The following is a 72,089-nucleotide window of genomic DNA, read 5'->3' as shown; positions in this document are numbered from 1 at the left end:
AGTTGGTTAGTTCCAACACCACATAAGGCTCTGTGCTGATGGCTCAGAGCCTGGAACCTGCCTCAGATCTATGTCTCCCTCTCTCTCTGGTCCTCCCCCACTCACACTCTGCCTCTCTCTCTCTTTCTCTCAAAAGTAAATAAATATAGAAATAATAAATGGGGGAGACTGGGGGCCCAGTAAGTTAAGCGTCTGACTTTGGCTCAGGTCATGATCTCGCAGTTCATGAGTTCGAGCCCCACGTCAGGCTCTGTGCTGACAGCTCAGAGCCTGGAGTCTGCTTCAGATTCTGTGTCCCCCTCTCTCTGTGCCCCTCCCGCACTCTTACTCTGTCTCCGTCTCTCTCGCTCAAATATAAGTATACCTTAAAAAAATGAAAGAGTTCACTGTGCCAACAAACACAATGATCTTTCGGCTCCGAGACCAGGATGGTTAGGCTGTCAGGTGACCTCAGAGGAAAGCTTTCAGATTCCATTCTCTCGGAACCTTCCCTGGAATACCTGCTGAGTTCTGAGACTCACCTAGATGGGGTCTCTGAGAGGAGGTCTCCAGGTAGAAGTCAGAATTCCTCCCTGTTTGTTGATGATGGAAAGCAAGCTCTATTCCCAGAACAGGAAGGAGTGAAGCATTGGTCCCCAAAGCAGACTTAAGAATCCAAATGCAAAAACCATGTCTCCTCCGGCTTCCCATTAAAGATGTTCTGGATCTGCAGCCGAGGAGATATTTACAGCTCCTTATGTTTGCTGCCTCTGACACAGCAAAATGTGTCTGAAACGTTAGACACATTTCCCATTGTTACTCCAACCCCTGAGCCCATCTCCCCATGGGAACTTATCTGGACAGAATGGAATTTTTTCCTGTAGATTCCCTGTTCCCAAGAGATCAGATTAGAATTCAGGCATATGCAATTTTTATTACTCCTCCTCGAACTTCCCTGGCTTGTCTAACATTGAAACTTTTCACAGACCTGAGTGAAAGTTTCTTTTTCCAAATCTAGGACTCAGGAACCTGTCTTGACTATGCCCCTTGGCTCTCCGAACATTGAGTTGTGGTGGGAACACAACTCTGATAGTCTAGAAAATGCCTATTCTTTCTTCAACAAGAAAAAGTGTGTTCCTTTGCTATACAACCATGGGTTTAATAATCCTTGGATTTGATATTCTTTTGACAAATCATCTAGGAGTTTTGTATGTTTAATACAGGTTAAAAGTTGACATTTATAAAACATTTGGTAATTCTAGGTGTATTATAAAGCTGTAGTCATCAAGACAGTATGGTACTGACACAAAAACGGACCCATAGAACAATGGAATAGAATAGAAAACCCAGAAATGGACCCAAAACAATATGGTCCATCTTCGACAAAGAAGGAAAAAGTGTCCAATGGAAAAAAGGCAGTTTCTTAAACAATGGTATTGGCAAAATGGAGAGCAACATGCCAGTGAGACTGGACCACTCTCTTACACCATACACCATTCACAGAAATGAATTCAAAATGGATGAAAGACCTACATGTGAGATAGAAAACCACCCAAATCCTAGAGGAGAACACAGGCAGCTATCTCTTTGACCTCAAATATAGCAACTTCTTGTTACCCATGTTGCCGTAGGCAAGAGAAACAAAAGCAAACCTGAACTATTGGGACCTCACCAATGTAAAAAGCTTCTGCACAGTGAAGAAAACAAAAGAATTAAAAGGCTTCCTACAGAATGGGAGAAGATGTTTGTAAATGACACATCAGATAAGTATTCGTGTGTGTGTGTGTGTGTGTGTGTGTGTGTGTGTGTGCCACATTTTCCTTATGCATTCCTCTATCGATAGACACTTAGGTTGCTTCCATATCTTGTCTGTTGTAAAGAATACTGCAATAAACATAGGGTGCATATATGTTTTGAAATTGGCGTTTTTCTTTTCTTTGGAAACAGTAATGGACTTATTGGATCATGTTGTCGTTCTAGTTCCAAGTTTTGAGGGCCCTCCATACTGCTTTCCACAGTGGCTGCATTCCCACCAGCAGTGTGTGAGGTGCCTTTTTCCCCACTTCATCACCAGCACTTGTTTGTTGTGTTTCTGATTTTAGCCCTTCTGACCTGTGTGAGGTGGTATCTCATCGTGGTTTTGATTTACATTTCCCTCATGATGAGTGATGATGAACATCTTTGCATTTGTCTGTTGGCCATCTGGATGTCTTCTTTAGAGACGTCAATTCAGAACCTCTGCCCAATTTTTAAGTGGATTGTTTGGGTTTTTTTGTTGTTTAGTTGTATGAATTCTTTGTGTATTTTAGATATGAACCCCTTATCAGATATATCATTTGCAAACATCTTCTCCCATTCAATAGATCAGGTTTGTTTTGTTTTGTTTTGTTTTCTTGTTTCCTTTGCTGTGTAAAAGCTTTTAATTTTGATGGAATCCCAATAGTTTATCTTTACTTTTGTTTCCCTAGCCTTAGGAGACTGGTCGAGAAAAATGTTGCTATAGCTGATGTCGGAGAAATTACTGCCTCTGTTCTTTTCAGGCAGTTTCATGTCTCACATTTAGGTTTTTAATCCATTTTTGGTTTTGTGTATGGTGTAAGAAAGTGGTCCTGTTTCATTGTTTTACATGTATCTGCCCAGTTTTCCCAGCACCATTTACTGAAAAGACTGTCTTTTCCCCATAGTCTCACCTTTTTAAATTTTTTTAAAAATTTACATCCAAGTAACAGATTAAACCCATTTAGTCATGTTTTATTTCTGGGGTCTTTATTCTGTCCCACTGACCTATGTGTCTATTTCTGTGCCAAAAGCATACTGTCTTGATTACTCCAGCTTTGGAGTATATCTTGAAACCTGGTAGGTCTGTTCTTTTTTCTCAGGATTGCTTTGGCTATGCAGGATCCTCTATAGTTCCATACAAATTTTAGTATTATTTGCTCTAGTTTTGTGAAAACTGCTGTTGGTATTTTGATAGAGATTGCAATGAATCTGTCGATTGCTTTGCTTTGGGTAATATGGACATTTTCACAAGAATAATTCTTCCAATCCATGAGCATGGAATATCTTTCCATTTATTTATGTTACCTTCAATTTCTTTCACCAGTGTATTATAGTTTTTGGAACATAGGTCTTTCACTTTTTGGCTAAGTTGATTCCTAAATATTTTATTCTTTTTGGTACAATTGTAAATGGTGTTTTTAAATGTTTTTCTTTCAGCTGCTTCGTTGTTAAGGTACAGAAATGTTGCTGATTACTAGGTATTTATTTTGTATCTTGTACTTTACTGAATTAATGTAATACATCTAGTAATTTCATATGTATGTATGTATGTAAAATCAAGTTAGTTAACATGCACTGTAGTATTGGTTTCATGAGTAGAACCCAGTGATTCATCACTTCTATAGAACACTCAGTGCTCATTCCAATAAGTGCCCTCCTTAAATATATGCCCATCACCCATTTAGCTAACCTCCAATCCACCTCCCCTCCAGGAACCCCCAGCCTATTCTCTGTATTCAAGAGTCTCTTATGGTTTTACTCCTTCTGTTATTAACTTATTTTCCTTCACTTCCCCTATGTTCATCTGTTTTGTTTCTTAAATTCCACATATGGGTGCAATGATATGATATTTGTCTTTCTCTGACTGACTTATTTCGCTTAGCATAATACACTCTAGTTCCATCCACATTCTTTCGAATGGCAAGATTTCACTCTTTTTGATTGTATATTGTATGTATATATACCACATCTTCTTTATTCATACTTCTAGGAATGTTTTGGTAGATTCTTTTGGATTTGCCATGTATAGTATCATGTCATCTGCAAATAGTGACAGTTTAACTTCTTTAACAATATGGATATCCCTTATTTCTTTTTCTTATCTGATTGCTGTGGCTAGGACTTCCAGTACTATGTTGAATAAGTGTGAGTGGACATATTTTCTTCTTCCTGACATTGGGGGAAAAGCTTTCCACTTTTCACCATTGAGTATGATGCTACCTATGGGATTTTCATAGGTGGCCTTTATATGTTGAGGTATGTTGCCTTTAACCCCACTTTACTGAATTTTTATCATGAATGAATGTTGAATTTTGTCAAATGATTTTTCCTCATCTATTGAGATGATCAGATGATTTTTACCCTTCATTCTGTTGATGTGTATAACATTGATTTTCAAAATATTGAAACATCTTGTATCCTTGAAATAAATCCTACCTGATCATGGTGAATGATCTTTTTAATATACTGTTGTGTGTGGTTTGCTAGTATTTTCTTGAGGATTTTTGCATCTATCTTCATCAAGGATACTGGTCTATAGTTTTCTTTTTTGGGGGTGTTGTTGTCTGGTTCCAGCATCAGGGTAATGTTGGCCTGATTGAATGTATTTGGAAGCTTTACCTCCTATTCAATATTTTGGAGTAGTTTGAGGAGAATAGGTACTAATTCTTCGTTAAATGTCCTGTAGATGGGGTGCTTGGGTGGCTCAGTTGGTTGAGTGTCCAAATTCAGCTCAGGTCATGATCTCATGGTTCATGAGTTTGAGCCCCACATTGGGATGTGTGCATTGGGCTCTGTGTTGACATCTTGGAGCCTTGAGCCTGCTTCAGATTCTGTGTCTCCATCTCCAAAGGCAAGGGAATTAAAAGCAAAAATGAACTATTGGGACCTCATGAAGATAAAAGCTTCTGCACTACAAAGGAAACAATCAACAAAACTAAAAGGCAACCAAAAGAATGGGAAAAGATATTTGAAAATGCATATCAGACAAAGGGCTAGTATCCAAAATCTATAAAGAACTCACCAAACTCCACACCTGAAAAACAAATAACCCAGTGAAGAAATGGAAAGAAAACATGAATAGACACTTCTCTAAAGAAGGCATCCAGATGGCCAACAGGCACATGAAAAGATGCTCAACGTCACTCCTCATCAGGGAAATACAAATCAAAACCACACTGAGATATCACCTCACGCCAGAGTGGCTAAAATGAACAAATCAGGAGACTATAGATGCTGGCGAGGATGTGGAGAAATGGAAACCCTCTTGCACTGTTGGTGGGAATGCAAACTGGTGCAGCCACTCTGAAAAACAGTTGGAGGTTCCTCAAAAAATTAAAAATAGATCTACCCTATGACCCAGCAATAGCACTGCTAGGAATTTACCCAAGGGATACGGGAGTGCTGATGCATAGGGGCACTTGTACCCCAATGTTTATAGCAGCACTTTCAGCAACAGCCAAATGATGGAAAGAGCCTAAATGTCCATCAACTGATGAATGGATAAAGAAATTGTGGTTTATATACACAATGGAATACTACGTGGCAATGAGAAAGAATGAAATCTGGCCTTTTGTAGCAACGTGGATGGAACCAGAGAGTGTTATGCTAAGTGAAATAAGTCCTACAGAGAAAGACAGATTCCATACGTTTTCACTCTTATGTGGACCCTGAGAAACTTAACAGAAGACCATGGGGGAGGGGAAGGGGAAAAAAAGAGAAAGAGGGAGGTAAACCATAAGAGACTCTTAAAAACTGAGAATAAACTGAGGGTTTATGGGGGGTGGGGTGGGCATTGAATAGGGTACCTGTTGGGATGAGCACTGGGTATTGTACGGAAACCAATTTGACAATAAATTTCATATTAAAAAAAAGATTCTGTGTCTCTCTCTTGCTCTCTGTCCCTCCCCCATTCTCTCTCTCTCTCTCTCTCTCTCTCTCTCTCTCTCTCTCTCAAAAATAAATAAGCGTTAAAACAAATAAATGTCTTTTAGAATTCACCTGTGACTCCATCTGGTCCTGAACTTTTAGTTTTAGGTAACTTTTTGTTTACCAATTCAACTTTGTTACTGACAATTAATCTGTTCAGATCCTGTATTTCTTCCCAGTTCTGTTTTGGAAGTTTGTATTTTTCTAGGACTTTATCCTTTCACCTGGGTCATCCTCTTTGTTGGCATATATTTTTTAATAACATTCTCTTACAATTCTTTGTATTTATATGGTGTCAGTTTTTACTTCTCTCTCATTTATGATTTTACTTATTTGGGTCCTTGCCCTTTTTTTTCTTGATGAATGTGGCTAAGAGTTTGTCAATTTTGTTTATCTTTTCAAAGAACCAGCTGTTGCTTTCATTGATTTCGTTCCATTCATTTTTTAAATCTCTGTGTCATTTATTTCAGCTCTGCATTATTTCCTTTCTTCTACTCTCATTGGCTTTGTTTATTCTTCAGGAAAGAGTACTTTGAATATAAAATCAGTACTGGATAGTGACTTAGTGGCATATCAAACTTAACTTAACTTCATTGGTCCTATATCCATATAGACATTTAGCCTCTTTCTATTTAGGAGAGAGATATTTCATCCTTCTTCGATGTGAATCAGCTACCAATGTTCTCGGTCCTCCCCTCAGCCATGCTCCACTAGACTTTTTTCCTTTTAACTCTATCATTGTAGCTTAATTATATATAATCATCTGTGTACATTTAAAGTTTATAGTTTGACACTTTGTGAGCACAGCATAACATAAAGAGTCTGTCGAATCAGTATGTTGTATGCCTGAAATTAATGATTTTGTGTGTCAATGATACTTCAATAAAATTTTTTAGTAAATTAAACTGTTCTATTAAGGGAATCACAAATATTTAGGAGCACCTTCTGAACATTCATTTGTATGTAATTTCAGAAAGTGCACAATAAGCTTTAATTGCTTTGTTCTGTAACTTATTAAAATTTAATCCCCTTGAGGTTCAGTTTTCTTATTTCTGCAGATAATGTGGGATAATAAAACTAATTTCAGAGGGATATTGTGGGAAATAAACAACTGTGTGGTAACATTATGTGGATTCCAAAGAAAATGCTCAATGGTGAGGGGTAGATATGGTGTGTGTGTGTGTGTGTGCGCGCGCGCGTGTGTGTGTATGTGTGCGTTTACACATTTTTCTTTAAAGTAAACATGGACACTCATGTGTGCACACACAGATTCATTATTAGGAAAGCTTTCATGTCAAAATAAACTTGAGAGAAAGTGGGAGAGGACAAAAATGAAAAGAACATTTGGATTAACATGAAAATAAAAGTAGGTAAAAATTTGAACATAAAGATTTAAGGTACAACAAGTGGCCTTAATGTTTTAGTTTGTCTACGTCAGTGCCTGCAAGACAGTACAGCTCATGGCTTAGGGGATTTTCTGTACCAGCTGTTGGGGTTGAGAGACTCCAAAGTGACTTCAGATTTTGTGTTTTACATGAAGTGGTATTTCAACACCAAATAGCCTTATTTGAAAGAATATAAACATGATCCAAGGCTGAATTTCATTTCTCTAAACAGAGTGTTATTGGATAACTATCTGGAATAGATATTTATTGTGGTTGTGACAAATTCCATGCCGCTGGCTTAGAACAAATAAATTTATGTTCTGATAGTTCTGGAAGTCAGAAGTCTGAAGTAGGTCTCCCTGGGCTAAAATCACTCTGTCTGGGGGAGGTCCTGGGGAACTAAAGCCACCTGTATTCCCTGACTCCTAGTCCCTCCCTTTATCTTCAAAGCCAGCAACAGAGCATCTCAAATTTCTCTGTGATTCCTACTCTTCTGCCTCTGTCTTCCATATCGGGAGGCACCTTTTGATCTATTGAGCCCACCTGGATCATCAGAACAAATTTATCTTCAGGTCAGCTGACTTGCAATGTTAACACCTTTTGTCACCCTAATTCTCACTTGCCATGACACAAGATATATTCAAAAAGTCTGGAGATTAAGATGTGGAAATATTTGGGGGGCATTATTCTGCCTACTAAAAGTCTTTTTCATGGGTGTATTTGAGGCCAACTCAGGGGTCTTCAGATTAAAGAATCAAATACAGACTTTTTTTCAGACTCTAGGGTGAGTCCTTAGACTCTTCTTTCAAAACCACACATAAAGAGGATCTCATGGCTCATTTATTAAAATCACCCAGAGTTATAAATGGTAAACCCTCAACTCAATGAATTCAAAATCAACTCAAGGTGAAGGTAAAGTGCAAGCTGGTTAGACCTCTGATAAGCAGGCAAGTTCATGAGAGTGAGTAATACAAAACTAGATTCACCTGACTTCCAATCTGATATCCCAGCAACAGAGTATCAGCAGGAAACTTTTCCTTTCCCACCGCTCCAGTGGCCCACGGGGAAATGATGTGCTCCAATGTGGGAGTAACAATGGAAACAGTGTCTAATGAGCAGACATAGGGAGCTATAAATATCTCCTCCACTGCAGAAAGTCATCATCCGAAACCTTGTATATGGCAAGGCATGGTTGTTGCTTTTGGGATCCAGGTCTGTGCAGGGGGACCAATGCTTCACTCCATCCTGCTGTCCTGTCTGGGAACAGAGCTTTGGTCTCCCTGATCAACCATCCAGGGACGAAGTCGGACCTCCACACAGAGACGTTCTTCTTATAGACCCCATCCATGTGAGTCTCAGAGCTCAGTGGTTATTTTGGGAAAGATTCTGAGAGAATGGAACCTGAGAGATTTTACCTGAGGTCACCTGAGGTGAGGTAGATTCATTTATAATTAATTTATGTAATATGTTCAAAAGAGAAGCTCCACTGGACTCAGCAATACAGGGATCATTGTTGACAATGAGCGGTGGGAATGGAAGTCCAGTTGGATGAGAATGAGGAAGGAATGGTGAGGGGGAGGACACAAATTGGTCGCAGTGAAATTAGAACATACCTAGGAGGTTTGCAGCTAAGGGGAGTAGGAAAACAGAGTATCAAGCTTGGAAGCATGTGCCGTGAGCTTTTCACGATGTGGTGTTTTTGAGCATGTTCTGTATTTGTAGAAAGACCCAGAGCCATGGAGGTAGCTGTTTCCTTGCAACAGCACTTCTCGAGACACATTTCTCAGCATCACCTTTCACATGGAGTATTCACATAAAATTTGTATTCCATATGCAAAAGAGGGTATGCCAACTAGCTTCACTGCGTAATACTTCATTACCAAGTTGTATAGAAACTAGGAAGATATTTGTTCAACATAGAAGAAAAAACTCAGCCAATCTCTTCACCAGTGATAACCATCCACTTGTTAACGAGAAGGAACCATTGTAAGCCTTTTACATACACTGACTAACGCTGTCTACCACCCTAGGAGGATGGACACTGCTTATCCCCTCTATCTGAGTAAGGATATTCACATTTGGAATAGATTCATTGTCTTTCTCAAGTTCAAACATCTTATATGGGGTAGATCTGACATTCAAACGCTGGTTTTCTGATTCCAAAAGTTTTGCATTTAAAATCGCTCAGAAAACTCTTGTTCTGCATCTTCAAAAATCCCTTCTGTTGTTGTACACTGTGTAATTTCTGTTGTCTTACGTAGGTTTCTTCCCTTTGCACATTTTTCTAGAGGGATATTCAATCATTAAAATGTCTTAACATCATAAATAACGCCACTCCTCTCTGGGTTAGATATATTGTTTTGTTCTGGTTTTGTTAATTATTCTGGGCATGAGGGTATGTAACTGGGGCTGGAATGCTGCCAGAACCAGGGAAGCTTTCTCATCACAGTCTCTCAGGGACAACCTGAGTTTCTTAGATCTTCTTTCCCCTGTGTCCATTTCTTTCCTCTCTGTGTGCTTGGAACCAATTTCTTTTGTTTATTTAAATACAGGACACAAGAGGATCTAATTAAAATGGAGCCCCATATTTACATGTCCATGGCTTTCTAATTAGAATTTAAGTACTATTTACACATTCTTTAGGGTAAAGGTAATCTGATGTTGACAGCTTGCCTTGTATCGTTTCTTTCAAAATTATGGTGGTTGCATGTGAGAAAAGCATGATAGTAACGCAGTGCCAGGAGGCCACAGTGCACTCTGTGTGTGCGTGTGTGTGTACACGTGCGAGTGTGCATGTGCGTGTGTGTGCACGTGTGTGTTGTGGGGCACAAGCAGTCCTCAGGGCAATGGTACCTGAGTTCATATACTCCAATATGTGAACTTTAAATGCTAGGATGTTAACCAACAGACGGAAATAAGGAAGGGATCTATCTCAATTCGCAGAATACCTTGGAACAAAATTTTAAAAATGCCAAGAACATCTTGGGAAGGAAGGACTGCCTGTCTTTTCAAGTTTCAACAGTGGCGGGAGAGCCACCTTGCCCCTCAGCATTCTCTGCCAACACCTCTCATCCCTAGTCATTCCCTCCCCACGCTGACTTCATTTTGAGATTTGAATATCTGGACTAAACGCCTTCTCCAGGGCCTTGGCTCTGTTTCCCCTGCAGGGCACGCGCTTCCCCCAATATCCTCCTGCTTCCTGCTAAGCCTTTCTGGAAGCCTCTGTTAAAGTGTCACCTTCTTTGCAGGTCTTCCTGAACACCTATTAAAAAATAGAGCCCTCCAGGGGCGCCTGGGTGGCTCAGTCGGTTGAGTGTCCGACTTCGGCTCAGGTCATGATCTCACGGTCCCACCCGTTGAGTTCAAGCCCCGCGTCGGGCTCTGTGCTGACCGCTCGGAGCCTGGAGCCTGTTTCGGATTCTGTGTCTCCCTCTCTCTCTGACCCTCCCCCGTTCATGCTCTGTCTCTCTCTGTCTCAAAACTAAATAAATGTTAAAAAAAATTTTTTTTTAAATAAAAAATAAAAAATAGAGCCCTCCCCATCCATTCTTTTCTATACCTACTTTTTTTTTTTGCATAGCACCTGTCACCATCTGACACGGTATATGATTTTTTTTTATTTTTTATATATATATTCTTTCTCCATAATTGGATTGTAGGGACTTTTTTCCTGCAAGTTTTTATTTAAATTCCAGCTAGTTAACATATGGTGTAATATTAGTTTCAAGAATAGAATTTAGTGATTCAACACATATACAATACCCAGTGCTCATCAAAAGTGTCCTCCTTAATCCTCAACCCATATTTAACCCACCCCCTCCACCATCCCCCTGTAGCAACCCTCATTTTGTTCTCTAGATTTACAAGTCTGTTTCTTGGTTTGCCTCTTTCTTCCCCCCCATGTTCATTTGGTTTGTTTCTTAAATTCCACATATGAGTGAAATCATACAGTATTTGTCTTTCTCTGACTGACTTATTTTGCTTAACATAATACTCTCTAGATCCATCTACCTTGTTGCAAATGGCAAGATTTCATTCTTTTTGTGGCTGTGTAATATTTCAGTGTGTGTGTGTGTGTGTGTGTGTGTGTATACACACATAACATATACCACACCTTCCTTGTCCATTCATCAGCCTACGGACATTTGGGCTCTTTCCATAACTTGGCTATTGTTGATAATGCTGCTATAAGCATCAGGGTGTGGGTATCTCTTTGAATTAGTATTTTTATATGCTTTGGGCAAATACTATGTACTGCAATTATGGAATGGGAGAAGATATTTGCAAAAGACTTATCTAATAAAGGGTTAGCATCCAAAATCTATAAAGAACTTATCAAATTCAACACCCAAAACACAAATAATCTAGTTAAAAAAATGGGCATTAAATATGAATAAACATTTTTTTCCAAAGAAGACATCCAAATGGCTAACAGACACATGAAAAGATGCTCAACATCACCCATTGTCTGGGAAATACAAATCAAAACTACAATGAGATATTACCTTACCCCTGTCAGAACGGCTACAATCAAGAATACAGGAAACAAAAGATGTTGGAGAGGACGTGGAGAAAGGGGAACCCTCTCTCTCTGTTGGTGGGAAGGCAAATCGTGCATCTGCTCTAGAAAACAGTATGAAGATTGCTCAAAACATGAAAAACAAAATTATCCTATGATCCAGCAGTTGCACTACTAGGTATTTACCTAAAGAACACAAAAACACTAACCCAAAGGGATACATGCACCCAGATGTTTATAGCAGCAATATCTACACCAGGCAAACTACGGAAATGGCCCAACTATCTATACATACATGGACATGTATGTGTCCACATGTGTGCTGTGTGCATGTATATATACACACATATATTAATATATACAATGGAATCTTACTCAGCCATCAAAAAGAATGAAATCTTGCCATTTACAACAACGTGGATGGAGCTAGAGTTTATTATGCTAAGCAAGGTAAGTCAGAGTAAGACAAATACCATATGATTTCACTCACCTGTGGATTTAAAAAAGAAAACAAATGGAAAAAGGGAAAAAAGAGAGAGGTAAACCAAGAAATACACTCTTAACTGTAGAGAACAAACTTGCCAATGGGGAGGGAGATGGGGTTTGGGGGAAATAGCTGATGGGGATTTAGGACCGCACTGGTCCTAAAGAGCGCTGGTCAAGTGTGGAAGTGTTGAATCACTGTATTCTACACATGAAACTAGTTTTACACTGTATGTCAACTACCTGGAACATAAATAAAAACTTTAAAAAAAGAAAATGAATAAATAAAGCCATTTGCTTGAAAATTAATCATGTTATTTTTTTATTTCCTAAGTAGTCAACTCCACCAGATGGAACTAGGCAATGATACACACATTTCAAAGTTTCTTCTTCTGGGATTTTCAGAGGAACCAGCATTACGGCCCCTCATATTTGGGCTTTTCCTCTCCATGTACCTGATCACTGTGTTTGGGAACCTGCTCATCATCCTGGCCGTCAGCTCTGACTCCCACCTCCACACACCCATGTACTTCTTCCTGGCCAACCTGTCCTTTGTAGACATCTGCTTCACCTCCACCACCGTCCCGAAGATGCTTCTGAACATCCTGACTCAGAGCAAGGTCATTAACTATGCAGGCTGCATTAGCCAGATGTATTTTTTCTTACTCTGTGTAGAGCTGGATGACTTTCTCCTATCTGCAATGGCCTATGACCGGTTTGTGGCCATCTGTCACCCCCTGCACTACACCATCATCATGAACCCCCAGCTCTGTGGATTGCTTGTTCTGGTGTCCTGGATCATCAGTGTTACAAATTCCTTGTTACAAACCTTAATGGTGTTGCAGCTGTCCTTCTGTACAGACATGGAAATCCCCCACTTTTTCTGTGAACTCAATCAGATGCTCCAACTTGCCTGTTCTGACACCTTTCTTAATGACATGATGATGTATTTTGCAACTGTGCTGCTGGGTGGTGCTCCCCTGGCTGGGGTCCTTTACTCTTATTCTAAGATAGTCTCCTCCATATGTGGGATCTCATCAGCTCAAGGCAAGTACAGAGCATTTTCCACCTGTGCATCTCACCTGTCAGTTGTCTCCTTATTTTACTGTACAGGCCTAGGTGTGTACCTCAGCTCTGCTGCTACCCAGAGCTCACGGTCAAGTGCCACAGCCTCGGTGATGTACACGGTGGTCTCGCCCATGCTGAACCCCTTCATCTACAGCCTGAGGAACAGAGACATAAAGAGGGCTCTGAAAAGAATCGTTGGGGTTCCAGTGACATAAGGACCAATTGTCCGGGGACTGAAGACATGCCCATGACTGCAGGGCTCAAAGCCTCAGAGCTAGAATCTGCCGTTCTTTGATCAGACTCTGGAAGAAGAATCTGCTTTTGCTATTTATTTCCCAGAATTTCATTTGCTTGACTTCAACTTCTCCATATTTTTTTAAGTAACTCACTTATTAAGCCTCTGCTCTGTCTGATATATAGACAGTTTCCCCTTTGTCCATTTCTTACTTTTTCAAAGATTTTTTCAGTTTTGATGAAAAAATATTCGGAAATTCCCACTTGTCCCCTGGGGTAACATGAATTTCTTAAAAATAATTTCTACTCAAACAACATATGTCATTCCAAGTAATTTTTCTCCTGTTTTACTAAAAGGATAGCCATGAGTTATATTATTCATATAGAAAAAGGAAAACAGTGTGGAGGTTCCTCAAAAAATTAAAAATAGAACTACCCTATGACCTAGCAATAGCACTGCTAGGAATTTACCCAAGGGATATAGGAGTGCTGATGCATAGGGGCACTTGTACCCCAATGTTTATAGCAACACTTTCAACAATAGCCAAATGATGGAAAGAGCCTAAATGTCCATCAACTGATGAATGGATAAAGAAATTGTGGTTTATATACACAATGGAATCCTACTTGGCAATGAGAAAGAATGAAATCTGGCCATTTGCAGCAACATGGATGGAACTGGGAGGTATTATGCTAAGTGAAATAAGTCGGGTAGACAAAGACAGATACCATATGTTTCACTCATAGGTGGATCTTGATAAACTTAACAGAAGACCATGGAGGAGGCAGAGGGAAAAAAAATTTACAGAGAGGGAGGGAGGCAAACCATAAGAGACTCTTGGACACTGAGAACAAAGTGAGGGTTGAAGGGGGGTGGGGGAGAGGGGAAAGTGGGTGATGGGCATTGAGGAAGGCACTTGTTGCAATGGGCACTAGGTGTTGTTTGGAAACCAATCTGTCAATAAATTATATTAAAAAAAAAGAAAAAAACTACTTTTGATAACCAAGACCATTCATATAATTTCATAATAGGAAAGTATGAAACCACAGTTTTTCACTTGTGTATATCAATACTTTGTACTTCACTGCCTTGACTTCTCATTCTGACAGTGTAGACTAATATAGTTCATCTTATAGGTAAGCCATTGCATTCCATTCTCCTTATTATGATCATGTTCTCCTATGCAGCTGTATCCACAGTGCTTACAACAGTGATTGGCAAAATGATCACCAAATACATGTCTCCAAATAGCGTTTACAACAGAAACACGTATTTGAATAAATAGATTAACTTCATATGGCCTTTGAGTCTAGGAAGATCTTAACTATGATGAAGAAAAATTGAAATTATACTGGGTATTACTGAGAAAAATATTTCATTTTGTGATGTCCATCTACTCACTGAAGTATGGAGTTAGTTTTGTGTCCATGTACTAGAGTTGTATTTTTTCCGTGTTTTCCAAAAACTTGTTTATGGTGTTTTTACTGAATCATCTTACTCTTTCTGCTGCATACAGATAGGACTCATTCCACTGCTCTAAATGAAAGATCATAACCATGCTATGGGCAATGATTGAACAATATCAATATCATCTTTTATATATCATACATATATATCCTCATGATCAAAGGATGACTCTTTAGACATTGAATTCCTGTCCAGTCATATGATTCAGGTCACAATTTTGGTGCCAAGAGCCTTGTCCTTCCAACTTCTCTTGATTACCTGGTTGGAACCCTAACAAAGTCTCTTTATAACACAGTCTATCTAAAATAAATTTTAATAACAGAGTAACTGTGACTTCTGTCCCCAAATATCAGCACAAATACCTAAAATGGGAAGAAGCATATTATTATAATTCCTCTCGGTTCTGGTTGCTGTTATAATTATATCTGTTCCCTAGGACTGTGTAACAAACCCTTCTGAAAACTCCTGTTTTAATATAATGTCTTTGTAATCGAATGGGATTGTTTGGTGGGAGTTGTTCTGATCTATTCAATTCTGTGCTACTTATCAGTCTCTACATTGTGTTTCTTCTTTTTTTTAAAGAAACTTTTATTTTATCTTATTTTATTTTATTTTATTTTATTTTAGAGACAGCACATGAGTGGGGAAGAGCTGCAAAGGAAGAGAGAGAGAGAAAGAGAAAGAAAGAGAGAGAGAGAGAGAGTGAGAGAATCTCAAACAGGCTCAACATTCAGCATGGAGCCTGATGCAGGTCTTAAACTCATGAACCGTGAGATCATGACCCGAGCCGAAATCAAGAGTCAAACACTTAGCTACCAAGCCACCTAGGCACTCCTATTTTTCATTTTCTTACTGACAGGGTTGAGCAGGCACTTCAATATTCTTCTTGTGTCAGTCCTTGCTATACACAAGAAATAAAGTGCTTCATTCTTAGCCATAATAAATTACCCTTTAGGCATGTTTCTGACTTGTTTTCATATCTTTGTTATTCCTTATTGGTCTTCTTGGCATTTGGGGAGTAGATCTATTTCTGAAAGTTGCATCACCTTTGGCCATCATCTGGAAGGTATTTTTCTTCATCATTTGACTAAAGATCACCTTTCCATTCTAGAAGTCTATATGAATCTGTGTATCTTTGTGTAAGATGAAATCACAACTTACTTACTGCTTCTTCCCCACGTTGTAAATGCCCTTCTGATATACTTTTTCATTTCCAAGTCTTTGGCCATCTGCCCTTGAATTAGTGACCAATGTTGGTATCATTAGGTTATTGTTCTTGTAGGTCTTTATGTAAGTTAGTAGCACATATTCATTCAATTTTGTTGTTTTCATTCAATATAGTTGTTTACCAAATGTTATTCTCACTGATTTTCTTTGTTCCAGAAGTCTTATAAAATTTCTCTTCCATTTTATGCATGAATTCCTATTCATACACTTTCATACAAATGTTTCAGTAAGATCCTATGCACATCATGAATGCTCTTTATATTTCAGTGCAGGCTTTTCTTCTACCTTGTGTCCCTTTTCCTTCTTTCTTAACAATTCCTCATGGACTTGTCTCCAATCCACTAATGTAATGCTGGCTCCTTTTTTGATGAATATCAATGCAAAAATCCTCAACAAGTTATTGGCCAACTGGATCCAACAATACATTAAAAAATTATTCACCATGAACAAGTGGGATTTATACCTGGGATGCAGGGCTGATTCAATATCCACAAAACAACCAATGTGATTCATCACATCAAAAAAAAGACAGGACAAGAACCATATGATCATCTCAATAGATGCAGAGAAAGCATTTGATAAAATACAGCATCATTTCTTGATAAAAACCCTCAGGAAAATAGGAACAGAAGGATCATATCTCAAGATCATAAAAGCCATATATGAAAGACCCAATGCTAATATCATCCTCAATGGGGAAAAACTGAGAGCTTTCCCCCTAAGGTCAGGGACAAGACAGGGATGTCCACTCTCATCATTGTTATTCAAAATAGTGTTGGAAGTCCTAGCCTCAGCCATCAGACAACACACAAAAAAAAGGCATCCAAATCAGCCAAGAGGGGTCAAACTTTCACTCTTCACAGATGACATGATACTTTATATGGAAAACACAAAAGATTCCACCAAAAACTGCTAGAACTGATTCATGAATTTGGCAAAGCTGCAGGATATAAAACCAATGCACAGAAATCAATTGCATTCCTATACACCAACAATAAAGCAATAGAAAGGGAAATCAAGGAATCGATCCCATTTACAATTGCACCAAAACCTATAAAATACCTAAGAATAAATCTAACCAAAGAGGTGAAAAATCCATACACTGAAGACTATAGAAAGCTCATGAAAGAAATTGAAGACAACACAAAAAAATGGAAAAAGATTCCATGCTCCTGGATAGGAAGAACAAATATTGTTAAAATGTCAATACTACACAAAGCCATCTACACATCCAATGCATTCCCTATCAAAGTAACACCAGCATTCTTCACAGAGATAGAACAAACAATCCTGAAATTTGTATGGAACCAGAAAAGACCCCAAATAGCCAAAGCAATCTTGAAAAAGAAAACCAAAGCAGGAGGCATCACAATCTCAGAATTCAAGATGTTTTACAAAGCTGTAATCATGAAGACAGTGTGGGACTGGCACAAGAACAGACACTCAAATCAATGGAACAGAGTAGAGAACCCATAAATGGACCCACAAACCTATGGCCTTGACAAAGCAGGAAAGAATATCCAATGGAATAAAGACAGTCTCTTCAGCAAGTGGTGCTGGGAAAACTGGACAGCAACATGCAGAAAAATTAACCTGGACCACTTTCTTACACCAGACAAAAAAAAACAACAAAAAACTCAAAATGGATGAAAGACCTCAATGTAAGACAGGAAGCCATCAAAATCCTCAAGGAGAAAGCAGGCAAAAACCTCCTTGACCTTGGCCGCAGCAACTTCTTACTCAACACGTGTCTGGAGGCAAGGGAAACAAAAGCAAAAATGAACTATTGGGACCTCATCAATATAAAAAGCTTCTGGGAACAAAAATAATATAAAAACAGGGAGGGGGACAAAACAGAAGAGACTCATAAATATGGAGAACAAACTGAGGGTCACTGGAGGGGTTTTGGGAGGGGGAATGAGCTAAATGGGTAAGGAGCATTAAGGAATCTACTCCTGAAATCATTGTTGCAGTATATGCTAACTAATTTGGATGTAAATTTTTAAAAATAAAAAATAAAATAAAATAAAAATCTTCTGCACAGCAAAGGAAAAAATCAGCAAAACTAAAAGACAACCAACAGAATGGGAGAAGATATTTGCAAACGACATATCAGATAAAAGGTTAGTATCCAAAAATCTATAAAGAACTTATCAAACTCAACACCCAAAAAACAAATAATCCAGTGAAGAAATGGGCAAAAGACATGAATAGACACTTCTCCAAAGAAGACATCCAGATGGCCACCAGCATATGAAAAGATGCTCAACATCACTCATTATAAAGGAAATACAAATCAAAACCACAATGAGATACCACCTCACACCTGTCAGAGTGGCTAACATTAACAACTCAGGCAACACCAGATGTTGGCAAGGATGCAGAGAAAGAGGATCTCTTTTGCATTGTTGGTGGGAATGCAAGTTGGTGCAGCCACTCTGGAAAACAGTATGGAGGTTCCTCAAAAAACTAAAAATAGAACTACCCTAGACCCAGAAATTTCACTACTAGGCATTTATCCACGGGATACAGGTGTGCTCTTTTTAAGGTACACATGCACCCCCATGTTTATGTTTATAGCAGCACTATCAACAATAGCCAAAGTATGGAAAGAGCCCAAATGTCCATTGATGGATGAATGGATAAAGAAGATGTGGTGTATATATACAATGGAGCATTTCTCGGCAATCAAAAAGAACGCAATCTTGCCATTTGCAACTAGGTGGATGGAACTAGAGGGTATTATGCTAAGCGAAATTAGCCAGACAAAGACAAATATCATATGACTTCACTGATATGAGGGCTTTAAGACACAGAACAGATGAACACGAGGGAAAGGAAGCAAAAATAATATAAAAACAAGGAGGGGGAACAAAACATAAGAGACTATTAAATATGGACAACAAACAGAGGGTTACTGGAGGGGTTGTGGGAGGGCGGATGGGCTCAGTGGGTAAAGGGCATCAAGGAATCTACTCCTGAAATCATTGTTGCACTACATGCTAACTAACTTGGATGTAAATTAAAAAAATAAAATAAAATAAAAAGTGCCTTTTTGCTACTTGTTTAAAAATTCTGATCCCAATCTGTGGGACAGCCCTTTGAGTATTTTCACAAGATGATCAGTGTGAAAGAGATTACTTGTTGATTCTTAAAACTATTAGTGAGCTCAATTAAAGATTCACATATTTGATTTAATTTGCCTATTATTATTATATGTCCACATATTATATCTATATTTATCTATTTATCTTTAATTTATTTATCTATAATTTATCTATAAATTTATATTATATTATATTATATTATATATTATATATTATATATATTATATATAATATATCATATATATCATATATATTATATTATATTATATTATATTATATTATATTATATATATTATATATCTATTTATCTATAATTATGAACATTTGAAATAATTGCTGTAAATCACAGCTTCTCTATTGACTTTTAGTTAGGTCTTTTGGCCCATAAGATAGTTTTAAAATTCATTTAGTGAAATGTATGTATCTTCTACCTTCTGAGTTTTTTTTCTTGCCTTACAAATGATGATTTTCCCACCAGTAGATTTTATATGTAATTTTCTAGATCTGCATCTAAAATGGAATGGTTACTCTTACACTGGGGGTTTACTTACTCTTTTGGATTTTTGGTGAGATGTGTGAAATAAGCAAGCATCACACTTCCTTCCACGTAGAAAGCCTTCGTGCCAGCTTTCACTCAACAATCCAGTCTTTTCCGACGACACTTAAATGCAGCTTTGTCAAGTATTAAATGTCCATATATAATGAGACCTAATTCCTGACTCATTGAATTAATACTGAAAGAGCATCTGCTATGGTGCCAGAAATTTTTAAGAGCTTTATATGCTATACTCTTTTTTTTATCCAGGTCTTGGGGAATTTTATTATTTTTCTATGTTGATTTTGTTGACTTACTGGTCCTGTAGATCATGTTTCAGTTACTGCTCAAAACTTCATTCAGTTTTGTGTAACATGGTTGTACTGAAACTGCTCTTTAACCTGGTTTTATTCTGTCTGTCGTTCTTTGTATTTCATAATGTCTCATTTTCATGAATCCGTTTCTATATAAGTGCATATACATCACATACTTTTGGTAAAGGGAAGATGAGCAGACGTTCCTGCTCCTTTGGTAATCACGTCACAATGACACACAGGAGTGCAGTAAAAATAAATGTGAGTCCAAAATAACGTACTTGGGTAAATTGCATGAAGCTTATTCAGAGTTAGGGGATAGATTGTCATGGGGTGTTTAGGATTTCATAGGGTCTGGAGAGCACGTTACCTGTTGGACAAGGAACAGAACCATGACTAGTTGTGCTCGTCAGACTTGTCAAGAAAGCGACTAAAATTCAAAGCATAAGAACATCAAATACACACCAAAAAAATGCCACGTAAGACAAGTGGCAAAGAGGCTTACCTCATCCTCTATTTGGCCATATAAAAACTGATTAATCAAATGAATATGGAATAAACACAGGAAAGTCAAGTCTGCTCTCTGCCAATAAAAATGCCCAAATTATGAGACGTGTTGGTTTATTCTCTTGCGATGTTCGATCTGTGATGTTCACGTCATAAAGATGTCGCTACTTTTTTCCTTTAGAGAAATTTATTTTTGCCCTTTAATTATTTTTGCTGGGTGTAAATGCGATATAATTAGGATTGGAGGCCACCAACATCACTCCCTCTCTCTGTCTCTGTCTCTGTTCGTTGAACACAATTTTTTAATTTTTCTTTATGTACAGGCCAGAAGACCATTCCAAAATGGAGCCCCAGGATTATTTGTCCTTAGGAAGCAATGAATAGGACTTTCTGGTACTATTTCTACTTTCCTTCTGGGAAAGGTAATATGATGTGTATGCATTCATATCCTAAAAAGTGTGTTGGGGCAGGCAGGGGGAGGTGAAGACATACAAGTAACACACACCAGGAGGATATGGTGCAGTGTGTGTGTGTGTGTGTGTGTGTGTGTGTGTGTGCAGTGAGAGCAGGTCTCAGAGCAGGTGTTTATAGGCGCCTCTATTCCAGGTTGACCCTATAATACACAGGTCAGACTCCATCAACAGATGATACTGACAAGGGATGTTCAGTTGACAGGATGCTTTACAACCAGATTAACAAAGTGCAAGAGGTACATAGTGTGGACAAGGAGCTCCCTGTGTCTTGAATTTTAAGCAGCTGCGAGGCCACATGGATCCACAAAATTCACTGCCAATACCTCTCATCACTCTCCCTCTTTTCAACTCCCCGCCATTACACTGGCTTCCTTCTGAGCCTTGATTTTCTGAAAAAAAGTGTTTCCGCAGGGCCTTTGCACTGTCCTTCCTCCTGCCAGGAAGACCTGTCTTGCACTCTCTCTTCCTTGAGGTCTCTGTTCAAATGTCACCTTCTTAGTCAATCTTGACTGAACACCCAACATAACAGCCCATCCACTCTTTCTTTTGACTTGCCTTCATTTTCTTCATAGCTTCAGTCCACATCTCAGGATTATTTAATTTTTATATACGTGTATATCCTATCACCAGCAATGATTAATAGGTACCTTTGCTTTTCAGCACCGTCTACTTTATGACTTGGAAATGCTGAAAACATGGTTGATGGTCTATATATTCCTCAAATGCATGAGATAATTTCTTATTAAAACTGCACAATACCCAGCCTTTTGGGGAACATCTGATGTTGGGATGAAAATTCCTAATAAGAGAGGAAATGGGGATCCCCTCCAGAGCACCCATCCATTCACAAAATATTGAAATAACTTTCTTGACTGGAAAATGTAAATTGTAGCATTTCAACAATGTGAGCCATGTCTATTGATGTGAAAATTAGTCATGTTATTTTCCCCTTTATTGGTAGTCACCTCCACCACGTGGACCCAGGAAACGATATAGGAATTTCAGAATTTCTTCTTATGGGATTTTCAGAAGAAACAGAACTGCAGCCTCTCGTATTTGAGCTTTTCCTCTCCATGTACCTGATCACTGTGTTTGGGAACCTGCTCATCCTCCTGGCCATTAGCTCTGACTCCCACCTCCACACCCCCATGTACTTCTTCCTGGCCAACCTGTCCTTTGTAGACATCTGCTTCACCTGCACCACCGTCCCGAAGATGCTCTGGAACATCCAGACCCAGACCAAAGTCATAACCTATGAGGACTGTATCACACAAATGAACTTTTTCATAACCTTTGCAGGGTTGGATGACTTTCTCCTGAATGTGATGGCCTACGACAGGTTTGTGGCCATCTGTCACCCACTAAACTACATGGTCATTATGAACTCCTGGCTCTGTGGACTCCTGGTCCTGGTGTCCTGGATCCTGAGTGCTCTGCATTCCTTGTTAGAAAGCTTAATGGTGTTGCAGCTGTCCTTCTGTACAGTCTTGGAAATCCCCCACTTTTTCTGTGAGCTCAATCCGATGATCCAACTTGCCTGTCCTGACACCTTTCTCAATAACATGGTGGTGTATTTTGGAGCTATGCTGCTGGCTGGTGGTCCCTTTTTTGGGATCCTTTATTCTTACTATAAGATAATTTCCTTCATACGTGGGATTTCATCAGCTCAGGGCAAGTATAAAGCATTTTCCACCTGTGCATCTCATCTTTCAGTGGTCTCTTTATTTTACTGTACAAGCCTAGGAGTGTACCTCAGCTCTGCTGCTACCCAGAGCTCCCACTCAAGTGCAACAGCCTCAGTGATGTACACGGTGGTCACACCCATGCTGAACCCCTTCATCTATAGCCTGAGGAATAAAGACATTAGTTCCTCTGACGAGATTCTCTGGTATGGCAGCTATAAAAGGGCCAATTGTCTTGTGCTGAAAAGTACCCATGATTGCAGGGTCCAAAGTCTGACCCAAATGTTGAGATTCTTTGATCAGATTGTGGGAGTGGAACATGCCTCTTCTATTTTTTTTCCTGGAATTTCTATTTTTTTTTTTTAATTTCAACATCTGTGTACAATTTATGTAACTCCCTATGCTAAGCTTTTTGATATCTCTTATATCTAAAAGATTTTCCCTTTGTCATTTTCCTACTCTCCCAATGTGATTCCTCACCTTTGATGCGAAATATTTGGAATTCTCACTCATTTCAAAGGACTACATGGATCTGTTACGAATAATTTCTTCTCAAATAAACTATATCATAGTATTTTTTATTTTGTTTGACCAAAAAAAAAAAAACCCCAGTCATGAGTTATACTACTCCTATGAAAGTCTACTCTTGGCCATGACTCTTATTGATATAAGAGTATAAAAGAGTCATTAGAAATCATTGCAACCTATCTGCTGTGTTGAAAGCAAGCTTGAAAGAAACTTGGAGGGTAAAGAAAGGAAGAGAATGGAGGTTTTCATTAACATGGAATTCAAGGAATGTAGAAATTTAGGCAAAATAAATTATAATAGAACAGGTAGCCATAAGTTAATGATATATGGCTTTTCCTATCTTAATGCCCAGAGGCCTCAAAGACAGAACCATATTTACATTTATGCAAGGAGACATTCTCTGAACCAAGCAATAGGCTGAATATCCCCCAAACTGACCTTATTTTGTTTCTTCTACTTAAGTAGGGTTTCAACACACAATGCCTTTATCCAAGAAAGCTAAGTGAATGAGTTGAGAGGCTTAAATTACTTTTATTAAAAAAATTGGGGCATCTGGGTGGCTCAGTCAGTCAAGTGTCCAACTTCAACTTAGGTAATGATCTTGTAGTATGTGAGCTTGAGCCCTGCGTTGGGCTCTCTGTTGATAGTTCAGAGCCTGGAGCCTGCTTTGGATTCTGTTTCTCCCTCTCTCTATGCCCCTCCCCCCACTTGCATTCTCTCTCTCTCTCTCTCTCTCTCTCTGTCCCTCTCTCTCTCTCCCTCTCTCTCTTAAAAATCATTTAAAACATTTATTGGATAAGTGTCTTTGTTATTTACCATTGCTGCTATATCCAGTTACCACACTAAGGGTTTAAAAGAAAAAAATTTCTACTCTTCCAAGTCGGGAGGTCAATGCCAAAAATGAATCGCATTTGGGCTAAAATTAAGATGTCTCTGCAAGACAGAAGAGAGCTTGAATTCCTGCCCACTTATGTGATTCCAGGTCACCGTTTTTTCTCCACAAAAATGCCTGTCCTTCCAACCTCTACTGGTTACCTGAATAGAATCTTCAATGGAGAGGATTTTTTTAATAGTCATCCAAAATAAATTTGAATAACAAAATAATCATGAATGTTGCTGAATAGCAAACCATCCTGAAAACAAATGGCTTGGTAGAATATCTTTAGTATCAAGTAGAATTATATGGTGATGAGTTGTTCTAATCTCTGTTGATGTCCTCAAGGATCTTGAATCAGGTTTTGTGTCACCTGGGAAGGCTCTGCTGATCTTGCCAGGGTTTGGGTCTTGGCTAGCTAGCTGTGGCTGATCAGAGTGGCCTTGGCTTGGACAACTGGGCTGTGCTCCACATGTCTTCACTTCTTCTGGCAGCCCATCTGGTTTTATTCTCTTTTCAGAGCAGTATTTCAAGAGAGAGCAGCAGAAATTCACAGGGCCTCTAAGGTCCACTGCCACTTCTATCATATTCTGTTGGCCACAGTAAATAAAAAGTTCTAATCCATCCAGAATCAAAGATGGAAGAATAGTCTCCACCTCCTGATGGAAGGTACTGCGCACATTGCCAAAGATATGACTACAGAGAAAGACCAGGACTTGGGGCCATCTCTGCAAACAGTCTACTGCTGCTGTTAATTTCAATTCAAAAGGTTTATTTCCAATCCACATTCAGCAGTGGAATGATCTAAGAGAAGACAGTGAGAATGAATTAGGCGTCTAATGAGCAGTTATGGAAATTCTACTCCAGAGGGTCAGGTTGTAAATATTTCCTCCATGCCTCTTGCCTATACATCACCTTTCCTAGTATAAGGAAAGATCAAATAAATAAAAGGTTTACTTTCCAGATGGCTCAGAGATACCAGGGACCTTATATCTATTTCATTGATTAATGGAGCTCACAAGCGTTCTATCACTGATACTATCTTCACAGAATCCTTCTGTAGATACTGTTTTCCTATTGATAGACCTCACCATTGAAATACTCATAATAGTTTCCACTCTGGTATCATTTTTATGGGTATAATTCCCCTAGGATGAGGTGACATTTGAAATGCAATGGAAGACAGAGACATAGGAATGTTTTTCTTCATTTTTCCAGCCTTATTGAAATTTAATTGACATATAAATTGTGGGAATTTAAGCATACAACTTGGTGATTTCATGTACATATATGTTGTGAAATGATCACCATAATAGGTCAGTGAACACATCCATCACTTCACATAGTTACCACTTCTTTTTGTTGTAAGAACACTTACTATATACTCTATTAGCAACTTTCAAGTATACAACACAATAGAGTTAATCATAATAGCCATGTTGTACATTAAGTCCCCAGAACTTATTCATCTTATAACTGAAGGTTTATAGACTTTCACTAACATCTTCTCATTTCCCCAAACCCCAGCCACTATCAAACATCAACCTACTCTCTGTTTCTATGGTTCAGATTTTTATATTTCACATATAAGTGAGATCATACAGTATTTGTCTTTCTCTGTCTATGTCACTTAGCATAATGCCCTTGGGGTCCATTCACGGTTGAGCAAGGAAAAAATGTCTTCATTTATTATTGCTGAACTCCACTGATAGATATGCCATCATTATTAATTCATCTGTTGATGGATGCTGGGCTGTTTCCAAATCGTGGCTATCCTGAATAATGCTGTAGTTAATGTAAAAGTACAGATACCTGAGATGGTCACAAGTTTGTGGGATTTAAACCATGCACTTGTGAGTGGCTGATGGGTGAAAGAAGAAATGAAAACTGAAATTTAAAAATCATGAATCAAATGAAAATGGAATCAACGCATATCACAATTTATGGTATGTTACAAAAGCAGCTCCAATAGAGAAGTTTATAGCAATAAATGCCTACATTAAGACAAATAAAAAGACCTTAAGTAAATAACCTAAACTTTGATTCAAAGGCCTGGAAAAAGAAGCACCAACTAAGTCCAAATCAACAGAGGAAAAGAAATAAATATCAGAGAATACATAAATGATATATAGACCAGAAAACCAATAGAAAAGATTAACAAAGTGAAGAGCCAATTTTTTAAAGTGAAGCAAAATTGACAAGCCCTTAGGTAGACAAAAAAAGGAGGAGAAGGCTTAAATAAATATACTCAGCAGTAAAATATTATACCTTACAACCAATATCATAGAAATGCAAAGAATAATAGGAGACTACTATGAATGATCTCATTCCAACAATTTGGACAACCTAGAAAAAAAATGGATAAATCCCTAAAAACATACAATTTACCAAGACAAAATCAGGAAGATATAGGAAATATGAACAGACCAATAATGAGTAAGGGTATTAAATTAGTAATCAAAAATCTCCCAGCAACAAAAGCCTGTGAGCAGAGACCTTCATAGGTGAATTCTACCATTCATGTAAAGAAGAATTAATGACAAATTCTTCTCAAACCCTTCCAGAAACTAGAGAGGAAGACACGTTTCAACCTCATTTTCCAAGGCCAGATTTGCCTTAATACCAAAGTCAGAAAAGGCCAGTACAAAAAAATAAAACTATAGACCAGTGTCCCTGATGAACACAGACACAAAATTTTTGAAAAATACTAGCAAAATGAATCAAACAACACATTGAAGGGATTTTATGCCATGATCAAGTGGGATTTATCCCTGGGGTACAGGGATTGTTGAGCACAAACAAATCACTAAATATGATACACCCCATTCATAGGGTGAAATATAACAATCATATGATCATTTCAATACATGCAGAAAAGCATCTGACAAAATACAGCATCCTTTAATGATTTTTTAAAAAATCTTTGACAAACTGGGTATAAGAGGAACACACCTCAACAAAAAAAGCAAAAGGCTGTATATGATAAACCCACAATAACATTGTACACAGTGGTGAAAGATTAGAAAATATCTCTTCTGAGATCAGCAGCAACACAAGGGGGTCCACTCTCACTGCTCCTATTCAACTTAATCCTTCATGTCCTAGCTAGAACAATCAGGAAAGATTGAGAAAGTAAAAAGCACCCAGATGTCTTCTTTGGAAAAGTGTCTATTCATGTCTTCCACCCATTTCTTCACTGGATTACAAATCAGAAAGAAAGAAGTAAAATTGTCTTTATTCAAGGATGATACGAACTGAATATAGAAAACCCTGTAAAGTCAGGGCACCTGGGTGGTTCAGTTGGTTAAGAGTCCGACTTTGGCTCAAGTCATGATCTCAGGGTTCATGAGTTTGAGTACTGCATCGGGCTGTATGCTGACAGCTCAGACCCTGGAGACTGCTTTGGACTCTGTGTCTTCCTTTTTCTCTGCCCCTCCCCCATTCATGATCTGTCTCTCTCTGTCTCTCAAAAATCAATAAACATTGAAAAAAAAGTAAAGAAAATCCTATAGACTCAATCCTTAAGAGCACACTCACAGTGATGAGCAATGAGTAATGTATTGAATGGTTGAATCACTATATTGTACTGCACTATATTGTTTTGTGTGTTGATTTTCTGCCCCACACCAATAAACTTTATTGAATTGAAAACTACACTTATGGTAGACCTTTTGCAGAGGTGGACCCAATTCACCACTTATCTCTGTATCCGTGTACTTTGCAATGTGATTGGGAAGCTCCTCCCATTGAGAGGTGGGGTCGATTTCTCCACTTTCGAATCTGGACTGAATTTAGTATTTTATTTGCCTTGGCTAAGAGTGTATGGTGAAAATGACAGTGTGTCTGAAGGGTCCTTGGTGTGTTTCTGCTGCGCTCTTGGAACCCTGTCTCTGCCATGGAAACAAGTCCAAGCTAGCCTGCTGTAAGAAGAGAAATCACGTGGAGCAGAGCCCTGTTGCTCTAATGAAAGCCAGCCTAGACCAGCCTATCACCAGCAAGCCCCCATATGTGAGAACACAGCCAAGATTAACAGAGCTCCTCCAGCTGACCCACAGCTGACCACCACCTCATGAGGAGACCAACAGAGACCAAAAGACTTCCCCAATACAGACCCCCATGTGATGGATGGAGCTAGAATGTATTATGCTGACTGAAATAAGTCAGTAAGGACAAGAGTAAGATCATATGATTTCACTCCTGTGTGGAATTTAAGAAACAAAACATATGAACATAAGGGAGAGGGAAGAGAGGCAAACAAACCAGAAGAGGCTCTTAATGATAGAGAACAACCTCTGGGTTGACAGAGGGAGGTGGGTGAGAGATGGGCTAGATGGGTAATGGGTACTAAGGAGGGAACTTGTTGTGGTGACCACTGGGTGTTGTATGTAAGTGATGAATCACTGAATTCTACTTCAGAACCAATAGTGCACTACATATTAACTAACTAAAACATATATTTAAAAATCTAAAAAAGATAAAAGATAAAAGATAAAAAGATAAAAATCTTCCGCACTGCAAAGGAAACAGTCAACAAAACTAAAAGGTAACCAACGGAATGGGAAAAGATATTTGCAAATGACATATCAGACAAAGGGCTAGTATCCAAAAGAGCTCACCAAACTCGGCACCCAAAAAACAAATAACCCAGTGGATAAATGGTCACAAAACATGAATAGACACTTCTCTAAAGAAGACATCCGGATGGCCAACAGGCACATGAAAAGATGCTCAACGTCACTCCTCCTCAGGGAAATACTAATTAAAACCACACTGAGATACCATCTCATGCCAGTCAGAGTGCCTAAAATGAACAAACCAGGAGACTATAGATGCTGGTGAGGATGTGGAGGAACGGGAACCCTCTTGCACTGCCGGTGGGAATGCAAATTGGTGCAGCCGCTCTGGTAAACAGTGTGGAGGTTCCTCAAAAATTAAAAATAGATGTACCCTATGGCCCAGCAATAGCACTGCTAGGAATTTACCCAAGGGATCCAGGAGTACTGATGCATAGGGGCACTTGTACCCCAATGTTTATAGCAGCATTTTCAACAATAGCCAAATGATGGAAAGAGCCTAAATGTCCATCAACTGATGAATGGATAAAGAAATTGTTGTTTATATACACAATGGAATCCTACTTGGCAGTGAGAAAGAATGAAATATGGCCTTTTGCAGCAACATGGATGGAACTAGAGAGTGTGATGCTAAGTGAAATAAGTCATACAGAGAAAGACAGGTACCGTATGTTTTCACTCTTATGTGGATCCTGAGAAACTTAACAGAAGACCGTGGGGGAGGGGAAGGAAAAACAAACAAAAGGTTAGAGAGGGAGGGAGCCAAAACATGAGAGACTCTTGAAAACTGAGAACAAACTGAGGGTTGATGGGGGGTGGGAGGGAGGGGAGGGTGGGTGATGGGCATTGAGGAGGGCACCTGTTGGGATGAGCCCTGGGTGTTGTATGGAAACCAATTTGACAATAAATTTCATATTTAAAAAAATGTTTAAAGCATTATCTTAAAACATTTACTTTTGGCATGGCTTGTCATGCAGTAAGCATATAGCTTACTGACACAATAATCAATGTAAATAATACTGAGAATATTAAGAATAACCTACTGCTGCTTCTTTTTTGGCATTTGTTCTGATATTTGAAGGGAGCATTCATAATGACCTTGTTAGTCACATTAATTTTAGGTAACTGTATTAAAAAGGTACTATCACTGAGTTTCTCTTCCAGGTAGAGATTGGAAAGACCTGTATGTTTTTGCACGGATAACTTGTAGGACTCTCAGGCACAAGTCTCCATTCCCAGAACATCACTGGGCATGAATTCAAGCTCTTGTCTGAGTCATCCTTTGATCATGAGGATTGAAGAGATTTTAGAGCATAAAAAAGTGAAAGAACGTAATGAGAGAGTGAATACACATATTGTTCACTCACTCTATCATTTTTAGGACATCATTTTTAAAGGGGGAGATATTAAGTTTAGGGCAATGGAAATCATAATATTTGTAGGCAGCACTAGAAATTTTCAAATAGAAACAGCAGTATCATCCAATGAAATAGTATAAAATCTGCCACTAGATTCTTCACTCCAATTAATAAATCCCTTTAAACATGGACACCAAATATCCCACACCTCAATAAGTAGTTATACATCATCAAAAACAGATTTTGTGCAATAAAATACGGCGTGATTGAAAATTTTATGTCATCATTTTTTTCAGGTCTTCTCGGATAGTAACCCCATATTAGTCACTTGGTTTATGCAAATTTGTCTTTCTGTACTTTACACTTGGAGCAGAGCATGTTTTTCATAAGGAATTTTTGCCTTACTATTCTGTGCCAGGGATACTGTGGATGCTGAGCTGATAAGAGAGAGAACAGGATCCTAACGAGGATCCTAAAACCCCACGACTAGTGACAAAACAAACTAGTATGTTAATGTCTACATTATCAGGAAGAGCATTTAAGGTAGAATCTATAAAGGAATGGCAGACACAGAGTGAAAAAAAAAAACCCTGTGATCGCACAATTTCCTCTACGATAAAATTATATACATGGCTTCAGTTGCCAAATGTAGTTTATTCCATAAAACTAGGACCGTTCATCACTATATGAGGCAAATGGGAATTTCCCAATTGTTCTGATTCAAGGTGGGGACTAACTTTGGAAACTAGGGAGAAAAAAAGGAAAAACTCTTGGGTATCAGGAGCAGAGAGTTAACCACAGGGACTTATTTAAATTCAATAAAGCAGTTGAACTTTAGAAAAACTGAAACTCTAGGCTATAAATAGAGGCATTAAGTTCTTCTTTCATGATCTGGTTAAAAAATCACAAATTCAGGCTATTAAGCAGTAAGCCTGCAATGACTGGTACTTCTTAAGAAATGGCCTTTTTATGGCTTCCCTCTGAAAAATACATTTAGAACCTCCTTTATGTCTCTGTTCCTCAGGCTGTAGATGAAGGGGTTCAGCATGGGCGTGACCACCGTGTACATCACCGAGGCTGTGGCACTTGAGAGTGAGCTGTGGGTAGCAGCAGAGCTGAGGTACACTCCTAGGACTGTACAGTAAAATAAGGAGACAACTGACAGGTGAGATGCACAGGTGGAAAATGCTTTATACTTGCCCTGAGCTGATGAGATCCCACGTATGGAGGAAACTATCTTAGAATAAGAGTAAAGGACCCCAGCCAGGGGAGCACCACCCAACAGCACAGTTGTAAAACACGTTACCATGTCATTAAGAAAGGTGTCAGAACAGGCAAGTTGGATCATCTGACTGAGTTCACAGAAAAAGTGGGGGATTTCCATGCCTGTACAGAAGGACAGCTGCAACACCATTAAGGTTTGTAACAAGGAATTCAGGACACTCACGATCCAGGACACCAGAACCAGCAGCCCACAGAACTTGGGGTTCATGATAACTGTGTAGCACAGTGGGTGACAGATGGCTACAAAGCGGTCATATGCCATCACAGTCAGGAGGAAATTGTCCAAAACTACAAAGAGTACGAAAAAGTATATCTGCGTGATACAGCTTTCATAAGTTATGACCTTTCTCTGTGTTTGTATATTCACCAGCATCTTGGGGACTGTGGTGGAAGTGACACAGATGTCTACAAAGGACAGGTTGGTGAGGAAGAAGTACATGGGCGTGTGGAGGTGGGAGTCAGAGTTTACAGCCAGGATGATGAGCAGATTCCCAAGTATGGTGACCAAGTACATGGACAGGAACAGCCCAAAGAGGAAGGGTTGCAATTCTGGTTCCTCTGAAAGTCCCAGAAGAAGAAATTCTGAACTTCGTGTATCGTTGCCTAGTTCCGTATAGTTGATGTGACTATCAAAATAAGAAGAACATGACACAATCATGCATTACTAACCTGGCTGGTACATTATTGTTTATATTCTGCACTCAAGAAATTAATTTTTTATATTTGTGTATGGAACATGATAAAAACACTAAAATGTGGGAATAGAAGGAACCTATCTCAACATAAAGCCATTAGTGAAAAACCCACACCAAGCATGATACTCAAGGGTGATACAGTATGCATTTTTCTGTATGATCAGGAGTAAGGAAAGGGTGCCCACTTTAACATCTTCTACTCAACATAACACTGCAAGTTCTGGCCAGAGCAGTTAAAGAGAGAAAACGTATCCAAACTGGAAAGAAAGAAAGAAATTTATGTATGTAGATGATGTGATCTTATATGTAGAAAATCCTAAAGATGCCACAAAAGGACTAATACCACTAATAAACGAATTCAGCCAAGTAACTGGATACAAAGCCAACCCTCAAGAATTCAACTGCATTTTTATATACGAAGAATAAACAATCTGAAAACAAAATAAAATAATTCCATTTATGTGACAACAACACCCAGTGCTCATCCCAACAGGTGCCCTCCTCAATGCCCATCACCCACCCTCCCCTCCCTCCCACCGCCCATCAACCCTCAGTTTATTTTCAGTTTTTAAGAGTCTCTGATGGTTTGTCTCCCTCCCTCTCTGTAACTTTTTTTCCCTTCCCCTCCCCCACGGTCTTCTGTTAAGTTTCTCAGGATCCACATAAGAGTGAAAATATATGGTATTTGTCTTTCTCTGCATGACTTATTTCACTTAGCATAACACTCTCTCGTTCCATCCACGTTGCTACAAAAGGCCATATTTCATTCTTTCTCATTGCCAAGTAGGATTCCATTGTGTATATAAACCACAATTTCTTTATCCATTTGTCAGTTGATGGACATTTAAGCCCTTTCCATAATTTGGCCATTGTTGACAGTGCTGCTATAAACATTGGGGTACAAGTGCCCCTATGCATCAGCACTCCTGGATCCCTTGGGTAAATTCCTAGCAGTGATATTGCTGGGTCATAGGGTAGATCTATTTTTAATTTTTTGAGGAACCTCCACACTGTTTTCCACAGCGGCGGCACCAATTTGCATTCCCACCTACAGTGCAAGAGGGTTCCCGTTTCTCCACATCCTCGCCAGCATCTATAGTCTCCTGGTTTGTTCATTTTAGCCACTCTGACTGGCATGAGGTGATATCTCAGTGTGGTTTTAATTTGTATTTCCCTGAGGAGGAGTGACGTTGAGCATCTTTTCATGTGCCTGTTGGCCATCTGGATGTCTTCTTTAGAAAAGTGTCTATTCATGTCTTCTGCCCATTTCTTCACTGGGTTATTTGTTTTTCAGGTGTGGAGTTTGGTGAGTTCTTTATAGATTTTGGATACTAGCCCTTTGTCTGATATATCGTTTTCAAACATCTTTTCCCATTCCATCGGTTGCCTTTTAGTTTTGTTGATTGTTTCCTTTGCAGTCTTCTGTACTTCTTTAAAACTGTTGAGACCTCTCATTAAATTCTACTGCATGGATTTAAAAAAAAATTAATGTTTATTCATTTTTTGAGAGAGAGAGGGAGAGAGAGAGAGAGGAAGGCCAGAGACAGAGGGAGACATAGAATCAGAAGCAGGCTCCAGGCTCTGAGCCGTGTGCACAGAGCCTGATGCTTGGCATGAACCCAGGAATTGGGAGATCATGACCTGAACCAAAGATGGACACTCAACCAACTGAGACCCCCAGGGGCTCCCATTTCATGTATTTTTAGAAACATACATATAATATAGCAAATTGAATACTTAAAATGTGATAGGAGACAGGGAGTAAATGTGAAATGCTTCTTCTGTGGGTTGAAAACAGGTACCTGTTAGAGTATCTGCTTTTGGAGGAAAATCATTGAACATGCCAGAATTTATAGATGAGTTTCCAGGGTTTTATGCCAATTCACCTTGGCAAGTGATCATATCTATAAGAGCAGAGCCACCGGGAACCCTGTGTGATTAGCTTACAATAATCCACATTCAGTATGCAATCTGTAGTTTCCCCTCACACAGTCCTAACCATAAATTAAGTGTGAAGGTAACAGAAATTGCAGCTCCTGCTGTTTCAGGCCTTGATGGTGTCAACCTTGGTGATTCTCCCAGGGATGCGTTATTACTTTTCTCTTAATATTTGGTAGGGGGCAGCACTGTGTCGTGATTTCCCTCAGCACCTCCTACCGTAATAGGCTCTTCACAGATCTCACGCACAATAAGGCTACTCTGCTTATTGCCACCTCCATCTTTTCTAATCTTGCACCCCAGGAATTAGCAGTGAGATCAGGATACACTTATGGACCTAACCTGTGCTGTGTGAGACAGAGTAAGACGAATGTCTCCTTATCACCTGATGCCAGAGTCCCCCACTTGGATTGTAGGCGATAATGGTAATTCCCTATTACCTGATTCACAGTTTTCCAGCTGAAAGTTCACAGGTCTTTTCAAACACTAGTATGCAGATAAATGTTCATGGAATGATATCTCAAATGCACAGACAAAAAGAAACAGGGAAAGCAAGAAGAAAGGCAGAAAATAAAAACAAAGGAATAAGAAGAAAGCTTCTTTATAGCATTTGCCAATTTCCCTGGTATAGTTGCTCTCATATTGCCCAATATCAAGGCGCCAATTTTGGTTCAGACTACGGTCCCCATGAACCATTATAAGCTAGCCGGTGCCATCATCTCAGAGCCTTTGGGTTGTGTTTGGAGGAAAATGTAAATACTTGTTGTCATTTTACAGCCTTCCATCAGGTGTAAATGGTCCCATCAATTGAGGATCTGGGTCAGTGAACAGTCTCAGGACTGATAGTCAGAGATTATGACCCCTTATTGTGGTGACTCAGGTCAATCTTGTCTTCATGATTATTAGAGGTGGATTTTTTTTTTTAGTTACACAAATCAGATGTGCCCTTGGTGAGCTGCCCATCAATTCTGTCTCTTGGAGACACCCTGATGAATTTGTCATTTCTAAAAATCCCTGTGGCCTCACCAATTTGGATGAAAATGATGAACTCTTACATGCACTATGAATAGCATACCTCAAATGGTGTTGGACAGCTGCTGACATGGCCTCTGGCAGTTCAGGAGGGGCTGAAGTCAGGACAAAGGCATTTCAATTTCAGCATGTCCATGGTAAGTCTGTCATATGGAGGGCAAGCTCTGTAGAGCTTGTGAGGGAAGACTTTAGGCGCTTCCCAAGGTAGTTCTCAATGACCTTATGAATTTCATGTCGTCTGAAACCTCAGTTTTGGTATACTTTGGGGTTGAGACATTGAATCACACAAGATAAACATATCACGATGCCCTTGTCTCCTTGTATTTTGGATTCCTTCCTCTACATCATATTAAGCTATTTATGGCACTGAAATTCTTTTTTTTTTTTTTAAGTTTATTCATTTACTTTGAGAGAGAGAAAGAAGTAGCTGGATTGGGATAGAAAGAGGGAGAGTGAGAAAATCCTAAGCAGGCTCCATACTGCCAGTGAAGAGCCCAATGTGGGGCTGGAACTCAGGAACCTGGCCTCAGGTCAGATCATGACCTGAGCCGAAATCTAGAGTCAGATGCCTAACCAACTGAACCACCAGGCACCCCTGAAATTCTTTTAGAACATGTCACTCTTTTAAAATTCTTTTTTGTTAGGGTAAAGTCTATATAAAATTTATTATTTTGAACACTTTGAGATATACTTATGTGGCATTAAGTATTTTCTCTCTGTTGAGCAACCACCACCTCTATCAATCTCCAGAACTTTCTCATTGTCTCAAACTGAACCTTTGTGCCCTTGAAATACTATATCCGCATTGCCCCTTAGCCCAGCCCCTGTCTCCCACCCTCCTACCTTCTCTCTCTAAAACCGAGTACTCTAGATACCTCACGTAGATGTCACTGTGTGAAACTGGTCCTTTTGTGTCTGGCTTCTGACACTTAGCCTTGTGTTTGAGAGTTTCACCCATGTTGTAGACTATGCCAGAATTCCGTTCATTGTAAAGGCTGAATGCTGTCCCACTGCGTTCACGACACTTCGTTTATCTGTGAGTTTCTTGATGGACATTTGGGTTGTCTCCACATTTTCATTACTGTGAATAATCTGTTATGAAATTGGTGTAGAAATATGTGTTTTGCTCCCTGCTTTACATTCTTTTGGGGTGTTTAAGTGGGTATATAAACAGAAGGAAAACTACTGCATCGAATGAAATTCTACCTTTTATTCTCATCAGCAAAGCACAACGGAGTTCCAGTTTCTTCACCTCCTCACCAACACTCATTTTCTGTTTTGGTTTTACAACAGCCATCCTAGTGTGTGTGGCGTGGTATCACGCTATGGTTTTTATTTGCATTTCTGTAGTGATTAGTCATGTTGGGCATCGTTCACGTGCTAAGTAGCCATTGCTATAAATTCTTGAGTCCATTGCCTTTTTTTGTTTTTCAAAATTAGCTTTAGTTTTTTTATAAATGTATTTTTTATTTTTTAACTTTGTTTATTCTGAGAGAAAGAGAGAGAGAGAGAGAGAGAGAGAGAGAGAGAGAGAGATCACACGAGCATGAGGAGGGGAGGGGCAGAGAGAGAGGGAGAGAGAGAACCCCAAGCAGGCTCCATGCAGTCAGTGCAGAGCCAGACGTGGGGCTCGAACTCACAAACTGTGAGATCATGGCCGAGCTGAAACCAAGAGTCAGACATTTAACCGACAGAAGCAACCAGGCTCCCCATTAGTTTTACTTTTTTAAAAATTTATTTAACAGTTTTATTTCCCATGTAGTTAACATACAGTGTAATATCAGTTTCAGGTGTATAAGGTAGTGCTTCAACACCTCCATGAAACACCCAGTGCTCATCACAGCAAATGCACTGCTTGATCCCCATCACCTATTTCCCCCATCTCCTCCTTTCCCCTCTGGGAACCATAAGCTTCTCCTCGCTCTCTTTTCCTCTTGTACTCATTTGTTTTGTTTCTTAAATTCCGCACATGCGTGAGGTCATGTGGTATTTGTCTTTCTCTACCTGACTTATTTTGCTCAACGTTATACTCACTGACTCCATCCAAGTTGTTGCGAATGGGAAGACATCATTCATTTTTATGGGTGAGGAGTATTCCATTGTACGTCTATACCAGATTTTTATCCATTCATCTTATCAATGGACACGTAGGCTGCTTCCATTATTTGGCTACTGTAAGTGATAGCGCTAAAAACATAGAAGTGCATTTATCCCTTCGAATGAGTGTTTTGTATTTTGGGGGGTAATGACCCAGTAGTGTGATTACTGGATTGTAGGGTACCTCTGTTGTTTTTCTTCCAAGATTTTATTTAAGTTCAAGTTAGTTACCATAGAGTACACTATTAGTTTCTGGAGTAGAATTTAGTGATTCGTTGTCTGCATAGAATACACGGTGCTCATTGCAACAGGTGCCTCCCTTAATGCCCATCACCCATCTAGTCTCTCCCCCATCCACCTCTCTTCCAGCAACTCTCTTTTGTTCTCTGTGGTTAAGAGTCTCTTATGGTTTGCTGCTCTCTATGTTTTTATCTCATATTAGTTTTCTCTCCCTTTCCCTGTTTGTCTGTTCTGTTTCTTAAATTCCACATATGAATGATATCGTATGAAATTTGTCTTTCTCTGACTTATTTTGTGTGGCACAATACATGCTAGTTCCATCCATGTCATTTCAAATGGCAAGATTTCATTCTTTATGACGGTGAAGCAACAAATGCCTTTCTATTTTTCACTTTTTGAGGAATCTTCATACTGTTTTCCACAGTGGCTGCAGCAGTTTGCCTTCCCACCATCAGTGCAAGAGGTTCCCCTTTCTCCACATCCTCATGGGCAGTATTTTTTTTTAATATATATTGTAAAAGTTTGTATTATGGAAGTATTGACTCACTGTATTGTACACCTGAAACTAATATGACACTGTGTGTTAACTAACAGGTATTTAAATAAGTTTGCCTTTAAAAAAAAGTTTAAAGAGAGAGAGCGTGTAAGTGGGATAGAGGGGCGAGGGAGAGAGAATCCCAAGCAGGCTCCATGCACAGCACAGAGCCTGACACAGGGCTCGATCCAAGAATTTTGGGTCGTGATCCAAGCCCAAATCTAGTGCAGACGTTCAACCGACTGAGACACCAATTTGCCCCAGCGCCACCTTTTTAAAATTGAGTTGCGTTTTTTTTTTCAAGAATTCTTGAAATTCTGTACACAGTTTGGATATTAATCTTTTATCAGGTGTGTGATTCAGCAATAGTTTCTCCATTTTTCGGTTGCCTTTTCATTTGGAAATAGTGACCTTCAGGCACAAATATTTTGATTTTGCTGATGTAATTGTTTCTCTAGCTGCCTGTGTCTTTGGTGTTATATCCAAGAGATCTTTGTCAAATCCAGAGTCACAAAGATGTATCTGTATGTTTTCTTCTAAGTGTTTATTTACAGTTTTATATCTTATGTTTATTTTTTATTTTTTTAATATAATTTATTGTCAAATTGGTTTCCATACAACACCCGGTGCTCATCCAAGTGCCGTCCTCAATGCCCATCTCCCACTTTCCCCTCTCCCCTACCCCCCATCAACCCTCAGTCCATTCTCAGTATCCAGGCCTCTTATGGTTTGCCTCCCTCCCTTTCTGTAACTTTTTTTTCCCTTCCCCTCCCCCATGGTCTTCTGTCAAGTTTCTCAAGATCTAATGTTTAGATCTGTGACCCATTTGTAGTCACGTTTGTAGATGTGGAAATAAGGGTCACCTTCCTCATTTTGCACGTGGAAATCCAGTTTTCCATCACATTTGCTTCAAAGGACTGCCTGTATACCATTGAAATATGCTGCAGTCTTGTCAAAAGTCATTTAGTAGTATGTATGAGGATTTATTTCTGGGCTGCCTCCTATTTCATTGAGTTATATACCTATTTTTCTTGTTGTTGTGAAAGCTGGTCATTTAAAAATTAAAATGTGGTGACTCCTCTGAGTATTATATTTTCCTCCTTACCCAACCATTATTTTTATTGAAGTATACTTTACAGACAGAGCTATATGAATTTCAGATGCACAATGTAATGCATCAGTAATTCTATATAGTGTTCAGTGCTCATGGGGATAAGTGTACCCTTAATTCCCTTTATCTATCTCACCCAACCGTAGCCACCTTCTCTCTGACAACCACCAGTTTGTTCTCCGTGTTAAAAGTCTGGTTTTGTTGTTTCTCCTTTTTTCCATGTTTGCTCATTTGTTTTGTTTCTTACATTCCACACAGGAGTGAAATCAAATGGTGTTTGTCTTTCTCTGACGGACTCATTTCCCTGAGCACCATACCCTCTAGGTCCTTCCAAGTCGCAAACTGACATAATGTTTATTACTTTTTTGCTCTTCACTGGGGTCCATTGATTCCCTATTTTTCCATCTACACTTTTCTTAGGGTATTGTAGTAGCAACAGTCTCTGTCTAACATTGTTGCAGGATGAGTTTTTCACAGGGAGAGCTTGGTCCTGGACATCCCGTCACGAGATCTGCACTGACTTGCAACTCTTTTCCTAAATACGTGTCAAGCTGAGAGCCAAAATATCAGCATCTCTGCTCTCTGAATGCTGTCTAATGGCTCAGGGTAATTTTTGAGTTGTCATTCTTGCCTTCTGATTGTTGGTAGCAAGTGTGAAGTATTTCCCTCATTGGCTGCCGGGCTTCATCTTGGAGTGCCCTTACCACCTTCACCCACATGAAGACTCGGGACAATTAGTGGCTTGTTTGTGCTCCCTTCACCCATCTCTTCCGGAAGAGGTGACTCTGTTGGTCTTCTCTTCATCAGGTGTCAGCGCCTCTCCAACTTAGCACATTCATTTATCTTTTTTTCTCACTCTGTTGAGACTGTGAGCTCCTCAAGAGAAGAGACCATTTCTTACAACTTTCATCCTTCCCAGGATGTAGTTTAGTGCCTAGTGTAAAGCAACTGCCAATGAAGAGTTAGTAAGATGCTTAAGGAAGCAAATGGCTGAGTGATATTAAACAGACATTGCCCACAATGAAGGAGAAAGGAGAAGGAGGAGAAAAGGAGAGACACTGTGGAGGCTGGGAGTTCCATGATTGTGAGCCAACAGAATGTGTACAGATGGGATAAAGAAAAGAGTGAAGGAATACAGAATTTCTGAATAAAGAATTGTATACTTATGACGGGGTGCTCTGACTTATTGGCAAGAATGTCTAAAGACTCCTTTTGAGATAAGAGAGTTTAATGGCATAAGAGACATTCAGGGAATTCCAGGCTGTGTTCCAACACTGGGATGAGTTTGCATTCTGTTTTTCTCTCCTAGCTCCAGAGACCCTAGGCTCATAAGGGAAAGAGAGACAAAAGATTATTTCTTTAATGAGACTCATGGGAGTTTATTCCCTGCAGGTACAGAAATTGAAAATGCCTTTGCCGCACCCAGGAAGTCGACTCCTGTAATCTCTGATGATATGAGCACATAGCCGTGTTCTAGAGCCTTCACGAGTGGGGCCATGTCTCTTCCCTTCCTGGGGACATAACTTCCAACCACATCACTCATCCATGGGAGAGACTGGGTCACTGATCTCCCGCTGTTCTGTGCTAACATCTGGGTGAGTCAGGGCATCTTTAGAAGGACTGCGTAAATGTGTTATGGTGGGAGGGACCCCTTGTATCTGTAGTTACTTTGGGGACATCAACAGGGACAATGAGTTAAGGAGAATTTTGATGCCAAGTCCTGCCCATTAAGGCTTTGATTCTGGAGGGCAACTCTGGATACACTAGACCATCTCCCCTGATCTGTCTCCTCCATAACACATGTCCTCCCCCTAACGTTGTCTCTTTATTTTATTTGTAATTGTTTTCATGAAAGACCACTCTTTCACAGGAGTCAGTGAAGGCTTTGCATAGAAGCTTATAGGTGCTGAGCCTTGAAAGTGGTGTTGCGGATTTTTCATGGAGACAAGGGATGTGAGAAGTCCAGGAAGAAAGAGCAGAGAAGGAAATTTAGAGATTAAATAGAGTGGGAGTTGTGCTGCTGGAATTAGAAATACTTCTTACTGTCTAACCAACAGTCAGGAGCAGGTCTGCAAAGTGAACCCAAATGAACCTGGCTGGGTAGGCAATAGTCAGATTAAGAGACAATCTTACATTTTGGCTACAAGGTCGAAATTGAAATCTGAAATTGTGAAGTGTCAGTGCCGTTTTTATGTCAGGGGACAGCTATGACAAGGTCTTGTCTATGGAAAAACGACCCAGGTTATTGTGAGGAAGAAACTATTGCTGCATTCAGAGTGGGAGAGTGTTATTGAGGGATAGAAACAGCACCAGGCACAGAACGGGTCTCGGAGGGGTGGAAATCGTGAATCCAGAAATTCAGATGAATTTTTTCATTCATTCTTAAATGTTTACTAGAAACAATGCAGATACCGTATAGTCATCATTTCATTGAAACATTTCAAAAACTGTACGTGGTATGATTATTTAATGTTACTGATGGGAAGAGTTACTGACAGCAGCGACACTGGTCATACAGGGCACCTACCAGACTCTTTGGGACAATCTCAGAACACGGTGTTTCCAAAGATTTTTTAAATTCAATAATAATTTTAACTTTAATCGGCTTTCATATTTGAACAGTGGTACATGTACAAAACAAACTTGCTGTGATTTTTCAGACGGTTCTCATAAGCTCCTTTCCAGTTTCTCCTGTTATGAACACATCCTCTCTCTTACACATGTTACTTTTAATCGTCCTATCCGTTGACCTTCCACATGCAGTGACTTTTTCCTCAGTCTTCCTTTGTTCTTGAAGCAATTGATAGTGCTAAGAGTACTGGTCAGGCATTCCGTAAGTCTTTTGGATTTGCCTTATTATTCTTTCTTTTCATGAGGAGACTGGAACGTGGATGTTGGACAAGAAGACTAGAGAGGGAAAGAGGCATGTTCATTTCCTGACATCAAGGGTACACACTATCAGCATGACTATTTCTCATTGGTGTTGATATCGATGTCCTGGCTGACATGATATTTGTCAGATTTGTCTTTCCCCTTTCTTTCCATCCTGTCCTCCTGTAGGAAATTTCTACGCACAACCCCATCTCTAAGTAGTGGTAGTTATCTCACACCTCCCTAAGTGTAGAATATTTCTGTAAATCATTGGTTTTCTTCTACACTGGAGATTGTGTCTTCCTTATTTTTTTCAATTATTTACATTATATACTCTGTGTTATACCCCAATACTACTTTATTTTGTTGCTCAGATTGTTGCAGCTGTGGCAATGGAGAGCTCCTTCAGTTACTGATATGTCCCTTTGGCATGTCTCCATCATTCTTGGCTTTTGGGGGGTAGCATTTCATTACTGTCTTACATGAAAAGATGCTTCAGCTTCACCTTCAGCTTACTGTACTTTCATCCAGAGCTCTACAATCAGTCATTTCTGCAAGGAGCCCTGTTTTATTTTGTTGGATCATGGGATGAGATTCAAGAGATTGGTACCTGCTGTGCTTGTTGCTACCGGGCTCTCTATATCCCCTCAACTGACCTGGCAAAGACACATGAGTGTTTACTACTCTGTGTATATGCAGACATCCATACATGTGTCTATATGTAACCCTCTGTATTTTTATATAAGCTGAAGCAAGTTCATACTCATGGCTCCAAAACTAATTTACCACCAAAGGATCATAAGAGCTACACCACCTTGCTTACATGTAAAATGACACAACAAATGTGATACCTCATTCCCACCATTTACTATCCATTTCCTTATATGTTCAAATTCAGTTCACATGTGCAGGAGTATCAGCATTGCTAACAATAACTTCTGGATACACTTTAACAAGTATGGTGCTGGAGACCCATGGGGGAGGGGACGGAAAAAAAAGAGGTTAGAGTGGGAGAGAGCCAAAGCATAAGAGACTCTTAAAAACTGAGAACAAATTGAGGATTGATGGGGGGGTGGGAGGGAGGGGAGGGTGGGTGATGGGTATTGAGGAGGGCACCTTTGGGAATGAGCACTGGGTGTTGTATGGAAACCAATTTGACAATAAATTTCATAAGTTAAAAAAAAAAACAAGTATGGTGCAGCACCTGTGTGCAATTTCTTTCAAGTCCAGTTTTACACTCTTCTCTTTTCCCAGTTCTTGCCTTTCTTCACATTTTTTTGCTTCACATTTTTTGTTTCACTGAGAATGTGTCATGCAATTGTAATACAGTTAGATTGTTTATTTTCACTTGGTGCACTCCATTCTAGGATTCCATCGGCCCCCTGAGTTTTATGTTTGCATTGACTTATATCCCGCAACTTTACTGAATTCGTTTATTACTCTAACAGTTTTTCTGGTTTTTAATGTCTTTTTTTAGTAACACCACCTTTTGTGAAGAGGAATCATATTACTTCTTCCATTCTGATTTTGATGCCTTTTATTTCCTTCTTTCCTTTCTTTTCTTTTTTCTTTTTTTGGCTAGTTGCTCTGTCTGGAACAGGCAATGCCACGTTGTGTAAAAGGCATGAAAACAAACATGCTCGTCTTGCCTTATCTTAGGGGTCGCTCTCAGTGTTTCACTATTGAGAATGATTTTAGAGGTGGGTTTTCATATGACCTATTTTGTGTTGTGGAATCTTCCTTCCATTCTTAGTTTTTGAATGCTGTTACTATTAAGGAGCGCTCCACTTTTATTTTATTTTAACATCATTTTATTTTACCATCAGTTTTATTTACCATCAGTTGATATAATCATGTGCTTTTGTCCTTCATTCTGTTAACGTGTTGTACTACACTGAAGGAGAGTTATTAATTAAACCATCCTTGCCTTCCAAGTATAAATCCCACTTGGTCATAATGCAAAATCCATTCCTACACTATGATCAAAAGCCTGCTACGCTTAAATAAGTTCTCATCAATATTTCATGGGAATATTGCTCTGTAGTCTTTTCTTGCAATGGCTTTTCATGGCTTTGGTATCAGTGCAATGCTTACCTGATAGAATAAAGTATGAAATATTTCCCTTTGAAGACTTTGAGAAAGACTGATGTTAATTCTTTTAATTCTGTGTGGTTCTAGTGGTCCTTAGCCGTGACTAGTACATTGGAATGCCTACATTACAAAGTGCAATTCTCCTAGGAGAAAGGAGCTCTTTGACTTATGGTGTAGCCTGTCCTCTGCTTTCTAAAAAGATGTGCTTCAGCTACAAGAGTATACGGTACCACAATAATGGAGAACTCTGTCTCTCTCCCTACCCACACTCATGTGTGTGTGTGTGTGTGTGTGTGTGTGTGTGTGTAGTGCAAAGAAAATTTATTAGTGAAGTACACACCCATAAAGCATTTATAGAAAGATGAAGCTGTCTTATGCAATAGAAAATGCAGCAATTAGACCAACTGGACCCAGAGTAAAGGTAGAGAGAAAGACAGAGAATTATGCAGGAATGAATTTTGTTCCATTTGTATACATTACATAAAATGTATCCTGTTGTAGACAGACATCATATATAACATATACATATAAAAATGATGGTGAACTGTGGTGTCCATTGCCTTAGAATGTTTCCACAGATGCAGAAGGCTTTGAGCTCTTCTCTGTGTTATTTGCATCCAACTCCTACTCCTGTTGTGTTACCTGCTCTGCTCACAACATTCTTTTTGATGTTGCCTGATGCTTTCATGTGAGCTCTTGATTCAAGTTCTTTCCACATGTGATTTCTCTGCCTTAAGTGTTTTTTTTTTTCAAAGATATCTGCACGGTTCATATATTTCTTAGTTTTCCAGCTCAGAAGCTCCTGATCGCACATGATACAAAGGCAGCTTTCCCTTCCACTTAGGAAAACGTTGTCCTGAATTATTTTACCAGTTACTTGTAACCACCACTTGAAACGTCATTTATTACTTTATTAATATTCTATTCCTCCTGTGAGACACACACATCTTAGACTCAGTCTTGTTAAGGTAAAACACACATCACTACTTTTTGCTATGCTTTCAACAACACTTGTCACAATATAATTTGTAAATTTTGTTGGGTCAAAAAAAAAAGGTCTCAGGAAATTTATGGAGGAGAACATTGCTTTGAATAATTGTTTTGATTCAGAACAAGAATTGCAAACAGTTTCAGACTCATGGAAAACATGGAACATTCAGATTCTCTGAAATTTTCTGGTACCTATTCAAGAATGGTAGGGAATGTATAATGATTAATGGGTGAAGTATGTTGAAAACACAGCATTTCTTTCGATTCTGTGATCACTGCCTGTGCCTTTACAATGCTCTTGTCTCTGTTCCAGCTGTTTTCGCCAGACACATGGAAGGAGGAAATCAAACCCGTGTTACAGAATTTATCCTCTTGGGGCTCTCAGACGAGGGGGGGCTGCAGTCACTGCTCTTTTGGCCGTTCCTGTCCATGTACCTGGTCACCTTCACTGGGAACCTGCTCATGATCCTGGCCATTATCACAGACTCCCGCCTCCACACGCCCATGTACTTCTTCTTCTCCAACCTGTGCTTTTCAGACATCTGTTTCACCTCCACCACCGTCCCAAAGATGCTGCTGAACATCCAGACGCAGAGCAAAGTGATCACCTACGAAGGCTGCCTCAGCCAGATGTACTTTTTCATGCTTTTTGGAGTATTAGACACCTTCCTCTTGACCGTGATGGCCTATGACCGGTTTGTGGCCATCTGTCACCCACTGCACTACATGGTCATCATGAATCCCAAGTTCTGTGGCATCCTGCTCTTGGTATCCTGGGTATTGAGTATTTTTAACGCTCTATTACATGACTTACTGATTTTGCGACTCTCTTTTTGCACAGATCTGGAAATCCTTCACTTTTTCTGTGAACTTAATCAGGTGATCCAACTTGCTTGCTCTGATACCTTCCTCAATGACCTGATGATCTATCTCACAAGTGGACTTCTGGGTGTTGTCCCACTCACTGGCATCCTTTCCTCTTACTCTAGAATTGTCACTTCCATTTTGAGAATTTCATCAGTGAGGGGCAAGTATAAAGCATTTTCCACGTGTGGGTCTCACCTCTTAGTGGTCTCTTTGTTCTATGGCACATGCCTTGGGGTGTATCTGAGTTCTGCTGCTGCACAAAACTCCAGGACAAGTGCCATAGCCTCAGTCATGTACACGGTGGTGACACCCATGCTGAACCCCTTCATCTATGGCCTGAGGAACAGAGACATCAAGCAAGCCCTGGGAAAGCCCTTTAGCAGAGGGACGTTCTCAGCATATAAGATGCTTTGTTTCAGGATAAAGACTTGAGTAACAAGGCTCCAAACCCTAGAAAACCTAGATCATGATATTTGTATCAGTTCATAGATTGACAAACTGCAGTCTATCTTTTTACAGTATTTGATTGATAGAAGTTTTTCATACATTACGAGCAACTATTTCTTCTGTCATTTTTAGTGTTTATTTATTTTGAGAAAGAGAGGAGGAATGGGTGTGGTGGGACAGAGGGGTTGAAGGAATATCCCAAGCCACGTCTATCCTATCAGCACAGAGCCTGAAGTGGGCTCAATGCCACAATTTGTAAGATCTTGACCTGAACCAAATCAAGAGTTGGACACTTAACTGACTGAGCCACCCACGCACCCCTGCCATAAAATATTTAATAAAGGAAATTGGGTGCATATTAAATGACAGGAAAAGGCAAAGGAATGAGGGTATGCTGTTATTCCTGCCAGGGGAAGGCATCTACCCCCTTAGATTATCTGCTTTAGGAAAAAGGAAATTTGTTATACCCAAGTCATACCAAGTATGAAAGTTTATGTTAACCACTCTAGGAAAAGGTCATATCTGGAACTGGAATCAACATGAAATTAACTCTATAACAACTCATATTTAGTCTGCAAGATCTAATTTTCTTCAACACAGTTGAAAATAGAACTTCATTGAGGATAAAAATAGAAATCACAACCCATGATTCTTCAATTACTTTGTCACTGATCTACGTGATTCCCCCGGCAGGCATTACTGGATTTCTACTAATGTTTTGATAGGCGGGACCATCCTCAGGATATATTCCTTGTCAGTTCCTACCATAATAGTCTTCATTTATAGATCACAAAAGCAAGGTGGGTATTCTGTCAGTGGCCAACTTTGTCATTTCTAAATATGCATCTCAGAAAGTGGGTATGAATAACAGAATAAATCTGTGGACTTGCCATGGTCTTTGTGAGACAGAGTAAGTGAACTCCTTCATTCACCACGCAACCTTTATGCCACCACTTTGATTGGGAAGCTGCAATGGCATTTTGCTTTAGTGTTAGAGCCAGAATCCAGTTTTCAAAAAAAAAAAAAAAAGATCTTAGTATTTTCCTTTTTACCCCATTCACTCTTTTCCAGGTAGAAGGCCACAGGTCTTTTGAATTCTAGCATTTTGGTCAATGTTAACTCTTGCTAGAAACAAAAGAGAGAGAATGCACAGAAGGGAGGGAGAAACAAAGGAGTGATGGAAGAAGGGAATAAAGAAAAATAGAAAGAATGAAAGAATGAGAAACAAGTTGAAGCCAATTTCTATGGAATAAATAGTCCCTCTATGACCATTAAGTGAACAATGTGCTGTCACTAAGGCAGGAGCAGAATGGCAGTGTCGTACAGCTGGCATTCATGAAACATTAGGAACCTGCTGCTTCACGTCACTGCCTTTGGGTAAGGTTAGGAGGAAAATGTTGATCATAATGCATGGCGGTTTTAGAAGTCCATCCTCAACAGGGGTGGGACCTGGGTCACTGAAAAGTCTCAGGTCTGACAATCAAGTGAGAGATTGTGACTCTTCATTTGGGTGACTCATGTCAAACCTCCTCACCTCGGAACTAGAGTTGTTTTTCTTTTAAGTTTATTTATTTATTTTGAGAGAGACAGAGAAACCTAGAGTGGGGAAGGGGCAGAGAGAGATGGAGAGAGGGAATCCCAAGAAGGCTCCATACTGCCAGTGCAGAGCATGACCTGGGGCTCGAGCCCATGAACCATGAGATCATGACCTGAGCCAAAATCAAGAGTCTGCCGCTTAACTGACTGAGCCACCCAGGCACCCCGAACTAGAGTTTTTATATTTACATAGATTGTTAGGTCTTTGAAAATTCTATTTTATGCATCCAAATACCATGATCAATCGCCTTTTCCAAAGATCCCGGTGGCTTAATGTGTTGGCAAGAATAAGCTGGCTGTCCTGCTTATCACATTAATGCCTCTGATGGCCACGTGAGTCACATATGGTGTTCGCAGTTCCGGACCACATTCTGTCTCCTGGGGTCAGAAGGAACTCATGTCAACTTCAGCAGCTCCCATCTTAGCTCTATCATACGTGGAAAACCACTACACAGCTGCTGTACTCCTCACAAATTCTTTTCTCAATCTCTTGGTGAATGTAATGACCTTTGAATCCATCTGGAGTGATATTTGGGTAGCGAGTGATTGTGCAAACATGAGAGATCTAATGCCACATTCCTGTTGGCTTGTACCTTGCTTTCCTTGTTATATATAGCTCTGTATAGCGGTACATAGTTCTCTCCCTCTCTCTATCTATATATATATAGATAGATTAGATAACTAGATTATCTAATTTGTTGGCGTACAATGTTTCATAACATTCTCTTATGTTCATTTTTCTATGGTCCACACTAATGTCCACACTTTTATCTCTTACTTCAGTAACTTATGTCTACTCTCTTCACTTCATTTCAGTTTATCTTAACTTCTGTTATTTTTATTATTGTTCTCAGCAAACCAACTTTTCATTTCATTGATTTTCTTTCTTGTTTTACTGGTTTATATTTTATTATCACAAATCTTTATTATTTCCTATATGCATACACATATATACTGTATAATAACATACTTAGGACCCTGAACTGCTTTTAGAACAGGCCATCACTGAATCCACACTTCAGTCAACTAAGCGATAAAAATATATTTAAATATGCTCATTTGTTCAAGCTGCCATATGGACCTGGGTTTCTGATAATCACTCCATCAAAATATTTGGTTTGCTCAAAAATTCCTTTCCATATTCCATCAAGCATGATCAGTAGAATTCATTCTGTTGTGCATTCATTACATTTTTTATTAAAAAATTAGAAAAATCTCACAACTACTTGGATACCTTAATTTCCATCATATATATATATATACATATACATATATATATATATATGTATATATATATATAAATGTTTGTTTATTTTTGAGAGAGAGAGGGAGAGAGCAGGGGAGGGGCAGAGAGACAGGGAGACACAGAATCTGAAGCAGGCTCCAGGCTCTGAGCTGTCAGCACAGAGCCCAATGGGGGGCTCAAACTCATGAACCACGAGATCATGACTTGAGCCTAAACTGGACACTTAACCAGTTGAGCCAGCCAGGTGCCCCTTAATTTAATCTTATCTAAACTTTGCATTTATCTCTGTGGTGTCCTGAGATCCGACGTCAGATGTTGGTTCAGGGAAGAGGAAAAGGAATGGACATGACAAGAATCGGCAGGATCAGGGATATTGGCCTGTAGTTCTCTTTTTTTACTGGGTCTCTGTCTGGTTTAGGAATCAAAGTAATAGTGGCTTCATAGAATGAGTCTGGAAGTTTTCCTTCCCTTTCTATTTTTTGTAATAGCTTGAGAAGGATAGGTATTATCTCTGCTTTAAATGTCTGGTAGAACTCCCCTGGGAAGCCATCTGGTCCTGGACTCTTATTTGTTGGGAGATTTTTGATGACTGATTCAATTTCTTCGCTGGTTATGGGTCTGTTGATAAATTCTTTATATATTTTGGATACTAGTCCTTTATCCAATATGTCATTTGCAAATATCTTCTCCCATTCTGTCAGTTGCCTTTTAGTTTTGTTGGTTGTTTCCTTCACTATGCAGAAGATTTTATCTTGATTAAGTCCCAATAGTTCATTTTTGCTTTTGTTTCCCTCAGAAACCCCTAGTTCCAGTCTTTAGCACTTTATACTTGAATTAGTGATCCACAAACACAGGCCAATATCCATGATGAATATAGATGCAAAAATTCTCAATAAGATACTAGCAAATCGAATTCAACAGCGAATAAAAAGAATTATTCACCATGATCAAGTGGGATTCATTCCTGGGATGCAGGGCTGGTTCAACATTCGCAAATCAATCAATGTGATACATCACATGAATAAAAGAAAAGATAAGAACCATATGATCCTATCAATTGATGCAGAAAAAGCATTTGACAAAATTCAGCATTCTTTCTTAATAAAAACCCTCAAGAAAGTCGGGATAGAAGGAACATACTTAAACATCATAAAAGCCATTTATGAAAAGCCCACAGCTAATATCATCCTCAATGGGGAAAAACTGATAGCCTTCCCCCTGAGATCAGGAACACGACAGGGATGTCCACTCTCACTGCTGTTGTTTAACATAGTGTTGGAAGTTCTAGCATCAGCAATCAGAAAACAAAAGGAAATCAAAGGCATCAAAATTGGCAAAGATGAAGTCAAGCTTTCGCTTTTTGCAGATGACATGCTATTATACATGGAAAATCCGATAGACTCTACCAAAAGTCTGCTAGAACTGATACATGAATTCAGCAAAGTCGCAGGATACAAAATTAATGTACAGAAATCAGTTGCATTCTTATAAACTAATAATGAAGCAACAGAAAGACAAATAAAGAAACTGATCCCATTCACAATTGCACCAAGAAGCATAAAATACCTAGGAATAAACCTAACCAAAGATGTGAAAGATCTGTATGCTGAAAACTACAGAAAGCTTATGAAGGAAATTGAAGAAGATATAAAGAAATGGAAAAACATTCCGTGCTCATGGATTGGAAGAATAAATATTGTCAAAATGTCAATACTATCCAAAGCTATCTACACATTCAATGCAATCCCAATCAAAATCGCACCAGCATTCTTCTCGAAACTAGAACAAGCAATCCTAAAATTCATATGGAACCACAAAAGGCCCCGAATAGCCAAAGTAATTTTGAAGAAGAAGATCAAAGCGGGAGGCATCACAATCCCAGACTTTAGCCTCTACTACCAATCTGTCATCATCAAGACAGCATGGTATTGGCACAAAAACAGACACATAGACCAATGGAATAGAATAGAGACTCCAGAATTGGACCCACAAACGTATGGCCAACTAATCTTTGACAAAGCAGGAAAGAATATCCAATGGACAAAAGGCAGTCTCTTTAACAAATGGTGCTGGGAGAACGGACAGCAACATGCAGAAGAATGAAACTAGACCACTTTCTCACACCATTCACAAAAATAAACTCAAAATGGACGAAGGACCTGAATGTGAGACAGGAACCATCAAAACCCTAGAGGAGAAAGCAGGAAAAGACCTCTCTGACCTCAGCCATAGCAATTTCTTACTTGACACATCCCCAAAGGCAAGGGAAATAAAAGCAAAAATGAACTACTGGGACCTTATGAAGATTAAAAGCTTCTGCACAGCAAAGGAAACAACCAACAAAATTAAAAGGCAGCCAACGGAATGGGAAAAGATATTTGCAAATGACATATCGGACAAAGGGCTAGTATCCAAAATCTATAAAGAGCTCACCAAACTCCACACCCAAAAAACAAATAACCCAGTGAAGAAATGGGCAGAAAACATGAATAGACACTTCTCTAAAGAAGACATCCAGATGGCCAACAGGCACATGAAAAGATGCTCAACGTCACTCCTCGTCAGGGAAATACAAATCAAAACCACACTCAGATATCACCTCACGCCAGTCAGAGTGGCCAAAATGAACAAATCAGGAGACCATAGATGCTGGAGAGGATGTGGAGAAACGGGAACCCTCTTGCACTGTTGGTGGGAATGCAAACTGGTGCAGCCACTCTGGAAAACAGTGTGGAGGTTCCTTGAAAAATTAAAAATAGATCTGCCCTATGACCCAGCAATAGCACTGCTAGGAATTTACCCAAGGGATACAGGAGTGCTGATGCATAGGGGCACTTGTACCCCAATGTTTATAGCAGCACTCTCAGCAATAGCCAAATGATGGAAAGAGCCTAAATGTCCATCAACTGATGAATGGATAAAGAAATTGTGGTTTATATACACAATGGAGTACTACGTGGCAATGAGAAAGAATGAAATATGGCCCTTTGTAGCAACGTGGATGGAACTGGAGAGTGTGATGCTAAGTGAAATAAGCCATACAGAGAAAGACAGATACCATATGTTTTCACTCTTATGTGGATCCTGAGAAACTTAACAGAAACCCATGGGGGAGGGGAAGGAAAAAAAAGAAGTTAGAGTGGGAGAGAGCCAAAGCATAAGAAACTCTTAAAAACCAAGAACAAACTGAGGGCTGATGGGGGGTGGAAGCGAGGGGAGGGTGGGTGATGGGCATTGAAGAGGGCATCTTTTGGGATGAGCACTGGCTGTTGTATGGAAACCAATTTGACAATAAATTTCATATATTGAGAAAAACAAAAAATAAAAAAAACAAAAAACAAAACAAAAAAAAGAATTTATCAAACTCAACAACCAAAAAATAAATAATCCAGTTAAGAAATGAGCAGAAGACATGAACAGACACTTCTCCAAAGAACACATCCAGATGGCTAACAGACACATGGAAAAACATTCAGTATCACTCATCATCAGGGAAATGCAAAGCCATAATGAAATCAAAGCCACAATGAAATATGAGCTCACAACTATCAGAATGGCTAAAATTAACAACTCAGATAACAACAATGATGGTGAGGATGCAGAGAAAGGGGAACCTTCTCACACTGATGGTGGGAATGCAAACTGGTGCACCCACTCAGGGAAACAGTGTTAAAGATAAAACGACCTTATGATCCAGCAATTGTACTACTAGGTATTTACCCAAAGGATACCAAAAAAAAAATACAGATTCGAAGGGGCACATGCATCCCAATATTTATAGCGGCATTATCAATAATAGGCAAATTATGGAAAGAGCCCAAATATCTTTCAACCAATGAGTAGATAAAGAACATGGTATGTGTGTGTGTGTGTGTGTGTGTGTGTGTGTGTGTGAGTGTGTGTGTGTATGTATATATATACATATATATATATGCACATATATATATGGATTAGTGTATCCATATACACTAATGTATTAGTGTATGGATTAGTGTATGTATATATATGTGTATATGCACATATATACATGCACTAATGTATTAGTGTATGGATTAGTGTATGTATATATATACATATACTAATGTATGTATACTACTAGTGTATGTATATGTATACATATACTAATGTATGTATATATATATATACATATATATACATATACATATATATAATGTATATATATATACATACTAGTGTATGTATATATATACATATACTAATGTATGTATACTACTATGTATATATATACATACACTAATCCATATTTTTTAGGAAGAAAAGGTGAACATTAGTCAAATGACAAAGAAGAATTCCCTTCCAACCCATGGCTGAAGGTGATGTGACTTTGAGAAATAGATCTAATCACAAAAGGCCAAAAGGTACAACAAGGAATAACAGAAAAGTGAAGACAGTTTAAAAATATGTATAAAAGGTGACTTATTAATTCAAACAATGTAGAAAAACTTTTACACTTAAAAAAACAAGAAGGGGGAGGAAAATATGACCAAATGATAGGTTTGAGCACACAAAATGTATTAACTTTCCTACTACCCTCTAATACATCTGTACATAAATAAAAGAACTGAATAGCAAACAGCAAAGTTGGTGGAAAACTCTAGTTCTTATGTTTGAAAAAATGCAATCAGAAACAGGAATAGAAACATTCCAAACCTACTGAACAAAACACAGAACTGGCACAGACAATTTGCAACAGAGAAAGTCAATGTCTAAGAAACACAGAAATATACTCATCCCGACCAGTAAAGAAATAACTGCCATGCAAAGCTTTTTAGTATATCCCTTTTCACCTATTAATTGTTTTTAATTGGTTGGAATACCCAGCAAGAAAAAGGACACTGAAATGTTTGTCTCATGATCCATAGGTCCAAATCTTTCTCACTATATGGAAACATACTCAAATTTTCTCTTGCTTAAAAATATTAAAAGGAACACCCTCTCTTGACTGCATATCCCTCAGAACTAATACCCTACTTCTCTATTCCTCTTAATTGCTAATATTCTTGGACTTGTTTTCTACTTTTACTGGGACCGTGTTGTGCCACCCATTACATTCTTTCATTACCACCAATTAATTCTCAACAATCTCCCCTGCATTGCTGATTTCAATGTTTACTTTCCTAAGATTTTAAATAAATATATTAATTAGTTAATCAAGCAAACCAACAACCACAGTGTTGTTCCAGTGCTGAGCTAGGTTGTCTTGACTTTTATGTGGCTTCATGTAAATGTTCTCACCGTTCTATTCTCTCTGGCCCTGCCCTGCAGAACCTACTGTGTTTTCGGACTCACCTGCAGGGGGTCTCTGGGATCAACATCTCTGTGTGGAAGTCCGAATCCCTCCCTCTATAATTAATGATGGAGACTGAAGCTCTGTTCTCAAACAATACAGCGGGAGTCTGCTAGCCAGACCTAGGACTCCAAAAGAAATAAACGTGTCCCATTCAGCCCAAGGTTGCACACGCTGAGGGACAACAATGGAAGAGATATTTACAGCTCCTTATCTGTTCCTTAGGCATATTTCCCCCTTGTCGCTCCCACCCCTGAGCACACCATCCCCTATGGGACATTGCTCTACACAGATAAAATTTTTTCCTGTAGCTTCCCTGTTCCCAAGAGACCAGGTGACAAGTCAGGTGAATCTGGTTATTACTCTTCCCTGAACTCACCTGTCTCCCTAGCACCTCCTGGCACCTTAGCCCAACCCTGAGTTCAAGTTTTCTCCAAATCCAAGAATGAAGAGTTTTCCTACTAGGTTTCTTGGGTCTCCCAAATATTGATTCGTGATGGGACACAGCACTGATACCCCCAGAGGATTACTATTCCCGCCTTCAACAATGTGAAGAACTGTGTCCCTTTGACATGAAACCACGAGTACTACAGTCCTTGGCTCTCACAACACTTTTGCCAAAACAGTTAAGTGTTCAATGCTTTGACATAAAATAAGAGCTGTCATTGAGTCAATTTAATTTATAATGTATTTTGGTAACTAAAAGGTATATATTTAAGTATAAAGCTTCAGTTTCATAAGAGGAAAGGAATTCTGGAGATGGACTGTGGCGATGGCTGCCCAACAATATGAGTGTATTTAATGCCGCTGAGCTGTGCACTTAGAAATGGTTAAGATGGGGGTGAAATAGGTGACAGGGATTGAGGAGCGCACTTGTCATGATGAGCACTGGGTGATGTATGGAATTGTTGAATCACTGTATCGTACACCTGAATCTATTATAACACTGTACATTAACTATACTGGAATTAAAAATGAAATAAGAAAAATATAGAGAGTGAATAACTAAGTAGTTAAAATGGCAAATCATATGTGACATGTATTATTAGCACAATAAAAAAATCTTTAACTAAAAAAATATATATTTGGAACTCTTATGCACATTGCCTTGATATTTATAACACCTTCTACCAGTTGACTTTAATTTTTTATACAAGTCCATTTGCCGAGGTCAATACTCTTATGAGTCTCATTCCACATTTGCAGAATGGGGCTCAGAATGGTTGAGTGGTCTGCCCAATGTTGTGAACTGAGTAAGGATGGGCTTTGATTGGAACTCCTTCAACGTGTTTACAGGCCTCTTGCTCTAACCTAATCATTCTCATCTAGAGATTTTGCCTCTTGGGAACACTTGGAAGGATCTAGTGAAATGTTTGGTTGTCAGAACTGGGCAGATGCAATTGCCCCCCCTAGACAGTTCAGGCCAGGAATGATGCACAGCATCTACTGTTCCCAGGACACGTTCATCACAAAGAATTATCTACTACAAATGTCAACAATGTGAAGGTTGAGCAACACTACACTAGACCAGCACTTCTCCAAATTCAGTATATATGAGAATTATTTGGTTATCTTACCCAAATGCAGATTCTGATTGGGCAGGGCTCACGTGGGCCCAGCAATTCTGTATTTGGATCTAGCTCCCAGTTGTTGATGCCACAGGTCCCGGTCCATGGCCACTCTTTAAGCCTCAAGGCTGTGGTCCATACAACTCAGTAACAAAAAAAATCTGATTTAAAATTGCACAGAGGAACTGAATAAACAGTGCACAGCTCCACGTTCAAGGAGCATGATGCAGGGCTCAATCCAGGACCATGAGAACATGACCTGAGCCAAAAATCAAGAGTCAGACACTCATAAGACTGAGCCACTCAGACACCCCTCAAGGAGAGTTTTTATATGCAGTTGTCTGAACTAAACCAAAATAAAACAGTTACCATGAATGTATTCTTCAAATAGAAGAATAAATGCCAAGAACAATCAGTAGCAGATTGTGATAATTGTCCTTATTTCTGTTCACTTTGATGACTGGATCAGTTAGCTATTGCTGCATAACAAGCCATCCTAAAAGAAAACAGTTTAATCTAATGTCCTTATTACCAAATGATATTGTATGTTGGGAGTTTGTTCTGAGCTGTGCTTGTCTCCTCGTGGGTCTATAGTCAGCCGTGAGTCTCTACCTTGTGTTTCTAAGGCTCGTCCATGATGTCATGTGTGACTATGGTGCTCTTTTCTCTTGAACCAATATATGATCAGCTAACTATTTCTGTATGTATTATTATCTCCTACAGTGGAGTTTATGAGGAAGGAGTAATCAACACTGGATTCACGTGGTTATAATATGATCTATTGGGAACACAGAATCTCTAGGAAAACATTTCTTTGTGTCCAGACCAGTGTCCCCCAGGGAAATCATGTGCTCTGTGTTGGAGAAGCAGGAGGGAAATGTGCCTCAAGAACAGACAAAGGAGACTATAAATATCTCCTGTGTGCTGTCCCTCTGCCTGTGCCACCTTGGGCTGATGGGACCTGGCTGTTCCTTCCAGAGTCTGTAGCTTGGCTAGGAGACTCATGCTAGCCTCCTTCCTGCCATCCTGTGTGGGGACAGAGCTTAGTCACCATCAGTAACCATCCAGAAAGGAATTCAGACTTCCACACAGATACCTCTCCCTCAGAGTTCCCAAACAGGTGAGTCCAGGAGCCTGGCAGGTCCGACAGGAAAGGGTCAGAGAGACTCGAAGTCAGGTGCATTTACCTGAGGTCACCACATGGCCACCAGCCTAGCCCAGAACGCTGAGATCTCTATGGTCATTTGCTTGCCTGACCATGTCATTCTGAAAAACTGCAGTGAACAAGGTCAGAGAGGGCCCTGTTCCTTTGGTACTTGCCTTCTATGGTGGAATCACAGTAGAATGAAATAAGTGTGTGGTATAAGAGCCTCAGGCAGAAATCCTATGAAGACAGTGATTTAGAGCCAGAATGGTTGTCGTAGTACGTGCAGAATTTTGTAGAGAAAGTTCTGAACAGACCTTACAGTGTTGTGCAAAGACCAGAAACAGGACCAGAGTGTGCCCACTGCTATTGTCAAAAAAGAGATCACAACGCAAAGCCCAGGAAAAACGAAGAAAAGATGCCACATCTGAAAAGTGAAAGGGACTTGTCCACCTTCTCTAAGATCACAGGACATCCAATTGAAACAGGCACAGAAAAAAAAAAAGTCCTCTACTGATTCATTATAACCTGCCCAACTTTTGCTGTGCTTTGCATATTTCCTGTGCTGAAGTGTTGATTTATTCCTTGGCACAGGTTTCTCTTGAAACATTCACTCTGTAAGGTGAGCAACGCCCTGAAGTTCCCACTAATTTTGTCTTCTGACTGAATTTAAGTTTCCTCCTTATTATTTTTGCTGGGCATCAGGGAGGTAACAAGACTTGGAATGTTGTCAGAACCAGGGATGCGCTTTCTTCTTCATGGACACTTAGGTTTCAGCGACTACCTGAACCATTAGATCTTCTGTGCCACTTCTATTCCATTTCCCTCTCTTGCCTCTCTCTCTCTCTCTCTCTCTCTCTGTGTGTGTGTGTGTGTGTGTGTGTGATTTTGAGCAGATTGTTTGTGTTTCATTAAATACAGGATGGAATATGAGCATGCCAGTCTGACTTGTCAATTTTATTTGTCCATGGGAAACATGAGCATTGGAATTCAGGTACAATTCTACATTGTTTGGGGGGAATTATAATGGACCTGGCCAGCTTGAGTTATAGCCACTCCGACTTTAATCATTGGGGCTGGGGGTCAGAAGTCAGGCTAAGAGCACAGCCCAGGGAGCAATGATTTGGTGTGTGTGGGTGTCTGTGTGTGTATGTGTGTGTATGTGTGTGTGTGTGTGCGTGCGTGCATGCACGTGCGTGTGTGAGTGCCTCGTGGAGTGAGATCCATCCTCAGAGCGGGGGGTATATTAGACATGGTCTAATATATTCTAAGGTGATTCTTGTAATACAGAGGCCAGAACTAAACCAACACGTGGCATTCAGGAGGGCTCTATGTCAATTTACAGAACACTTTTGCAAGTAGATTCTAAAATACAAGCAGTGTATACCGTGGGCGAGTGACTCCTTTCTCTTGAAGCTTAACCAGCAGTGAGGACACCTATTTCCTTGAAATTGCCTGATACCACATCTGATCTCTCTCCTTTTCCTTCCCCTTCCCTCACATGCTACCTATTTTGGATTGAACAGCTCATAGTATCATCCTCAGAGTCTTTGCAGAGACCATTCCCTCGGCCAGCACACACTTCCCCAGACATGCTCGTGGCTCCTGCCTTCCTTTCCCTGAGGTCGCCTTTCAAATGTCACCTGTTTACTGGTCTTCACAGAACACCAATTACAAAATAACACTTGTATCCACGCTCTCCTTCACACCTACTCTTGTTCTCTTCACAGCACTTGACACCCTCTGATGTCCTATTAATATTTTGATTTGTTTCTATTCAGTCTCCATCACTGCATCATAGTGGCTGTTGGTTTTCAGTTTCCTGTGCTCATTGTCTAGACAACACCCGGAACATGTTTGACACTCAGTACATATTCTTCGAATGCATGAAAGATATTCTTGGTAAAACAGTAAAATGCAAGACATCTGTTGGGGAATGCAGAGAAAGGGACTGAAATGCCTAATCAAAGATGAAATGAGAAGGAATCCCTTCAAGGGGACAGTCAATACACAAGATACTGAATTTAATTTCTTGACTGCACAATATAAATTGAACCCTTTCAACTATGGGAGTAATGCCTTCAGGTGAAAATTGATGATATCTTTTTCCGGGGGCCAGTTCAACCTCATGGAACCAGGAAATGATACACAACTATTAGAATTTCTGCTTCTGGGATTTTCAGAGGGACCAGAACTTCAGTCCCTCATATTTGGGCTTTTCCTCTCCATGTACCTGATCACTGTGTTTGGGAACCTGCTCATCATCCTGGTTGTCAGCTCTGACTCCCACCTCCACACCCCCATGTACTTCTTCCTGGCCAACCTGTCCTTTGTAGACATCTGCTTCACCTCCACCACCGTCCCGAAGATGCTCTGGAACATCCAGACACAGAGCAAAATCATAACCTATGAGGACTGCATCACCCAGATGAACTTTTTCTTAATCTTTTCAGTGTTGGACATCTATCTCCTGGCTGTGATGGCCTATGACAGGTTTGTGGCCATCTGTCACCCCCTGCAATACACGGTCATCATGAACCCCTGGCTCTGTGGGCTGCTGGTCCTGGTGTCCTGGATCACGAGTGTCCTGCATTCCTTGTTGCAAACTTCAATGGTGTTGCGGCTGTCCTTCTGTACAGAAGTAGAAATCCCCCACTTTTTATGTGAACTCAATCAGTTGATCCAACTTGCCTGTTCTGACACCTTTCTTAATAACGTGGTGATGTATCTTGCAGCTGTGCTGCTGGCTGGTGGTCCCCTCGTTGGGATCCTTTACTCTTACTCCAAGATAGTTTCCTCCATACGTGGGATCTCCTCAGCTCAGGGCAAGTATAAAGCGTTTTCCACCTGTGCATCTCACCTTTTAGTTGTCTCCCTATTTTTTTGTACGAGCCTAGGTGTGTACCTCAGCTCTGCTGCCACCCAGAGCTCCCACTCAAGTGCCACAGCCTCGGTGATGTACACGGTGGTCACGCCCATGCTGAACCCCTTCATCTACAGCCTGAGGAACAAAGACATAAAGGGGGCTCTGAGGAGATTCTCTGCAATGGCAGTTAGAAAAGGTCCAATTGTCCTGCGGTTGAAGAATTTCCCATGATTTCAGTCCTCAAAGACTTTGAGTCAGAAGGTGTGACCTTTTTAAAGCAAATTGTGGACATAGAATTTGCTTTCATTAACTCCCTGTAATTTTTATTTTTTCAGTACAGTACAATGTAGTTACTCATTTTATTAATTTTTTTTTACCTCTCTCTGATATCCAACCATCTTCCCTTTATTTTCTTCTGTTATTTCTAAGTTGATTCCCAATCTGTTTTATGAAAAAATTAGCAATTCCTATTTATCTCTTGGAACTGCTTGGATTTCTTATGAATAATTTCTCCTCCAATGACAAAAATCACCCCATGCAATGTCTGTAGTTTTCCTAAAAAAGTAGTCATTTGTTACCGCTCTGATGGAAAAAAATTCAATCTGGCAATAGGTCATTTGTATTCTATTCTATTCTATTCTATTCTGAGACCACAGTTTTTCACTTTATGTCTGTCATTCGTTTGTAAATCACTAACTTAACTGCTCTTCCTGGTTAACATATTAGCATATTTTATAACAGGCCATTGGTTTTATTCCCCTAATTAGGATTCTGTTCTCTTCTCAGGTTCTATGTCCCCAGTGCTTACATTAGTCACTGGCAAAACTGATTATCAAATACATGTCTATTAGTGGAGTCTACGGAAACAGGAATTCAAATAAATAGAATGACTTAATATAGCTTTGGAGTCAAAGATGACGTCGAATATGATAAAGCAAACTTTAAAGTGTCCTTTGTATTACTAGGCACTACATTTTCTTTTCAAGTACATCTCTCAATCAAGTATGGTGCACCAGTGGCAGTGTTTAAGGGGATTTATTTACTGGGGTGAATAACTGGTTAAGGTGTTACAGTCAAAAGACATAAATAAAAACCATAAAATGTTGCTGAAAGAAATTAAAGAGGACATCAATAAATGGGATGGCATTCTGTGCTCATGCTTGGAAATTTTTAATTTAAAATTTAATTTTAGGATGGCTTTTTAAAAACTTTTCCCAAAAAAAAACCGCTTTTTGTTATTTTCATATTGTCATTGAATTTGTAGATATTTGGGGTAGTATTGCCATCTTAACAACGTTAAATTTAAATTTAAATTTTCTCCAACAAAGGACCACGGCTTTGCTCTCAGTCTGTGCTCCACATCCAGGACCCGCAGCATCAACACCACCAAGGAGCTTGTTAGAGAAGCAGAGTTGCTGGGGCCCCTGGAGACCTGAGGAATAAGAATTTGCACTTCAACTACAGTCCCTGGTGAATTGCGTGCACACTGAGGTTGGAAAAGCCTCAGTGGGGAACAGGTTTTCTCACCTTCTCACAGCTGGCCTTTAGACATAGATAATTATTGTTGTTGGGTGCTGTCCTGTGAAGGAAGGTACTCAGCAGAATCCCTTCAGACATGGCCAAATATCCCAAGAGCAACTCTGGTTGGGAACCGTTTCCCAGAGTTTCAGAACTGGAAGCATCCCGAGATAATTCCAATTAAGACTACATCCCTGCTTGGTTTATGCCTTTGAGCAGAACATTAAATTCCTCTGAGACCCATTTAGACAATAGAGAATAGAGCTGATGAAAGCATGACTTCATTGATAATACTTTTGTGAAAATTAAATCATAGAATCGCTTTAGTGTGCTAAGCTAGCCTATGCTGCAGAAAATCTAAATGTATCTCTTACAATTACAATACACTTCATCATGAGGGAGTAAACAACAGTTCTTAACTTGTGATCTAACTATTAAATTCCTAATTGTTTTGGCTAAACTATCATGAAGCTAAGGAGTATAGTATCCAAGGTTTTTTTTTTGTTTTGTTTTATGTTTATTTTTGAAGGATAGAGAGACAGAGCATGAGCAGGGGAGGGGCAGAGACAGAGGGAGACACAGAATCCCAAGCAGGCTCCAGGCTCTGAGCTGTCAGCATAGAGCCTGACATGGGGCTCGAACTCAAAAGCTGTGAGATCATGACCCAAGCCAAAGTCGTATGTTCAACCGACTGAGCCACCCAGGTGCCCAATACCCAAGGTTTTATACCACAGGATCAAATTTCTCCCCTCTGCTGAAGAAGGAAATAGTAATTTTCTAGAGACATCAGGGATTGTGTCCCCACCGTAAATCAATGTTTTGAAAACCTAAGGGAACTAATCAGATGAGTTCCTCAGTATTAGATTTTTGGGAAAACTTGAAGTCAGGGTTGTGATGAGGTGCTGGGAGGTGTGGACCTCCGGAAAGTAGGAGATTAATGGAGAAGAAGGAATCAAAACTGAATTCACCTGGATTAGAACACAGTGTCCTAGGATCAGAGAGAGAACCAGCAGGAAAATTTCCCATTGTGTCTGGATCATTGCCCCATAGGGAGATCATGTGCTTACAGGTTAGAGTAAAAGCTGCTGAATGAGCAGATATAGGGAGCTGTAAGTATCTCCTCTGTAGTCCTACAGTGTGTGCAACTTTGGGCTGTACAGGACATTGTTCTTTCTTTGGAGTCCCAAGTCTGGCTGGGAGACCAGCACCTGACCCCTTCCTGCCATCTTGTGGGGACAGAGCTTCAGTCCCCAATATCAACCATCCAGGGAGTCCTCTCTTGGCTTTCTACATTCTTCCCTCACCGGACATAATTACTTCTGTTAAGTTTCTCAAGATCCACATATGAGTGAAAACATATGGTATCTGTCTTTCTCTTCTTGCTTTTGATTTAAAGTGAGAGACATCTGAGTCTTGCAATTGAATATGGATAGGCCATTGTAGGATTATTAACTGACTTAATATCAATACTGCCGTGTCTTGGGGAACAGGAAGGCCTAAGGAGAGGGAAGGAGATGGGGAACAATCAAACAGTGGATTGGTCGAAATACATACCATTTATCCATTAAGTTTGCTGTCATATGTGTGTGGTTCATGAAACCTCAAAACAATGACAATAGTCACATTAGGATCACAGATCACCATAACAAATACAATAATAATAATAATAATAATAATAATGAACAAATATGAAATATTGTAAGAATTTCCAAATTGTGATACAGAGACATGAAGTAAGCAGATATTGTTGGATAATTGGTGCCAATAGACTTTCTTCACACAGGCTTGCCCCAAACCTTTAACATGTTTTTTTAAAAAATGCCATATCTATGAAGTACAGTAAAGTGCAATAAAACAAGTCATGCCTGTTTGTGCTGTCATACATATGTCATATGATATTCGGAAGTCACACGTACAAATAGACATGAAATTCCAAGTCAATGACAAAGATGACTAGGTCAGAGTCAAGGTCAGGTGAACATGTTCTTTGGTAGATTACTGTCAACAAAACTAGAACCATTGTGTGATTTTCTGCACTATGGAGGAAAAGATCTAAGAAGTGTGAAAACATATCACTGAGGAATGGATTCAGCTGGGAATAGTAAATGAGAAGTAAAAAAACCTGTCCAAGGAGAAGCCATGTAAGACGTATCCGGGAGCAATATTAGCTCCCAGTGTTAGCTAGCTGATCGGGGTGATGTTAGCTAGTTGAAAGGGTTGAAAGAAATGTGCAAAGTGGGTAGAAACTCCAGCTGGATCTTTTTTGACTCTCTTTTCTGATTTTCCCCAGCATCACTAAAAAAGACAAGCAAAAACCTCCCAATCTGAGATTCTGGATTACAGAATTCCCTTGAGGCAATTTAAGATGGTTTGGGCAGAGATAACGAATGCAATTGGCCTCAAGTATTAAAATTATTCCCTAACTCAGTCCTTCTAGATAGAGTACTGATTCTTTCCTTTCTTTTGTTCATTAATAAAAATGAAAGGATATTAAGATTCTAAAGCCAGAGTAAGGGAAATAGATTGCCAGCTGAGAGTCAAATGGCAAAATCAACAGTTATAATACAGCTGCTATAAATTCTGTACACCCTCACTCTGCTGAAAGTACATTTGTTCCCCCTCCATGCCCAACACAGAGCCTGATACACTTGAGCTGTGTAGTATAGACTGAATTGTGTCCCATTAAAATTCCTAGATTGAAGATCTAATCCCCAATGTGACTGTATTTGCAGATAGGATTTTTAGGAAGTGATAATGGTTAAGTGAAGTCATAAGGGTGGGGTACTAACCCAGTTGGGTTGGTGCCTTTATAAGAAGAGAAAGATCTCTCTCTCTCTCTCTCTCTCTCTGTCTCTCACTATCTCTCTCTCTCTGTCCCCACATGAACCAAGGAAAGGCCAGTTGAAGACAATGCATGAGGGTGGCTTCCTACAAGTCAGTAAGAAGTCTGTCACCAGAACTCAACGATAATGGCACATGATCTTGCACTTCCATCCTTTATAACTGTGAGAAAATAAACTTCTGTGATCTAAGCTAATGTGTAGCACCCATTTGATGAATGAAGGAGGAGTACATTTCCCTTAGAGAAATTACCCAAATGTTCTTCAGCTTCTGAAAAACGTGTACGGAAGTTTTTACGGAAGTCTTTGTCTTTTGATGAAAAGATTATATATGGTATAAGGCAGTAATATTCTATGTGCCCTGACTCTGGTTCTGAGTCCTGGGAGAAGCTTTTCTTGTCTCTTCAGAGCAATACTCCAGGAATAATTTTCTTTTTTGGTAGAGTATTATCCATATAAGTCATTCTTCTTGGACAGTCTTACCTAGAGCCTACGTGTAGGCTCCCCCAAGCCCCAATCATAGGGCTACCCAATCTATAAAAGATGATTTCTTCAACTGTGCTTATGAAGTGGGCATTAAAAGGAAACAAAAACTGCTTTTGTGAAAATGGTTTAAGACACAGGCCACTCAGAGAAGGTCTTTTAGGATGACTATTGTTTTAACTTGCCACCTTTGGACCAGTGTCCCTCAGAAATATTTTTAACTCAATGTGTTCACAAATGTATGCACCCATGTAAATATTAGTTCAGGAAAGACATCTTGATTATCTCACATATTGATTATCTTAAAGTTTCTGTGGGCTGGGAATCTGGGCATGGCTTAGCTAAATTCTCTGAATCATGATCTCTCAAAAAGCTACAATCCACCCATCAGAAGTGGTCAGGGTCTTATGTGAAGGTTTGACTGGGGAAAGTTATATTTCTAAGTTTACATCGTTTTTAGAAGGATTCAATTTTCAGGAGCTCTTGGCCTGATGGCTCCATTTCTCCTGTAGATGTAACTAGCAGGAATACTAAGCAATAAAAATGAACAAACTATTGATACATGCCACAAGTTGCCACATGGGACTCTCCAATATGGCAGCTTGCTTCATCAAGACGTGAAAGTTAAGAAGGCAATAGAGTCTGCTAGTAAGACGGAAGTCACAGTCTTTGAAAACCTAATCACAAAAATTATCTATCACTTCTGCTGTACCCTATTTATTAGAAACAATTCACTACATCAGTTTCACATTCAAGGCATGAATAACATGAGATGAAAACTACAGGAGACCATCTTAGAAGTCTGCCTACCACACTCATCATCTGGTCAACATTTGGTGTTGTCAAGTTGAAAATGCCAATTTAGCCACTTCCATGGCATCTGCAATGGCATCTTATTGTACTTTGGTTTATATTTCTCTAAATGACTGATGATGAGCAATTTTTATACATTTATTGGACGTTCATATATATTTTATGTGAAATATCTCTTCAAGTCTTTTAACCATTTTTATTACATTATTTGTCTTCTTACCATTGAGTTTTAAGAGTGCTTTATGTATTCTCTATGCAAGCCTTTCATCAGACATAATATGGTAGATATTTTCATCCTATCTCTTAATGCTACCTCCTAAAAAATACCGATCAATTTTTTAATAATTAGTATCTTATTTTTAAGCAATATTAGGTACTCCAAAGTCACAAAGTTTCTGTCTTATGATTTTCTGGAAGTATTATAGTCTTATCTTTTATGTTTAGGTCTATAATCCATTTAAAATTAATTTTTGAATGTAGTATAAATTGGCATCAATGTTTATTTTTTGCCATATAGATATCCAATTATTCTAGTACTATTTGTTGAGAATATATTTTTCCTATTGACTTATCATGTCACCTTTTAAAATAATTTGATTGTATATGTGTGGGTTTATTTCTGGGCTCTATGTTTCTTATAGTGATTTATTTATATGTTGTAAGCCAATATCACAATATCTTGATTACTATAAATTTGTAATAGTTTGGAAATCAGGTAGTATAAAAATGCTAACTTTGTTTTTCTTTTTCCATATTTTTTGGGTTTTCTAGATCTTTCAAAATGCATATTCATTTTAGAATCAGCTTAACAGTTTTTACAAAATTGCCTGCCAGAATTTTGATTGAGATGATACTGAATATGATAGATCATTTCTGGAAAGAATTCCAAAATCTAAGCTCTAGCACTTGTTAGATGTGTGACTATAGAAGTTACTTAACCTTTCTGTGCCTTGGTTTCCTCATATGTAACACGTAATCTCCATTGCAAATACCTTACAGTTTTTGAGAGAAATAAATTATTTCTGTATGTAAAACACTTAGAACAACATTTACATATAGCAAGTCTCATGTAAGTATTAGCTATCTGAATGTAATAATGATTACTTGTACTTTATTTGTCTTGTTTATTATGTTGTAGCAGGAACTATAATAAAGATGATTTTTTAAATGCTTGATTTGTTTATGATTTTATTGGAATGCTTGTATGGTTTCCCCAGTTAGTACAATGTTAATGTAGGTCTAAAGTAACATATCTTCATGATAATAAAGAAAGCGACCATCTATTTTAAAAAGAGCAGCTTTGAACAGACAGAAATAATTCATGAACTTGAAGACAGGCCAGTTGAAATTATTGAGTGTTAGGGGCAGAAAGAAAAAAGAAATAAGAAAAACTAAACAGAGCCTAAGAGACTTGTGGGACTCCATTACCAAAACCAACACAAGCATTAAGGGAGTCCAGAAAGAAAAGAGAGAAATGGGCAAAAAGAAGTAATTGAAAGAAAGAAGTAATTATTTGAAGAAGTAATTGCTGAAACTCCCCAAATTTGATGAAATAAATTAATCTACGTATCCAAGAAATTCAGTGAACTCAAAGTAGGATAAACAAAGAGATTCATACTGAGACACATAATCAAACTACTGAAAGCCAAATATAGCAGAGGTAATCCTGAGTTCAGTAAGTGAGAACTCATCATGCACAAGATCCTCAATAAGATTGTAAGCCAATTTTTCCACAGAAGCTTTGGAGGCCAGAGCCAATGGGATAATATATTTAAATTACTGAAAGAAAATATTGTCACCTTAGAATTCTACACCTCATGAAAGTGTACAAAACATGAAGGAGAATTTCAGACATTCTCAGATAAACAAAAGCCAAGGCAGTTGGATTCCTACTGGACCCGCCCTACAAGAAAAGCCAAAGGGAGTGCTTCAGGTCAGAATGGAAGGACACTACACAGTAACGTGATGCCTTGGGAGGCCAGAAATATCTTGGTTGGAGTTAAATACATGGTAAAATACAAAAACCAGCATTTTGTAATATTAGATTTTAACTCCACATTCCATATGTGGAAGGACTTACAACACAACTGCTTAAAAATAATTACATGAGGGGCACCTGGGCAGCTCAGTTGGTTGAATATCTATCTGATTCTTGATTTAGGCTCAGGTCATGATCCCAGGATTGTGGGATTGAGCCCCAAGTCAGGGTCCACACTTAGTAAATTCTCTTTTTCCCTTTGATCCTCTTCCCTGCTCACATGCTTTCTCGTTCGCTCTCTCACTTTCCCTCAGATAAATTTAAAAAATAAATAAAAATACTCCTACTTTAAAATTTTTTAATAATTACGTGAATTTTCATAATGATAAAATGATGGGTAGAACTGTGTAGGAGTAGAGTTTTATATATGGTTGAAGTCAAGTTGGTATCACTTCAAATGATATTGTTACAAGCTTAGGATGTTACATGTAATCCCCATGGTAACTACAAATAAAATATCTATAAACTACAGGCCAAAAGAAATGAGAAGGGTGTCAAAGTGTGTCAGTATACAAAAATCAAACTGACACCAAAAAAGGCCTGAAAACACAATTCTCAGTACATTTTTAAGTTGAAGTTACTCTATCTTCTCCAACCACAGAGAATGAAACTAGAAATCAATATAAGGAGGAAAACTGGAAAATCCACACCTATGTGAAAATTGCAGAGCACACTCAATCAACTGACTAAGGAAAAAATCGCAGGGGAAATTAGAAACGATCTTCAGATAAATGAAAACAAAATCACAACATACATAAACTTGTGGGATGAGACCAAAGCAGTGCTGTGTAGATTTATCTCCAGTGATTCAACATCTAAACTCCCAAGAATGCCTTAAGAAAGCAGTCAGAGGCCATAGTGTCAACAAGAGATTGAGAAATACATTGGTGATGTGTGCGACATCTCTGCAGAGTTCTGTAGTGGTTGTCCTCTGCGTGACAGTTATCATAACATGGGAGGTGCTGACATTGGAACAAGTCCAACCTAGGTTCAACAGAGAGAATGACATCCCGAACTGGCAGAGACCGAGCAGATATCACTCAAAGTGAGAGGTGAGGAATTTATCGTTAACGTAATGGGTAGAAGGATCAAATGTTAATCAAAATTGATTGAACCATAGGGACTTTTTGGAATAGGCAGTTTATCTTGATGCCTTATTAATTAAAAGTGATGGGCATCTTACTAAGATCCCATCCATTTGTATAACTAGGAAAAATTCAAGTTCTCATACAAAGAAAGTTGGCCTAAGTCATCAGAATGAAGAGTCGCAATTACTCAAGCCTGAGACTTTTCATTGACCCTCAAATGATGGGACCAGCTCACCTTGAAAAAACATTAAAACTGCAACAGACTAATGCTCTTTATTTTTCTCCTGACTTTACACAAAGATGTTTATGTGTTGGAGCTGGTTCCTAATGGGTTATGAGGTGTGACTGTGCATGTCTCATCCCACTTTGTTGGGTAAAAGTCACATGGGTAGCTTAAAGTTAGCCAAAGTGAGAGACTTATACTATAGAAATTGGCAAATAATGTAATTAGGCATTTTTCTACCTTTCATTTCTTTCTTTCTTTCCCTTCCTTCCTTCCTTCCTTCCTGTGGAAATTTATCAGAAAATTGTGAAGTAGGGAGTCTGAAATAGGAAATTACCCTTATAGCATACAAATTAGTGATGTCATTTCTGGGTCAGGTGATGATAAAGTATTAACCTCATTATGTTTCACAAAGTGTATTTCAGGTCCATAACTGTATCCTGTTATTATGACCTAATTTCTAACATGAAGAGATGGAAAAGCCATAGATGGGATTTGGCAAAATACCCACAATGCTTTTATAATCTGAGAAAGGGACATTATGTTAAGAGGGAGCAAAATAGATCCTCTGATAGTGTTCTTGCCTATAAAAATGTTAAGAATAGCAACGCATCCCTGGGGAAATTCCAAAGATCAATGACACTATCAATTCTTGAGTGTCAAGGGCTGTCATTTCTGTTGTGCCAGACTCATGTTTTAGATGGTGCAGAAGAAAATTAGGTCTTAGAGAGTGAATGTGGATTATTGTAGACGTTACCCAATGGTGACTCCACAGTTCCTTCTGTTCTGCAATGTGTTCAATTTCTAAAATGGATTCACACAAACTTTAGTGATTGGTATATAGCCTTTGATATGTCAAGTAAATTTTCTTTGAAAGCAGAATTTTCTTTGAGGGCAGCTGCTCTCATCTGGCATGGGAAGCATTACACATTTATTCCTCTAGCTCTTCCTATAACATTATAAGTACTAAACCTCCTGTATTACATATATTTGCTGCTGAAAACTCATGCACTGGATTCTATTTCCCACACTGACCTCCCAAAATATGAGAGATCAAAGTTTTAAATAAAATACAGAAGAAACAGTTACTTATCATGTATGAAAAATTAAAGAGGCTGAACCCTTGAGACAACATAAACTGCAGATTACCATTCTGTGAGCTTATAACATTATCATGATTTAGGTCCTGTGGGGTTTTGAGCATTGTTACTCACGATCAAGTCTCTGTCTTCATACAAATAATACCCCTATGTAGAGAACGTTTCTTGGCTGAAGAGCTTTTTAAGGGCTTGCTTTATGTCTTTGTTTTTTAGACTATAGATAAAAGGGTTCAGCATGGGGGTGACCACTGTGTACATGACTGAGGCTATGGCACTGGCCCTGGAGTTTTGTGCAGCAGCAGAACTCAGATACACCCCAAGGCCTGTGCCATAGAACAAGGAGACAACTGAAAGGTGAGACCCACATGTAGAAAATGCTTTGTACTTGCCTCCAGCTGATGAAATTCTGAAAATGGAGGTTACAATCTTAGAGTAAGAGAAGAGGATCCCTGTGAGTGGAACAATAGCTACAAGGCCAGTAGCAAAATACATCACCAAATCGTTGAGAAAAGTATCAGAACAAGCAAGATGGATTAGCTGATTAAGTTCACAGAAAAAATGAGGGATTTCCAACTCTTCACAAAAAGAGAGTCGCAAAACCATTAAGCTCTGTAACAATGAGTGCAGGGCAGTCATGATCCAGGATGTCAGAAGCAGGAGGCCACAGAGGCGGGGGTTCATGATGATCGTGTAGTGGAGGGGGTGACAGATGGCCACAAACCGGTCATAGGCCATCACAGTCAGGAGGAAGTTGTCCAGATCTCCAAAAAGCATGAAAAAGTACAACTGGGTGATGCATCCTGCATAGGTAATGACTTTGCTCTGTGTCTGGATGTTCAGTAGCATCTTAGGGATGGTGGTGGAGATGAAACAGATGTCTGCCAAAGAGAGATTGGAGAGAAAGAAGTACATGGGCGTGTGGAGGTGGGAGTCCGTGATAATGGCCAGGATGATGAGCAGGTTCCCAATGAACGTGACCAGATACATGGACAAAAACAGTCCAAAGAGGAGGGGCTGTAGTAATACATCTTCTGAGACACCCAGGAGGATAAATTCTGAAACACATGTTTGATTTTCTGATTCCATGTGGCTGATGAAACGGTGGAAAAGGGACAAAGAAATGCAGATTTAAGCTCAAGCAGTTACCCTCTACAATTACCCTGGTAAAACGCTGAAGGTCCTGATTGGGAAGGTGAGGAGAAAGATTAATGGAATAAGTATAGGGCAGTATACAGGGGTCCTTCCTCAAGAGGACTTGGCCCCCTTTCATTCCAAAAGTTCTAGGTCTGTAAACCAGCTCTGGGAATTTATTGAGAGGTTGGGACTCACTGTTTTTGATTAAGGTTAGTTTTTGTTTACTTGACCTTGAACTTTTCTGCTTAAACAGATCAAGTAAGAATTTAGTAGACTTTCTACCTAATTTCTCTTCCAGGAGCACCATGGTCAACTAGTCACCACCAACCATTGGAGTAAGTCAGACTATTCCAGTCCACTACAGCAATCATTTCCACTTTGCCTTTGGTTGTTGATGCTGCTACTTGGCCTCTGCCCTCCCAGGACCCAATTACTCCCACTTCATTTAAGTTTTCCAACACGGTGGCTGAAGTTTCCACTGTAAGATCTAGCCTACAGAGAACAGCAATCCCAGAGCTCATCAAGGATATTGTGGCTCCCCTCACAATCCATTTCTCATAGTCATCGTGCAAGTTATGTCCTCTGGACTCTTCCAGCGTGGGCGAGTAGGTCTAACCCGATAAACCCATTCTAACATTCCAATCTCCCTAAGCCTCTAAATCCACAACTCTGCATTAAACCAAGGCAGGTCTGGCATTTCCAACTCACTCACTGTGGGCTACCTGTGGTCCGGGTTCCACCAAACAAACTGTAAGTTCCCAGGCTGCAACATTAAACGCAGAATCTCTGCTTAGTGAGCCCATATCAATACATTCAGCCCGTTCCAACTTTATGTTCTTTCCCACATTAGCCCACACTCTGAATCTATCCCTTCCCACACATGTTCCCTGTATTTCTGTCTGTAT

At 39.3% G+C, this 72,089-nt stretch overlaps 6 protein-coding genes across 6 annotated transcripts; 4 read left to right on the top strand and 2 right to left on the bottom strand.

The window, feature by feature from the left end:
* The first annotated feature begins 12,422 nt into the window (after positions 1–12,422).
* Positions 12,423–13,251, top strand: LOC122214076 (olfactory receptor-like protein OLF4). The gene is given in 2 exon segments (XM_042928718.1): positions 12,423–13,196; positions 13,198–13,251. Coding segments are annotated over 2 exon segments (828 nt in total).
* Positions 13,252–21,916: 8,665 nt separating this feature from the next.
* On the top strand, positions 21,917–22,931 carry LOC122213080 (olfactory receptor-like protein OLF4). The gene is given in 2 exon segments (XM_042927286.1): positions 21,917–22,875; positions 22,877–22,931. Coding segments are annotated over 2 exon segments (1,014 nt in total).
* Positions 22,932–30,988: 8,057 nt separating this feature from the next.
* Positions 30,989–31,924, bottom strand: LOC122214075 (olfactory receptor-like protein OLF4). The gene has a single exon (XM_042928717.1). The coding sequence runs from the start codon at positions 31,817–31,819 to the stop codon at positions 30,989–30,991; it is 831 nt and encodes a 276-aa protein (XP_042784651.1). The 5' UTR covers positions 31,820–31,924.
* Positions 31,925–40,381: 8,457 nt separating this feature from the next.
* Positions 40,382–46,204, top strand: LOC122213079 (olfactory receptor 7A10-like). Its single transcript, XM_042927285.1, has 2 exons — positions 40,382–40,548; positions 45,219–46,204. Exon 2 carries the CDS (start codon positions 45,236–45,238, stop codon positions 46,202–46,204), a length of 969 nt encoding a protein of 322 aa, XP_042783219.1. The 5' UTR covers positions 40,382–40,548; positions 45,219–45,235.
* A 13,005-nt stretch (positions 46,205–59,209) lies between these two features.
* On the top strand, positions 59,210–60,178 carry LOC122214074 (olfactory receptor-like protein OLF4). The gene has a single exon (XM_042928716.1). It carries the CDS (start codon positions 59,210–59,212, stop codon positions 60,176–60,178), a length of 969 nt encoding a protein of 322 aa, XP_042784650.1.
* Positions 60,179–70,197: 10,019 nt separating this feature from the next.
* Positions 70,198–71,136, bottom strand: LOC122213078 (olfactory receptor 7A17-like). The gene has a single exon (XM_042927284.1). The coding sequence runs from the start codon at positions 71,134–71,136 to the stop codon at positions 70,198–70,200; it is 939 nt and encodes a 312-aa protein (XP_042783218.1).
* Between the last annotated feature and the right edge of the window lie 953 nt (positions 71,137–72,089).

The sequence above is a fragment of the Panthera leo genome, chromosome A2 (assembly GCF_018350215.1).
Source record: "Panthera leo isolate Ple1 chromosome A2, P.leo_Ple1_pat1.1, whole genome shotgun sequence".
NCBI lineage: Eukaryota > Metazoa > Chordata > Mammalia > Carnivora > Felidae > Panthera > Panthera leo.
Note: the sequence above shows the minus strand (reverse complement) of the source record. Positions and strands in the feature narration are given on the sequence as shown.

What these genes read in the sequence shown, in the direction of transcription:
- LOC122213078 (XM_042927284.1), bottom strand. Translation starts at nt 71,136, where the DNA reads ATGGAATCAGAAAATCAAACATGTGTTTCAGAATTTATCCTCCTGGGT.
- LOC122213079 (XM_042927285.1), top strand. Translation starts at nt 45,236, where the DNA reads ATGGAAGGAGGAAATCAAACCCGTGTTACAGAATTTATCCTCTTGGGG.
- LOC122214074 (XM_042928716.1), top strand. Translation starts at nt 59,210, where the DNA reads ATGGAACCAGGAAATGATACACAACTATTAGAATTTCTGCTTCTGGGA.
- LOC122214075 (XM_042928717.1), bottom strand. Translation starts at nt 31,819, where the DNA reads ATGTACTTGGTCACCATACTTGGGAATCTGCTCATCATCCTGGCTGTA.